Below are 59,889 nucleotides of genomic sequence, written 5' to 3' on the forward strand. Positions count from 1 at the left end.
ATACTGTATCTCAAATCAAACCCTCGTTTTGCCATTTTATATGTAATTTTGTCATTTCACTGCATCATTGTACATAATGGGACTTGAACATATTTTGGTAACTATGAGGGAACACCAGCAGATACCAATGTCTCACTCTATCTATCTATCTATCTATCTATCTATCTATCTATCTATCTATATACACACATACACACACACACACACACACACACACATAGAGACAGGGACCTGGACCAAACATGGCACACAGACCCCACCCCCCAATGACCCACTTTACATCCTGGTGTGGATTGTGGGGACGGACCACGGATGGTGGGATTTGTAGAACCTTCACCCGATTGGGCTCCCACAGACCACTGTGACTCACACCAATGGCAGATCAGGACCAAACTTGACACGCAGTCCCCCACCCCCCACATGACCACATCATGTCCTGGTGCCAATATAGGGGAAGGATGTCTATCTATCTATCTATCTATCTATCTATCTATCTATCTATCTAAACACAGCCTGTGTATGTTTGTGCTCTCAAAACTCAAAAAGTAGTTGGTCGATTGACTTGACATTTTGACGCAACCTTGCATTCCAAGCTCCCATGCCCCACTTTGCATTCTGGAGCAGTTTGAGGAAGGATGCACCATGGATGATGGGATTTGCAGTACCTGCACCTGAATTGTCTCCTGCAGACCACTGTGACCCCCATGAGTGAGGGACCTGGGCCAAACATGGCAGACAGACCCCCCCCCCCACCATGACCCTCCTTACGTCCTGGTGTGGATTGGGGAGGACCATGGGTGGTGAGATTTGCAGTACCTTCACACGATTGGACTCCCACAGACCACTGTGACTCACACCAATGGAAGATCAGGACCAAACTTTGTTACAGTAAGTTGTAGCAGGACCAAGCGTGTGTGTGTTGAAGAAAAACCTTATGATGGTAATTATTATGTGCAGCTGGTAATGTAGGTCAACCAGCAATCTTGGACCACACCCAATAGGGTATAACTGTATGGGTTTTTAGAATACAGTTCTGGAGAGCTTTTTTCTCTGAGGAGATCTATACTCAAAGGCTCTGTTCTGAGGAGCAGGTTAGAGAGAAGCCATTACGCTGCTCTAAAGGAGGCTATGGGGGAACAGCTGTTTGCTCAAGGTTTATGTTTTGCTTTCTCATTTGACTTAAGATGAAGATGCCTTATTTTGTGTTACTTACAAAGACGATGTAAGTTTCTTGTAATGTTTGTTTTTTTGTATGCAACATTGCAAGTTAGTATTTCATCTCTGCTATTAAGAGTAAAGATTTTTCTGTTCATTTCTACTCTTGTCTGTGTGTCTTGTGCATGGGACGTGCGCAACAAACTTTACACCCCCCCCCCCCCCATGACTACATCATGTCCTGGTGCTGATAGGGGGAGGATGGACCACGGATGATGGGATTTGCAGTACCTTCACCCGATTGGACTCCCACAGACCATGGTGACTCACATCGATGGCAGATCAGGACCAAACTTGACACACAGACCCCTCCCCCTCATATGACCACATCATGTCCTGGTGCTGATAGGAGAAGGATGGACCATGGATGATGGGATTTGCAGTACCTTCATGTGAATTGCCTCCTGCAAACCCCTGTGACCCCCACGAGTGAGGAACCTGGACCAAACTTGGCACACAGACCTCTCTCATGACCCACTTTATGTCCTGGTGTGGATTGTGGTAGGACAGATAATGGATGATGAGATTTGTAGTACCTTCACCTTATTGGGCTCCCACAAACCACTGTGACTCACACCAATGGCAGCTCAGGACCAAACTTGACACACAGACCCCTCCCCCCCATATGACCACATCATGTCCTGCTGCTGCTAGGGGGAAGATGGACCACGGATGATGGATTTGCAGTACCTTCACCTGAATTGCCTCCTGCAGACCACTGTGACCCTCACGAGTGAGGGACCTAGACCAAACTTGGCATATAGACCCTCCTCATGACCCACTTTACGTCCCGGTGTGGATTGTGGGAGGACGGACCATAGATGATGGGATTTGCAGTACCTTCACCTGAATGGGCTCCTACAGAGCACCATGACTCACACTGATGGCAAATCAGGACCAAACTTGACACACAGACCCCCCCCCCCCCCACATAACCACATCATGTCCAGATACCAATAGGGGAAGGATGGACCACGGATGATGGAATTTGCAATACCTTCACCTGAATTGCCTCCTGAAGGCCACTGTGACCCCCATGAATTAGGGATGTGGACCAGACTTGTCACATAGACCTCCCCCACCCCCATGACCCAATTTACCTCCTGGTGTGGATTGTGGGTACTTAATGTGGTGTCAAATTGCATTGGTTCTATAGTGTAGAATGAACCCATGATCTCCCTAGTCAGTGAATCCAACACAGTATTGTACCACTTCTTCCATTGTTTTACTTCCACTGCAAGTAAAACATACAGATCTACAGAGGAATGAAGGAGAGCAAACACTGAAGTCCTCCCCTCTTTCGTGAAGCTTACACTATGCAACTAGAAGTCTGGCAAATATTTTCCTAAATATCTGATACACACACAGGCCTGTTCCTTTACGTAATCCCAGTGCATCCATCCTTTGGCAACCTCTGCTATGACTGGATGGGAAGGAATGATATTAAAGGGAAGTCCCTGGGATTTTTTCTTGCTGAATTCCTTTCCTGTTTGCAGCTGAGATTTGAGTTGCATGTTCTGTATTGTTTGCACAAAGCAAACCCCTTGACCTGAATAGGAGAAGGCTGGTGTTGATTATTTCTAAATCGGTGTGCAGTTCAACGCAAACATTGGGCGTATCTACACTGTAGAATGAATACAGTTTGACACCACTTGAATTGCCATGGCTCAGTGCAATGGGATGCTGAGATTTGTATTTTGACGAGGAACTGCTGGAAACTCACCACACTATAACTCTCAATAGTCAATAGCACTGAACAATAGCATTGAAAGTGGTGTCAACGTAAATGAATTTGACAGTGTGAATGTATCACATGAAATCCCATGAAATCATGATATATCTTGTTTGGTGAGGCATTGGAGTGCTATGCTGAGAATGTTAAATGCCTTTGTGTGAATGCTTTGTTTTCCAAGGGAGCCACAGTTACTCTGAAGCTGAATCTACACTGCCATATAATGTAGTCTGGCATTGCATTATATGTCAGTGTAGACCCACATGAGGCCATTCAATGCAGTTAAACTCTGTCATATTGGTCCCTACACTGACCATATAATGAAGTTCGAAATTGCATTATTGTTGAGTGATTTCAGCTACCAGAACATAGAAGATGGTTTTGAAAGGCAGCAGATCACAGGAGCTGTCTTCATAGACCTGTTAGCAGCCTATGATACTGTAAGCCACCGCCTCCTCCTGAGAAAAATGTATAATCTCACAAAGGACTACTATCTCACCCGCCTCATAGGAAACCTGCTACAAAACAGGAGCTTTTTTGTTGAGTTCCAGGGCCAGAGAAGTAGATGGCGGAAACAGAAGAACGGCCTGCCTCAGGGGAGTGTGCTTGCTCCATCCATGTTCAACATTTAGACAAATGACCAGCCACTGCCAGAAGGGAAAGAGAGTTTCATCTATTGTCGAAGGCTTTCATGGCCGGAATCACTGGGTTGTTGTAGGTGTGTTGATGAGGAAACACAACATACAAACTATCTACACAGCCACCAAGAAAATCCAACAAATGCTTTGTTCAGCAAAGGACAAGAGGGATCCTTTCGCTTCTGCAGGAGTCTACCGTGTACCATGCAGCTGTGGACAAGTCTACATAGGGACCACCAAATGCAGCAGCATTGCCCAAACACGAATCAAGGAACATGAAAAGTGCTGCAGACTACTTCAACCAGAGAAGTCAGCCATAGCAGAGCACCTGATGAACCAACCTGGACACAGCACATTATTTGAGAACACAGAAATCCTGGATCACTCCAACAACCACCATGTCAGACTACACAGAGAAGCCATTGAAATCCACAAGGATGTGGGCAATTTCAACAGAAAGGGGAGGAAACCATGAAAATGAACAAAATCTGGCTACCAGTATTAAAAAAACTCCAAAATTACAACAGCACAACAACAGAGAGGAAACAAACAAGGACATCTAATCACCTCTCAACAAAGGTTTGCTCCAGGCACTGTCAGGCCAGTTGGTCAGTTGAAACATTCACACCTAGCTCCAGCAGACAAGAGTCCACAGATATATAAACCCTTTTTCCTAGTTCCAACAGACCTCACTATCTTTGAGGATGCTTGCCATAGATGCAGGCGAAACGTCAGGAGAGAATGCCTCTAGACCATGGCCATATAGCCCGAATAAAACCTACAACAACCCAGTTTCATCTATGCTGATGATCATGACATTACCGCTCAAGCAGGGAGCTTTGAGATGGTTGAACAGAGGCTCTCCAAAGCTCTAGGTGCTCCTACTGCCTATTACAGGGAAAACAAGCTGATCCCCAACCCATCTAAAACACAGATATGTGCTTTTCATCTTAAGAACAGACAAGCATCCCGAGCTCTGAGGATCACCTGGGAAGGAAACCCACTGGAGCATTGCAGCACACCCAAATACCTCGGAGTAACTCTGGACCATTCTCTGACCTACAAGCGAGTGCAGCTTTTTTCCAAATGAAGCACAGAGTGTTTAAGGATTGGAGCATCCGTAGGGATAACAAGGTACTTGTTTAGAAAGCTATAGTCTTCTCAACCCTGCTATACACCTATGAAACGTGGACTGTCTACAGACGTCACACTCAACTCCTGGAACAATTCCATCAGCATTCCCTCTGAAAAATCCTGCAAATCTCTTGGGAAGACAGGCAGACAGAGTTTTGGAAGCAGCGAAGACCACCAGCATTGAAGCGATGCTCCTACACCAGCAACTCTGCTGGACTGGCCACATTGTCCGAATGCCCGAAAACTGTCTCCCAAAGCAGTTACTCATCTCCCAACTCAAGAATAGAAAATGGAATGCTGGTGGACAGGAAAAGAGATTTAAAGATGGACTTAAAGCTAACATTAAAAACTGTGGTTTAGACTCTGAGAACTGGAAAGCCCTGGCCCTTGAACGCTCTAACTGGAGTTCAGCTGTGAGCAGCAGTGCTGTAGAATTAGAAGTTCGAATGGAGGGGGAAAGAGAGAAACATTCCAAGAGGAAAGCGCATCAAGCCAACCCTGACCAGGACCGCCTTCTATCTGGAAACCGATGTCCTCACTGTGAGAGAACATGCGGATCAAGATTAGGGCTCCATATCCACCTACGGACCCACCGCCAAGACACCACATCTGGAAGACCATTATCCTTGAGGTATGAGGGATCACCTAAGTAAGTAAGTTGCCTGGGAGCATTGTGGAGTCTCCTTCTCTGTAGGTTTTGAAGCAGTGGCTGGATGTCCATCTGTCAAGGATGCCTTGATTGTTTCTTCCTGGCAGAACGGGGTTGGACTGGATGGCACTTGTGGTCTCTTCCAACTTTATAATTTAGTAAAATGCTGGCATATTCATGAGGGAAGAATGTCAGCTGGCATTCAAATGAAGGAGTCGGGGTCTGCGACGTGTCTTTTACAAAATATGACAGGCACCGATTAGCATATCAAAACATCTCCCGCAAGAAAAGCACAGCTGTTGAAACGAGGCTTCCCTGATAAGACTCTCTGCACTGACAGCCCTGTGTCCATTGGGGAACCATTGAAATCAACGCATCAGAACTCCAAGCACAAATCTCAACGCAGAGCATTCTGCTCTAAGAAGATTCCTGCGTCCCTCGGCTCGGATACAGCTGGTTTTGCAAAGAAATCATTTAAATGAGCTGAAAACCTCAAGGGCTACTTTCCCCTACTGTGAAGTCTTATGGGCTCTTGTGAAGAATAAATATGATCCAACACCAGTTGAACTGCCCTGGTTCAATGCTATGGAATAATGGGAGTTTAAGGCCCCTTCTACATGGCCATATAATCCATTTCAAAGCAGATAATCTGGATTTTCAATGGCAGCATAAAAGGGGTCTAAGTTTGGTGATGCACAATGTGCTGTCGCACGCTGAGCCTATGCATCAGACTGTAGACAGGACATAAATTCTGTGTGCCCAACGGGATGCCGGGGCTGCATCAGATTAAAGGCCTTTGGATTTCCTTAAAACAGAGTCTTTAGATTGCTCAAAGGTTCAACAAAGTTCTTTATTAATGAAAACAAACAGGTACTTTAAGGCTTTCTTAACAGTCTATTGGCTCTCTCTCAATCTTGTCCACAGGGAACAGGCACTATCTTCATGACTGTAACTAATGGGGAAATCCTTAACTTCTAATCTGGGCAGTCTGTCTTTGCCTCTGTTGGCGTGGAGCCCCTACACCCGGTACCAACTGCTTCTGGCTTCCGCGAGTGACCCTTACCAAGCAGAGCTTTGTAGACTTCCAGAGGAACAAAGGAGTTCAGGTTTCAGTGATTACTGACTGAAGTCCCTCACTGAAGGAGCTGTAAGGCTGTATATCTTCCAGCCAAGCTGTGGGGCTATATCTCCCCGGCCAAGCCGTAGAAGATGAAGCTTTCTACAGGAGCTCTTGGTATTATGTCCTGCATGAAAGGCTTCTCTGTGTGGATTGAACCCAAACTGGCTCCTATTCCCTCCAAAACCCCAAAAAGGGGGCGGGACCAGGGAACCTAACTATAATTGACAGGTGGCTTGCCCTATGATTGCAGCCAAAAAAAGCCACCTATCTGCAGAGTCCCTGAAACTTAGGACTACAACAAACATTCAATACAAAGCAAACAAAATTGGAGCTCCTGGTACAGCTGTACCTGCACACACAAGCACTTTTTGACAGAGAAGGTATGAGGTATGATAAAACATCTCCTAGGACTCCATAGCATTGATCCATGGCAGTTCAAGGAGTGTCGAACTGTGTTAATTCTACAGTGTAGATGCACTCCTTGTTTATTTCTTTGGGTGAATTTAGGGGCTGTATGTTGTGTATTCTGAGGAGGAGGTTGAACAGGAAGCTGAAGATGTAGGAGTTGGGGATTTGGCGCAAAGTGCTGATGTTCTGTTGCGCTCTGGGCCTGTAAATAGTTGTCTTTAAAACAGGATGTGCAACCTTTGCTCAACGGGAAGCTAGGGGGCCTAAAGAGAAGTTCTCAGAGGTTTCCACCACAAACAGTCTTTAGGTGGTTTGAGAAGTACAACAAAGTCTTTTATTAATGAACAATCAAACAGAAACTTCTCTTGCCTTCAGTAAAGTTAAGTTAATGTTTCCAAGCTTTTGGGCAACTGGTGAATTCCTAAACTTCCCCATGAAGGACAGGCAACTATCTTCAATAACTTCTTCTTTAAAGGAAAATCCCTTTTTTAACTTCTCCCAGGCTGACTGAAACTTAAACCTAACTGATGTGGGCACCACTACCGGGTTGAACTGCGTCTCAAAGCACCAAGTGGACCTACCAGCAAGGCCTGTAGTCTCTTCAGCTGGAGTTCTTTGATCTTTAGGGCTGTTTCCCTGGAAAGTCTTTGGAGACTTTACCTGTTCCTGATGCAAAAATAATTGAATTCGTTTTGTTTATTAATGATTAATTAAAATATTTTTTCTACTATAATACAATATAACCTAAGGTTATAGAACTGACCACCTATAAAAATTTATATCTAAGAAAACTTTGAATTGCACACTTGTAAATAATGAGTCCGCACTGGAAAATGTCAAGTGGGTTTTAAGAAGGGGAAACTATAAGAGGACGAACTTCAGTATGATTACATTCAACAGCCAGTCCATGCTCGCCGCAGGCTTTTGACTGCAAAGAATAAAAGTACAAAGAGGTTTCTAATGAGCTCTGTTGGCTTAAAGAATTTTTGAACTACCTGCAAAGACTCTAAAAACCTGAACTACCACTCTGTATTCTTTGTAAATCAGTGGAAAATATTCAACAAGACAATAACCTTAAGAGGAATGAGTGTTCAGCCAGATGAAAACACAATAATCAACAACGTCAGGGCAAATAAGTAGGTTTTAACTGATGGCCGAAAGGGCCACCGCCGCATTTACGCTAATTCCCTCCCAAGAGGGACCATTCCATTAAGAGGAACCAGCATGTCTGATCAAAACAGAGCGACTGTGGTCATTTCCCAGTAGGTTCACTACTTTCAAATGATGTATTTCCAGATGCTTCCAACATGCCTTACATCAGTGGTTCTGTTGTTGTTCTGGCTGAGTCAAGGAAGCCACAGTTGCCCTTAAACTGCCAAACTTAAGCAGAGAGATTGAGGAGCAGGTGACTTTAAGGTCTCTCATTTGTAGGGTCACCATAATCAAAGTCAACTGGAAGGCAATGAAAATACCACTGACTTATTGAGATCCTATGAACGAGAGTCCGCCAACAGCTCTGCTCATCAATAACACTACCCAGGTCTTGCAAACTCAGTTGAGGCAGGATCTACACTACTATATAATCTATATTATCAACTCAAATAATCCAGATTATCTGCTTTCAAATAGATTATATGATGCTGGATCTACACTGCTATATAATCCAGCACCTGATCCCAGTTTATCTTCTTTGAACTGGATTAAATAAGTCTGTGCTGTCCTATAATACAGTTCAAAGCAGATAATCTGGGATTAGAAACTGGATGTATAGCAGGGTAGAAAGGGCCTGAAGGCCTTCTACACTGCCATGTAATCCATACTATAAAAGCAACTAATCCACATTATCTGATTTGAATGGGATTATATGAGTCTACACTATCATTTAATCCAGTGCAAAGCAGATAATCTGGATTTTACATACCAGTGTAGATGAGACTTGAGGATTCCTTTATGGTATCAACTGACCTACAAGAAGAAAATGAGGAAATCACTCTTCCTCTTTTCCTCCTGCTGGAGTGAATAGAGCTAGGACCACAGATAAGAGGATCTGTGCCTGGCAAGCATATACTAACCTGAAAGGGCCAAGACAGAAAAACAATTTACCAGGTAGAGACAAGCCCAGGGGCGGCTCAACCCATTATGCAAAGTAAGCATTCACAGTATAGTTGATTTTGCCCAGGGGTGCTCTTGAAGCGCTCTTGGGGAAAATAGACCTTGACATATGCGAGTTGTAGTTACTGGGATTTATAGTTCACCTACAAACAAAGAGCATTCTGAACTCCACCAACGATGGAATTGAACCAAATATGGCACACAGAACTCCCATGACGAACAGAAAATATATCTCAGTGATTGCTTGGGGGGGGGGGGTGCCAAAATACTGTTTGCTTACCATTGAAAATTACCTAGGGCCACCTCTGGACAAGCCACAGAGGTTTAATTCAATTTGGCCCAAAGAGATGCAAGTACAAGTGAGATGCTTCAAAATTACAAGCATAAACATACAGAGAAGGCAAGATATCTTATACCATTTGACAACTATTCAAAACCCCTGCTCCCTCCCCTGATAGGCTGAAAAGGGGTCCAGTTTGGATCCATGCCCTGATTGGCTGGGGGTTCCACTGATGTTGATGCTTTGAGTCGTGGATTCCCTTTGGTGGGAAATGACGGCTGAGGATTGGTCAATCAGCTGGAATGACACCCCCCTGAGAGGAGGTATAATCTGGGACAACAGTGCCAAGTAAACGGTTTAATTAGCTCAACTGTCAAGTTCCATGGTGAACAAAGATAGGAGCTTGAAGAAACAAAGGTGAAAGATTCCTAAAGCAAATATAACAATCTTGGGCAATCAAGGGCTTGGCTGTCAATAATTGAGTTAAGCTTTAGTTTCTGTGGGCAGGAATCTCTCAGATAAACAATCTTGGGTTTATCTGAGCTGGCGTGGGAAATCTCCTATTTTTGTATACACATAAACAATGGACCAGATGATTACCTGGCTTGGGAAATGGCCAGAGGTGCTTGCCCAGCCTTCCTGTTCTCAGGGGATTACCTCTGCAGGGTCATGGAGAGTTGACTGTCTCTGGGCTACATCTTTGAAACATTTTATATATAAGACATAGATACAGTACACAATTGAAAGATACACATTACACAGAAAGTCATGAAAAATAAAATAAATATTAAAGAGTTAGAAACAATCTAGTTTTTCATGGGGGGAAGTTGCCACTGGTCTGCTCTTGGTCTCTCGATGCCTTGAACTCATAAATGTCTGGAAAAGGTTCTGAGAACTATAAGTCATTGGGGGGCGGGGGCGGGGGGGGGGCGGTACCGTGGTTCGACAACTCTGCCATCCAGTTTATTAAGTGCCATTATTTTTCATAATGAGTTCTTTGCACCCATGATATCTCCAAAGCACAATAACCATAATACCTTCCAACTTGGCTTCTAGTGAGAATTCAGATTTGATTTTCTCTAGCACCCATTTATTCATATTTTGTAACAGTTTGTGATATCTACAGCACCACATTTCAAGTTAGTTGTTTTTCTTCCTATCAGTATTCTTCACTGTCCAGCTTTCCCAACCATACATAAAAATAGGACATATGAGAGCATGGATTATTGTGACTTTGGTGCTTAAAGAAGTATCTTTACATTTGAAGATCCTATATATTTCGCTTATGGTTTTCATTTATTAGTAGTAGTAGTAGTAGTAGTAGTATTAGTTGTTGTTGTATTAGTAGTAGTAGTAGTAGTAGTAGTATTTTATCCTGCTTTTTCTTTTCCAAAGGAGAATAAAAATTGATGACATTAAAAACCATCACAATGTGTGAATTAGAACCTAATGCACATCTCCAGCTCATCCCCTGTTTGGGTATCAGCCAGCACGTCAACGACTCAAATCAAGAAATAGTTTCCTTATATCTACAGAGACACTCGCTGGAACACCTCAGCAAGCGAGAGTCCAAAAGTGGCAGGCTCAAACCCAGAGTCTCAATCAATGGCTGATACCAAATGAGAGACTCCCTCCTGGGCACACAGAGGACTGGGCGACTTGGAAGGCGCTGAACAGACTGCGCTCTGGCACCACGAGATGCAGAGCCAATCTTAAGAAATGGGGCTACAAAGTCGAATCCACGACATGTGAGTGTGGAGAAGAGCAAACCATTGACCACCTGCTGCAATGCAACCTGAGCCCTGCCACGTGCACAATGGAGGACCTTCTTGCGGCAACACCAGAGGCACTCCAAGTGGCCAGATACTAGTCAAAGGACATTTAATCAGCTACCAAGTTTGCAAAATGTGTGGGTTTTTTTACCTGTTTGTTTGTTTTGTTCTGTTAGAAATGTAATACAATGTTCTGGTTGCGGATGACATGATAAATAAAACATAAATGTTAAAATAGAATTAAATGCAGAAATATTAAAAATGCATGGTTAAAACCAATAAATCCATTAAACAAATATATTAAACTACATAAGAAACAGCACCTGGCTTAGTCTTAATGTGTTAAGGTGCATCTCTGTTGTAAATTAATACAATTTGACACTACTTGAATGGCCATGGCTCAATGCTATGGAATCCCTGAGAGTTCTAGTTTTAATAGGTCTTTAGTCTTCGTCTGAGCCCCTTATTAGAGAACTCAACTGCTCATTGAGTTCTCCAACCAGCAGTTCTCAAGAACTCAAAATAGTATATTTTTGTATTTTTCTAGTAAACTGAGTTGACTCATGTGATAGCCTCACAATACAATTGCAGTGTTATGCTTCCATCCTATACCATCCTGGGATTTGCAGCACAGGAGTCCTGAGATTTGTAGTGCAGTGTTTATACAATTAAAAGTGTGATACCACTTTTAATTGACACTTCTCAATGCTATGGAATTCTGGAAGTTGTCAATTTGCAACTTCTCTGCTGAAGAATGCTGGTACCTCGCCAAACTACAACTCCCAGGATCCCGTAGCCTTGAGCCATGGCAGTTCAGGTGGTGTCAAACTGCAGCAACTCTACACAGGCCACTTTCTGCACCCCTGAGTTGTCACAGGTGGTTGGATCTAGTTCTCTGCATTACACATTAATCCAGCTTCCCAACCAGAGGAGAAGAAATGTCAACTTCAACCTGGGCGTGCCTCCGATTGTGAAATGTCTGGGCAAAAGTCATTCGGGTGGGTCAGGCTGCCTAGTCGGAGCTGACTAATCTAATTTTCGCAAATGTAATTTTCTTTTGCATCATCTGAGCAGCCGCAGCTCAAAGCCGCAGCGAAGCGGCACAGACGTCTTCCTAACAACGGCAACAGCAAAGCAATGTTTGCTGAAGTAGATGGGATCAAACGATACCCCACGTTTGTGCACCAACCAGCACTTAGCATAGCAAACCAAAATGAAGCAGCTCTCAACTGCCTCCCGAGAACCGAAGAGTTGGAAGAGACCCCAAGTGTCATCCACTCCAATCCCATTCTGCCATATAAGAATGCACAGTTTAAGCATTCCCTACAGATGGCCATCCAGACTCCGTTTAAGAGCCTCCACGCCATTCTAAGGCAATGAATTCCACTGTTGAGCAAGTCTTAGAATCATAGAATCAAAGAGTTGGAAGAGACCTCATGGGACATCCAGTCCAACTCCATTCTGCCAAGAAGCAGGAATATTGCATTCAAATCACCCCTGACAGATGGCCATCCAGCCTCTGCTTAAAAGAAGGAGCCTCCACCACCCTCCAGGGCAGAGAGTTCCTCTGCTTCTTACAGTCAGGAAGGTTTTTTCCCCCTAATATTTCGGTGGAATATTTTTTCCTGCCATTTGAATCCATGGCTCTGTGTCTTAGCAGCAGAAAACAATCTTATGCCCTCATCCATATGACATCCTTTCAAATATTGCAACTCTCCGTATCCATGGATTCTGTATCCATGGATTCTACCATATACAGTTTTTAAATACTTCCCTCCAAAACAACAATTCCCAAAAGCAAAGCTTGATGTTGCCATTTTATACTAGGAACACCCTCATATTAAGTCATTATATATAATGACATCCTGAGGAGTGAGGTTAAATGGGCCTTAAGAAGCATTGCTAACAACAAGGCAGCAGGAGACAACGGGATCCTTTAAAATCCTGAAAGATGATGCTGTCAAGGTGATGCATGCCCTATGGCAGCAAATATGGAAAACACAAGAATGGCCATCGGACTGGAAAAAATCCACTTATATCCCCATACCAAAAAGGGAAATGCTAAAGCAGTGTTTCTCAACCAGGGGGTCAGGAGGTTTGGCCCAATTCTGTCATTGGTGGAGTTTAGAATGCTCTTTGATTTTAGGTGAACTATAAATCCCAGCAACTACAACTCCCAAATGCCAAGGTCTAGAATGCTCTTTGATTATAGGTGAACTATAAATCCCAGCAACGACAACTCCCAAATGCCAAGGTCTAGAATGCTCTTTGATTATAGGTGAACTATAAATCCCAGCAACGACAACTCCCAAATGTCAATGTCTATCTTCCCCAAACCCCACCAGTGTCCACATTCAGGCATATTGAGTATTCATGCCAAGTTTGGTCCAGATGCATCTGTGCTCTCTGGATGTAGGTGAACTACAACTCCAAAACCCAAGGTCCAGGCCCGTAGCCAGGATTTTGTTTCGGGGGGGGGGGGCTAAAAAAATTTTCAGGGGGGGTTTCGGGGGGGGGGGCTGAGTCTGAGTGAAAGAGGGTCTAGCCTAGCAAACCTCTTGGATCATTACCCCAATACCCCCATGCATATGGGATATATTGATTATGGTGATCACATCATGATATGAATAAACATAACAGTTTAAATAATGCACCAGTAAGGCCTTTTCGCGAACCACCATGAGAATTTCGGGGGGGCTGAAGCCCCCCAAGCCCCCCCCCCCCCGGCTACATGCCTGCCAAGGTCAATGCCCACCAAACCCTTCTAGTATTTTCTGTTGGTCATGGGAGCTCTGTGTCCCAAGTTTGGTTCAGTTCCATCCTTGGTGGAGTTCAGAATCCCCTTTGATATTGTAGGTGAACTAGAAACCCCAGCAACTACATCTCTTAAATGACGAAATCAATCCTCCCCTCAAATCCACCAGTATTCAAATTTAGGTGTAGTGAGTATTTGTTCCAAATCAATGAAAATGCATCCTGCATATTGGATATTTACAAGATGATTCATAACAGCAGCAAAATTACAGTTGTGAAGTAGCAAAGAAAATAATATTATGGTTGGGGGTCACCACAACATAAGAAACTGTATTAAGGGGTCACGGCATTAGGAAGGTTGAGAACCACTGTGCTAAAAACTGTTCAAACTTCCGTACAGTGGCCCTTATTTCTCATGCCAGTAAGGTAATGCTCAAGATCCTGCAAGGAAGACTCCAGCAAGACATGGAGAGAGAGTTGCCAGATGGACAAGCTGGGTTTAGAAAAGGCAGAGGAACCAGAGACCACATTGCCAATATCCTGATGCTGGATAATGGAGAAAGGGTGGGAGTTTTTAAAAAATCCATTTCTGTTTCATTACTATTCTAAAGCCTTTGACTGTGTGGATCATAAGAAATTGTGGCAAGTTCTTGGTGGTATGGGCATACCAAAACATCTTATCTCTCTCCTAAGGAATCTGTATAAGGACCAAGTAGCAACAGTAAGAACTGACCATGGAACAACCGACTGGGAAAGGCGTACGGCAGGGTTGTCTACTCTCACCCAACCTATTCAACTTGTATGCAGAACACATCATGCGATGTGCGGGGCTTGAGGAATGCAAGGCTGGGGTGAAAATTGCTGGAAGAAACATTAACAACCTTAGATATGCAGATGATACCACTTTGATGGCCAAAAGTGAGGAGGAGCAGAGGAGCCTTCTAACTAAGGTGAAAGAAGAAAGTGCAATATTTAGGTTGCAGTTAAACATCAAAAAACCCAAGATTATGGCAACAAGAAAGATTGATAACTGGCAAACAGAGGAAGGAAACATGGAGACAGTGACAGACTTTGTATTTCTAGGTGCAAAGATGACTCCAGACGCAGACTACAGCCAGGAAATCAGAAGATGTTTCCTTCTTGGGAGGAGAGAAAGGACCAATCTCGATAAAATAGGGAAGAGTAGAGACATCACACTGGCAACGAAGATCCGCATAGTCAAAGCAATGGTATTCCCCATAGTCACCTACGGATGTGAGAGCTGGACCTTAGGGAAGGCTGAGCGAAGGAAGAGAGATGCTTTTGAACTGTGGTGTTGGAGGAAAGTGCTGAGAGTGCCTTGGACTGAGAGAAGATCCAACAATCCATACTTCAGGAAACAAAGCCCGACTGCTCATTGGAGGGAGATCAAGTTGAAGTACTTTGGCCACATCATAAGAAGAAAGGAAAACTTAGAGAAGACAATGATGCTGGGGAAAATGGAAGGAAAAAGGAAGAGGGGCCGATCAAGGGCAAGATGGATGGATGGGATCCTTGAAGTGACTGGATTGACCTTGAAGGAGCTGGGGGTGGTGATGGCCGACAGGGAGCTCTAGTGTGGGCTGGTCCATGAGGTCACGAAGAGTCGGAAGCAACTGAATGAATGAATAAACAACAACAACAATATATAATGGGACTTGAGTATCCATGGATTTTGTTATCCACAGGCATCCTAGAACCAAACCCCAGCAGATACCAAGGACCCACTATAGTTATAGAATATAGTTATACTGTAGTGTTTGAAACTGCATTATATGGTTAGTATATAATACAAATTAGCTGTATTGTATGTGTCTAAACGGCATTATACAGCAGCATAGATCCAGCCCAAGAAAGTGAACAGTGACCTTCCATCAACAGGAAAAGGCATGGAGGAAGTGTTCTGAATAATCCCACTAAATCAAATGAAACTGAACCTTTGTCCTCTCCCAATTTTGGAGGAGACCTTTTTGGCCTTTCCAAGCTGTCTTTGGGAGCCTTTTGGGGGGAAAGCCGAAATCCAGACACTCCCCCATTGACTTCCCTCCTCACCAGCTGTTCCTCCATCTGCTGAAACTTGAGTTCTCTTCTTCCACATTCCCAAAACCAAGCCTCCCCAATGACACAAATCCACCAATTATTAATATTGTCATAAATAGTAAGCTTTTGGTGCCTATTGATCGGGGCTGGGTGAGTTCCGTGTCCCAGCTTTCAGTGAATGCATTGTTTTCAGGTTATGCAGAAGATGAAGTTTTCCATACTTTACAGTGTTGTTTGAAATAGTCTAAGGTTCTGTTTCCTGCACTTTGGAAAAGTGATTTCTTTTGGACAATGGGTTTTGGGAGGGATTCTGAGATTTGTGGTTTGGAAAAACAACCCTGCCTTGATGCCATGTACACTCTGTCACAGGTTGGCTTTAAATACAGTTCACAATGATAATAATAAAGCATTTAACCCAGGTCCTTATCGAACCTGAAGGTAGAATTTCTCTAAGACTGAGAGCATGTAACTTAGGTAGGGATTCAAAACCACGTCTCCACAGTCATAGTCCAATTATCAAACTACTTACTTACTTACTTAGGTAATCCCTCGTTGTCCAAGTAGGATTGTCTTCCAAGATCGGTATACTGGCAGTGAGTACGTAGGTGACCATGGAGCCCTGTTCTTGATCTGCATGTTCTACTGCAGTGAGGGCATTAGTTTCCAGGTGGAAAGCGGTCCCGGTCGGGGTTGGCTTGATGTGCCTTCCTCTTGGCATGTTTCTCTCTTTCGCCCTCCATTCGTGCCTCTTCAAATTCTACAGCACTACTGGTCACAGCTGACCTCCAGCTGGAGCGCTCAAGGGCCAAACTACTGCACCATGCTGCCTCTCTTAATAATGTATAGGCACTCTGTGCATGTAAGATGCACTCTGTACATGCTCAGGGTCCACTGTTGTCTTATGATTTAGGCTTTTGATATGGGACAGGAGAAACATAGATAGATAGATAGATAGATAGATAGATAGATAGATAGATAGATGATAGACAGGGGCAGCTCGTCCATTATGCAAAGTAAGCGGTCGAAGAACACTTTTTTTTTGCCAGGGGTGCAGAGGCGCCTTTGTAAATGCCCCTCGACCACCACTTGAGGAGCGCCCCCTCAGCTCACAACAGCCCTAGCAGTCTGGGGGGAGCCTCGGCTTTCTTGCCTCACTGCCGGACGATCCTCTTCCCAAAGGGGCCGGGCCCTTGAGCCTCACCTAGCCCTTCTCGTTCCTGCTCCACCTGGCCACCGGGTGCGCAAGCAGAGCCGGCGCTCAATCCTTCTCCATGTTCAATCCCTTCCCCATGACCGGCTTCCCCATGATGGATCTGGACCAAACTTGGCATGAAGACTCAATATGCCCAAATGTGAACACTAGTGGAGTTTGGGGAAAATAGAATCTTGACATTTGGGAGTTGTAGTTGCTGGGATTTATAGTTCACCTACAGTCAAAGAACATTCTGAATCCCACCAATGATAAAATTGGGCCAAACTTCCCACACAGAACCCCCATTACGAATAGAAAATACTGTATTTTCTGATGGTCTTTGGCGACCCCTCTGATACCCCCTCACGACCCTCCCAGGGATCCTGACCCCCAGGTTGAGAAACTCTGGTTTAGCTGCACCCTTTAACCATGATCTCTCCAGCAATTCTATCAACCTGGTATCTTGGAATGTAAACAACTTTCTAATTGTTCACCATAGTCAGGGAGAAGCTGGGGATTCTACTCTGACAAACAGAGAACTGTTTCCATCACTTTGCCTTTTGCGGCATTTCCCAACGCTCCCTGTTTTTCCATCTACTCACCACTGTGCTGGAAAAAATATTTATTTATTTATGACATTTATATATGAGATTATATATATATATCCAAAATGTAATAACATTAATTTAATTTAACTATTATCTATCTCTCTTCTGCCCCAATGTAGGAGTCAGGGCAGCTTGCAACCATTTCGGAGCACAGCACCATAACGCAATTAATAATACCCAAGTTAAAACACAATTTAACCCTATTTGTATTCTATAAGTTAAAACGCAAGTTAAACGCAATTTTAAAAAAAACACACACACATACATTAGAGGCGTAATAAAACAGAAACACAAGACACAACACCCCATTAAAATCTCCATCTGTTGCAACATATTAAAAAACCAAATGCCTTCCTAAATTAAAAGGTCTCTTGCTTGACTGCAGAAAGAAAGCAGGGAGGGAGTCAACGTCTCGTTTTGCTCCCCATAAGGAAACCCTTTGAGAGACAATGGTTTCAATAGGAAGATCTGGATTCAAATACAGTGGAGTCCAACTCCGTGATCATGAGCACGTCGCACTTGTGACTTCAAGGAAAGCAAGCTCAGGCTTACTCTGAAGAAAACCCAATGATAGGGTCATGCTAGGGTTGCCAACTTCATGACACACAGTGTGTCTTTTGGTGACCCCAGGAATGAGGAACCTCGAAATCATGATGTCATCCATAGGATAGCTTTGGTCTTGCAGATTCATTGCTTCATTCGCTTAGTGTGCATCTCCACTGTTTGACACCACTTCAACTGCCATGGCTCAATGCTATAGATTCGTGGGAGTTGTAGTTTTGCAAGGCCTTCTGTGCCAAACAGTGCTAGTGCCTCACTAAACTGCAACTCCCAGGATTCCATAGCATTGAGCCTTAACCATTTAACTAGGGGTCAACTGCATTCCTTCCAGAATATAGATGCACCCTGAGTCTCTCCATCTATAACAGTGGTTCTCCACCTTCCAAATACTGCGGCCACTTAATCCAGTTCCTCATGTTGTGGTGACCCCCAACCATAAATTCATTTTTGTTGGTACTTCATAACTGTAATTGTGCTACTGTTATGAATCGTAATGTAAATATCTGATATGCAGGATGTATTTTCATTCACTGGACCAAATTTGGCACAAATACCAGACATGTCCAGATTTGAATACTGATCGGGTTGAGGAGGGTTGGATTGTCATGTGGGAGTTGTAGTTCTGAACTCCACCAATGATAGAATTGAGCCAAACTTGGCACACAGAACTCCCATGACCAACAGAAAAGACTAGAAGGGTTTGGTGGGCATTGACCTTGAGTTTTGGAGTTGTAGTTCACCTACATCCAGAGAGCACTGTGGACTCAAACAATGATGAATCTGGACAAAACTTGGCATGAATACTTAATATGCCCAAATGTGAACACTGATGGAGTTTGAGGAAAACAGACCTTGACATTTGGGAATTGTAATTGCTGGGATTTATAGTTCACCTACAATCAAAGAGCACTCTGAACCCAGCCCACAATGGATCTACAGCAAACTTGGCACATTACCTACATGGCCAACATTGAATATTGGTGGGGTCTGGGAGGCTGTTTTAGAATTCTGGGAGTTGTAGTTCACCAACAACAAAAAGAAAGACAGGCAGAGAGATCTTCAGCGTTCTCTGCCAAATATGTGTTTTCTGATGGCCTTTAGTGACCACTCTGAAACCCTTCTCATCACCCCACCCAAGGGGTCCCAACCCCCAGGTTGAGAAACACTGGTCCATATCATTGCCTTCTGCTTTACCTTTCTCCCTAGATAGCCAAATATGACAGCCTAATTTAGTCCCCTTTGCTTCAAAAGGGAATTTAGGTTCAATCTGCTCTTGGACACATTGATTTGTCTTTTTAGGTATCCACAGAACTCCTTTAAAGTCAAGAATAAGTTGAATAAGACATACAGTGAGGGGGGAGGGAGTATTTAATCGGATACCAATTGTACAAGTTCTCCCACTTAGAAAGATGAGGTAAGGTAAAGGTAGGTAAAGGTTTTCCCCTGACATTAAGTCCAATTGTGTCAGACTCTGGGGTGTGGCGCTCATCTCCATTTCCAAGCCGAAGAGCTGGCGTTGTCTGTAGACACCTCCAAGGTCATGTGGCCAACATGACTACATAGAGCGCCGTTACCTTCCCACTGAAGCGGTACCTATTGAACTACTCACATTTGAATGTTTTCAAACTGCTAGGTTGGCAGAAGCTGGAGTGTGGGGTGTGTGCTCATCTCCATTTCCAAGCCGAAGAGCTGGCGTTGTCTGTAGACACCTCCAAGGTCATGTGGCCAACATGACTACATAGAGCGCCGTTACCTTCCCACTGGAGCGGTACCTATTGAACTACTCACATTTGAATGTTTTCAAACTGCTAGGTTGGCAGAAGCTGGAGTGTGGGGTGTGTGCTCATCTCCATTTCCAAGCCGAAGAGCTGGCGTTGTCGGTAGACACCTCCAAGGTCATGTGGCCAACATGACTACATAGAGCGCCGTTACCTTCCCACTGGAGCGGTACCTATTGAACTACTCACATTTGAATGTTTTCAAACTGCTAGGTTGGCAGAAGCTGGAGTGTGGGGTGTATGCTCATCTCCATTTCCAAGCCGAAGAGCTGGCGTTGTCTGTAGACACCTCCAAGATCATGTGGCCAGCATGACTACATGGAGAGCCGTTTCTTTTCTGCCGGAGCGGTACCTATTGATCCACTCACATTTGCATGCTTTCGAACTGCTAGGTTGGCAAAAGCTGGGGCTGACAGTGGAAGCTCACGGCGCTACCCGCATTTGAACCTGTGACCTTTCAGTCCACAAGCTCAGTAGCTCAGTGGTTTAACCCTCTGCGCCACCGGGGGCTCCTGTAGGTAATTGACATCGTAGGTAGACCTCAACAATGAGAGACAACATGAGAAAACACATTCAGGAAATCACATTGTCTGATTTTTATCAAATTTATTTGCAAATTATAGTGGAAAATAAGTATTTGGTCACCTACAAACAAGCAAGATTTCTGGGTCTCACAGACTGGCTCCTCTGTCCTCCACTCATTGTAGTAATGGCACCTATTTGAACTTGCTCTCAGTATCCAAGACACCTGTCCACAACCTCAAGCAGTCCCACTCCAAAGTCCACTCTGGCGAAGGCCAAAGAGCTGTCGAAGGACTTAATCTGCAATAGCCAAGCAGCTTGGTGTGAAGAAATCAATTGTGGGAGCAAGAATTAGAAAATGGAAGAGATACAAGACCACTGATCATCTCCCTCGATCTGGGGCTCCATGCAAGATCTCACCCCACCCGTGGGGTCAAAATGATCACAAGAATGGTGAGCAAAAATCCCAGAACCACACGGGGGAACCTAGTGAATGACCTGTGGAGAGCTGGGACCAACGTCACATAGGCTACCATCAGTAACGCACTACGCCACCGCCAGGGACTCAGATCCTGCAGTGCCAGGCGTGTCCCCCTGCTTAAGCTAGTCCATGTCCGAGGCCAACTGAAGTTTTCTAGAGAGCATTTGGATGATCCAGAAGAGTCTTGGGAGAATGTCATATGAATATCAGATGAAACCAAAGTAGAACTGTTTGGCAGAAATGCAACTCTTTGTCGTGTTTGGAGGAGAAAGAATGCTGAGTTGCATCCAAAAAACACCATCCCTACTGTGAAGCATGGGAGTGGGTGGCAAAGTCATGCTTTGGGACTGTTTCTCTACAAAGGGACCAGGGCGACTGATCCGGATACATGAAAGAAGGAATGGGGCCATGTATCGTGAGATTTGGAGTGCAAACCTTTCATCAGCAAGGGCACTGGAGATGAAATGTGGCTGGGTCTTCCAGCATGACAAGGATCCCAAGCGCACCGCCAGGACAACAAAGGAAGAAGTGGCTTCATAAGAAGCATTTCAAGGATCTGGAGTGGCTTAGGCAGTCTCCAGATCTCAACCCTATAGAAAATCTTTGGAGGGAGTTGAAAGTCCGTGTTGCCCAGTGACAGCCCCAAAACATTACTTCTCTTGAGGAGATAGATCTGCATGGAGGAATGGGCCAACAGGCCAGCAACAGTGTGTGCCAACCTTGTGAGGACTTTGACCTCTGTCATTGCCAATAAAGGATATATAACAAAGTATTGAGAACTTGTACAATTGGTATCTGACTAAATATTTTTTTCTCCCACTGTACCATCGCATCCTAACTTTAGTATTCCATTATACATCTCTATATTTCACGATGTTGTCATGGCTGCCCTTCCAAGTCATGGAATCATAGAATCAAAGAGTTGGAAGAGACCTCGTGGGCCATCCAGTCCAACCCCATTCTGCCAAGAAGCAGGAATATTGCATTCAAATCACCCCCAACAGATGGCCATCCAGCCCCTGTTTAAAAGCTTCCAAAGAAGGAGCCTCCACCACCCTCCGGGGCAGAGAGTTCCACTGCTGAATGGCTCTCACAGTCAGGAAGTTCTTCCTCATGTTCAGATGGAATCTCCTCTCTTGTAATTTGAAGCCATTGTTCAATGTCCTAGTCTCCAAGGAAGCAGAAACAAGCTTGCTCCCTCCTCCCTGTGGCTTCCTCTCACATATTTATACAAGTCCTAGGATGCATCTTAAAAATCGGATGCACTGATACATTTGTAAACATCCTGCGGCTCCTCCATGATGACAACAGTCTTGGAGCAACCCCTCTTGGCATGTTTCTCTCTTTCACCCTCCATTCGTGCCTCTTCAAATTCTGCAGCACTGTTGGTCACAGCTGACCTCCAGCTGGAGCGCTCAAGGGCCAGGGATTCCCAGTTCTCAGTGTCTATGCCACAGTTTTTAAGGTTGGCTTTGAGCCCATCTTTCAATCTCTTTTTCTGTCCACCAACATTCCATTTTCCATTCTTGAGTTTGGAGTAGAGCAACTGCTTTGAGAGACGGTGGTCGGGCATCCGGACAACGTGGCCGGTCCAGCGGAGTTGGTGGCGGAGGACCATTGCTTCAATGCTGGTGGTCTTTGCTTCTTCCAGCATGCTGATGTTGGTCCGCCTGTTTTCCCAAGAGATTTGCAGGATTTTCCGGAGGCAGCGCTGATGGAATTGTTCTAGGACAGGGGTTCTCAATCTTCCTAATGCTGCGACCCCTTAATACAGTTCCTCATGTTGTGGTGACCCCCAACCATAAAATTATTTTCCTTCCTACTTCATAACTGTATTTTTTCTGCTGTTATGAATCGTAATGTAAATATCTGATATGCAGGATGTATTTTCATTCACTGGACCAAATTTGGCACAAATACCCGATACGCCCAAATTTGAATACTGGTGGGGGGGGGGGTTGATTTCATCATTTGGGAATTGTGGTTGCTGGGATTTGTAGTTCACCCGCAATCAAAGAGCATTCTGAACTCCACCAATGATGGAATTGAACCAAACTTGGCACACAGAACTCCCATGACCAACAGAAAATACTGGAAGGGTTTGGTGGGCATTGACCTTGAGTTTTGGAGTTGTAGTTCACCTACATCCAGAGAGCACTGTGGACTCAAACAATGATGAATCTGGACAAAACTTGGCATGAATACTTAATATGCCCAAATGTGAACACTGGTGGAGTTTGGGGGAAATAGTCCTTGACATTTTGGAAGTTGTAGTTGCTGGGATTTGTAGTTCACCTACAATCAAAGCGCATTCTGAACCCCACCAATGACAGAATTGGGCCAAACTGCCCACACAGAACCCCCATGACCAACAGAAAATAGTGTGTTTTCCGGTGGTCTTTAGTGACCCCTCTGACACTCCCTCGTGACCCCTCCAGGGGTCCCGACGCCCAGGTTGAGAACCACTGTTCTAGGAGTTGCATCTGACGTCTGTAGACAGTCCACGTCTCACAGGCATAGAGCAGGGTTGGGAGGACAATGGCTTTATAAACAAGCCCCTTGGTCTCCCTACGGATGTCCCGGTTCTCAAACACTCTGCTTCATTCAGGGAAAAAGCTGCAATTGCAGGGAACACAGAAATGCTGGACCACACCAACAACCACCACGTCAGATTACACAAAGAAACCACTGAAATCCACAAGCATGTGGACAATTTCAACAGAAAGGAAGAGACCATGAAAATGAACAAAATCTGGCTACCAGTATTAAAAAACTCTAAAATTACAACAGCAAAACAGCAGAGAGGAAACAAACAGGCACATCTTAACACCTCTCAACAAAAGATTCCTCCAGGCTCAAATGCTAATGAAGGTGGTCAGTTGAAACATTCACACCTAGCTCCAGCAGAGAAGAGCTCTTTGCCCCACCCCAGCCATTCCATAGATATATAAACCCATTGTCCTACTTCCAACAGACCTCACTACCTCTGAGGATGCTTGCCATGGATGCGGGCGAAACGTCAGGAGAGAATGCCTCTAGAACATGGCCCTATAGCCCGAAAAAACCCACAAGAACCTAGTGATTCCAGCCATGAAAACCTTCGACAATACAGTGTTTAGAGTGGCTTTTCGTATGCTTGTGTGAAGGTGTTTAGAGTGGCTTGTAGGTCTTCTTCTGAATGTGCACAGACAACGTTGTCATCAGCATATTGGAGTTCTATAACAGATGTCCTTGTGACCTTGGTTTTGGCTTTCAGTCTGCTGAGGTTCAAAACACCAAGTCTAAAGTTTGCCCAGCCCTGATCTATATTGTGGGATTTACCTGTATCCATGGGGAGTCGGGTAAGAAAATAATAACAATGATTGTCGAAGGCTTTCATAGAATCATAGAATCATAGAATCAAAGAGTTGGAAGAGACCTCATGGGCCATCCAGTCCAACCCTATTCTGCCAAGAAGCAGGAATATTGCATTCAAATCACCCCTGACAGATGGCCATCCAGCCTCTGTTTCAAAGCCTCCAAAGAAGGAGCCTCCACCACACTCCGGGGCAGAGAGTTCCACTGCTGAACGGCTCTCACAGTCAGGAAGTTCTTCCTCATGTTCAGATGGAATCTCCTCTCTTGTAGTTTGAAGCCATTGTTCCATTGCGTCCTAGTCTCCAGGGAAGCAGAAAACAAGCTTGCTCCCTCCTCCCTGTGGCTTCCTCTCACATATTTATACATGGCTATCATGTCTCCTCTCAGCCTTCTGGTAATATAGAGAGCACACGTCCGGTAGCTAGGCTAAACATGCCCAGCTCCTTAAGCCGCTCCTCATAGGGCTTGTCCTCCAGACCCTTGATCATTTTAGTCGCCCTCCTCTGGACACATTCCAGCCTGTCAATATCTCTCTTGAATTGTGGTGCCCAGAACTGGACACAATATTCCAGGTGTGGTCTAACCAAAGCAGAATAGAGGGGTAGCATCACTTCCCTAGATCTAGACACTAGGCTCCTATTGATGCAGGCCAAAATCCCATTGGCTTTTTTTGCCGCCAGTGATTCATGGCCGGAACCACTTGGTTGTTGTAGGTTTTTTCGGGCTATATGGCCATATTCTAGAGGCATTCTCTCCTGACGTTTCGCCTGCATCTATGGCAAGTATCCTCAGAGGTAGTGAGGTCTGTTGGAAGTAGGAAAAAGGGTTTATATATCTGTGGAATGACCAGGGTGGGACACAATGAGTTGTTGTTGTTGTTGTTGTTGTTGTTGTTGTTGTTGTTGTTGTTGTTGTTGTGGTTGAGCCTGCCTTGTCCCTGCCCCCTTAGGCGTCCTCCAGTAAGCATCAGCCCAGCTCCCAGCTGAGCTTTTCCTGAATGGAGGGCCTTCGCCTGGGAGGGCGGCGCGCACTTTGGCGACGCTCCCTTGGCGCGGGAGAAAGGGAGGCAGGCAGGCAGGCAGCCCAGGGAGGCGGGCGCGCTTTGGAGAGGCGGCCAGTCCACGCACACGCAACACACAACACACACACAGACACCATACATACACACACACACACAAGGCCCTTCCTTGCCAGAGGAGGAGGAGATGGAGGCGAGACGGGGATTCGCAGTGCCTTAAACCTTAGGAGAGGAAGAAAGGGGAGTTGAATCCGGAGAGAAGGTGGGAGCCTAAAAAAGGGGGGATCCCTGCGTGTTCGTGGAAGGATCCCAAGCCGGAGCAAAGGAGGAGGAAGAGGCACCGGAGGAGCGAAGAAGCATCACGAAAGCAGGAACCTGAACCCACTTGGGAAAGGGAGATCTCTTTCCACGCCACGAAGGCAACCCACCCACGCGAGATGCCTTTCCCACGAGGTGAGTCTTTCTTTGCGGGTCTCTTTTTTAAAGGAAGGAGACGGCGAAACTTTCCTTTCTATGGCTATTGTCACTCCCAACGGGTGGGTGGGTTTGGTCACGCGTGGAACTGAGAAGCAGTGTGGACGCCCCCCAAAAGCGGAATCGGGTCTTATCTTGAAGGAAAGGAGACGGGGAACTTTCCTTTCTATGGCTATTTTCACTCCCACGCGGGTGGGTGGGTTTGGTCACGCGTGGAACCGAGAAGCAGTGTGGACGCCCCCCAAAAGCGGAATCGGGTCTGATCTTGAAGGGAAAGGAGACAGGAAAACTTTCCTTGCTATAGGTATGGTCACTCCCACGCGGGTGGGTGGGTTTGGTCACGCGTAGAACTGAGAAGCAGTGTGGACGCCCCCCAAAAGCGGAATCGGGTCTGATCTTGAAGGACAGAAGATGGGGAAACTTTCCTTTCTATGGCTATTGTCACTCCCACGCGGGTGGGTGGGTTTGGACACGCGTGGAACTGAGAAACAGCGTGGACGCCCCCCAAAAGCGGATTCGGGTCTGATCTTGAAGGGAGAGTATTGGCCCAGGCTTTATCCCTCCCTTCCATACCTATTGCAACTTTTAAGAAACACGCGTGGGGATGTTTACCCACACACAAAGGATTTTCTCCACACACCCCAAACAAATCCCACCCACCCAATGTTACAAATGAATGCACTTGAATTGCCAATGACTCGGTATTATATTAGTATGGGATTTGTAGTTTTACAAGTTCTCAGCCAAAGAGTTCTGGTGACACACCAAACTACAACTCCCAGGATGCCATAGCAGGAAGCCAGGGCAGGGAAAGTGGTGTCAAACTGCATCAATTCTATAGTGTAGACTAGAAGCATCCAAGGATTGAAAACTCAGTGGAACCCAATGATTGACTGCAGCAGAAACTTCCACAAACTCCAATCCCATGTCCTCCCCTTTGACACTTGTGTAAGTACATTGGACCCAATGGGTCTACTCTACTTGTAACTAACCAACCAATGGATCGAGGCCTCCTGTACATACTAATTACCAGGTGTGTACACTTAATGCAGTTTGACACTACTTTAATAGCAATGACTCTGTACTATGGAATCCAGGAGTTGTAGTTTGGCGAGACACCAGCACAGGATGCTCAGGATGGACCTTGTTAAACTCACAATAGCATTGAGTTATGACATTTTAAAGTGGTTCCAAACTGTGTTAATTCTGCAGTGTAGATGCACCCTTAAAGGGTTGGCTTCCCACAAAAATCTGCCATTAAGTTAGTAAATCAAATTCATCATTGGGTTGTTGTGAGTTTCCCTGGATGATGGCTATGTTCCAGAAGCATTCTCTCCTGACGTTTCGCCTGCATCTGTGACAAATCCAACGCTTGTTATTGTGATTGTTGTTATTTAATGGAGCATCACTAGTCAGTATAACGCAGAACATATTTAACATGAGGAAGGACTTCCTGACTGTGAGAGCTGTTCAGCAGTGGAACTCTCTGCCCCGGAGTGTGGTGGAGGCTCCTCCATTGGAAGCTTTTAAACAGAGGCTGGATGGCCATCTGTCAGGGGTGCTTTGAATGCAGTATTCCTGCTTCTTGGCAGAATGGGGTTGGACTGGATGGCCCATGAGGTCTCTTCCAACTCTATGATTCTATGATTCTGTATGATGCAGAACATACTTCCCAGGGATCCAGGGAAGTCATGCTACCGGTCTATTCTGCCTTTGTTAGACCACACCTGGAATATTGTGTCCAATTCTGGGCACTACAATTCAAGAGAGATATTGACCAGCTGGAATGTGTCCAGAGGAGGGCGACTCAAATGATCAAGGGTCTGGAGAACAAGCCCTATGAGGAGTGGCTTAGGGAACTGGGCATGTTTAGCCTGAAGAAGAGAAGGCTGAGAGGAGATATGATAGCCATGTATAAATATGTGAGAGGAAGCCACAGGGAGGAGGGAGCAAGCTTGTTTTCTGCTTCCCTGGAGACTAGGACGCAGAACGATGGCTTCAAACTACAAGAGAGGAGATTCCATCTGAACATGAGGAAGAACTTCCTGACTGTGAGAGACGTTCAGCAGTGGAACTCTCTGCCCCGGAGTGTGGTGGAGGCTCCTCCGTTGGAAGCTTTTAAACAGAGCCTGGATGGCCATCTGTCAGGGGTGATTGGAATGCAGTATTCCTGCTTCTTGGCAGAATGAGGTTGGACTGGATGGCCCATGAGGTCTCTTCCAACTCTATGATTCTACGATTCTGTATGATGCAGAACATACTAAATATTTAACATATTTAATATTAACATTAATAACCCTTTTTGCAATTATACTCAAGGTGGCCAATTTCAATATTTCCACTTGCCTCAAACAGACAAGAGTTCTTTCTCCAACCCTGGACATCTTTCCACAGATATATAAACCTCACTTGACTAGTTTCCAAGAGACCTCACAATCTCTGAGGATGCCTGCCATAGATGTGGGTGAAACATCAGGAGAGAATCCTTCTGGAACATGGCCAGACAGCCCGGAAAACTCACAGCAACCCAGGGATTCCTGGCCATGAAAACCTTCGACAACACAACAATCATATTTATTACCCTCTTGTAGCACTTTGAGTCTCTTTTAATGACAATTTTTCCTTTCCACACAATTAATGCATCTTGAACTGGAAATGGATTATTATTATTATTATTATTATTATTATTATTTGATACAAAACAACATAAGTACACAGCAAACACTATGCTGGAATTTCTATTTGATCACAACGTCAGACACTTCCCAAGTGTCTAGGACTGTGATGTATCGGCAAATAGTGCGTGCAGATCTGAGTAGGGTGGCCTTTTGCAGCTGACAGATGGTAATCTGGTCAGCGCTGATTGTTTTTAAGTGCAGGCCAAGGTCTTGAGGCGCTGCACCCAGTGTGCCGATTACCAATGGGACCACCTTTATTGGCTTGTGCCAGAGTCTTTGCCATTCTATCTTTAAATCCTCTTATTATTATTATTTTTATTATTACTAGCCGTCCCCTGCCACGCGTTGCTGTGGCCCACATGGGGGTTGTGTGTGGGAGGTTTGGCCCAATTCTATCGTTGGTGGGGTTCAGAATGCTCTGTGATTGTAGGTGAACTATAAATCCCAGCAACTACAACTCCTAAATGTCAAGATTCTATTTTCCCCCAAACTCCACCAGTGTCCACATTTGGGCATATAGAGTATTTGTGTAGAGTTTTGTCCAGATCCATCATTGTTTGAGTCCACAGTGCTCTCTGGATGTAGGTGAACTACAACTCCAAAACCAAAGGACACTGCCCACCAAACCCTTCCAGTATTTTCTGTTGGCTATGGGAGAACTGTGTGCCAAGTTTGGCTCAATTCCATCGTTGGTGGGGTTCAGAATGCTCTTTGATTGTAGGTGAACTATAAATCCCAGCAACTACAACTCCCAAATGTCAAGATTCTATTTTCCCCCAAACTCCACCAGTGTTCACATTTGGGCATATTGAGTATTCGTGTAGAGTTTGGTCCAGATCCATCATTATTTGAGTGCACAGTGCTCTCTGGATGTAGGTGAACTACAACTCCAAAACCAAAGGACACTGCCCACCAAACCCTTCCAGTATTTTCTGTTGGCTATGGGAGAACTGTGTGCCAAGTTTGGCTCAATTCCATCGTTGGTGGGGTTCAGAATGCTCTTTGATTGTAGGTGAACTATAAATCCCAGCAACTACAACTCCCAAATGTCAAGATTCTATTTTCCCCCAAACTCCACCAGTGTTCACATTTGGGCATATTGAGTATTTGTGTAGAGTTTGGTCCAGATCCATCATTGTTTGAGTCCACAGTGCTCTCTGGATGTAGGTGAACTACAACTCCCAAAACCAAAGGGCACTGCCCACCAAACCCTTCCAGAATTTTCTGTTGGTCATGGGAGAACTGTGTGCCAAGTTTGGCTCAATTCCATCGCTGGTGAGGTTGAGAATGCTCTTTGATTGCAGGTGAACTATAAATCCCAGCAACTACAACTCCCAAATGACAAAATTGATTTTTTGAGTGAAGGACATATATTGGGTTGTTGGGTGTCTTGTGTCCAAATTTGGTGTCAATTCCCCCAGTGGTTTTTGAGTTCTGTTAATCCCACAAACGCACATTACATTTTATTTATATAGATGCTGGATGGCCATCTGTCAGGGGTGATTTGAATGCAATATTCCTGCTTCTTGGCAGAATGGGGTTGGACTGGATGGCCCATGAGGTCTCTTCCAACTCTTTGATTCTATGATTCTATTATTTATCCTCCGCTTTTTCTCTCCACAAGGAGACTCAGAGCAGAGACTCAAATATTGAGATTTGCAGTTTACAGGGGACTTTGGATACATCTACATTATATAATGAAATGTGGTTTGGCACAATTTAACCGTCTTGGCTCAATGCCATGGGATCCTGGGAGTTGTTGTTTGTTTTGGCACCAGCACTTTTGGGCCGTGAAGGCTAAAGACCTTGTAAAACTGCAACACCCAGGATTCCATAGCATTGAGCCCTAGGAGTAAAAGTAGTGTCAAACTGCATTGAATTATGTCTCTGCCAGAAAGCTTCACCAAACTATAAATCCCAAGAGCAGGTAAAGGGGGATCCAAAGGCTATAACTGGATAGTGTGAAAGAGTTCCAGGTCTCTGTACTTTAGATAAAATAATGTATAATGAGTTTTTTAAAGGGTGGAGAAACAAACAAATGAATTTTTGTGGGTTATAATCCATTTCCTCAAATGCATAGAGGACTTAAAACTCAAAGGACTTTAGGAAAACAGACTAACTCGAAAACTCAGGCTGTAATACATCTGTTAGTGGGTTAAACCCCTGTGCCAGCAGGACTGAAGACCGACAGGTCGCAGGTTCGAATCTGGGGAGAGGTGGATGAGCTCCCTCTATCAGCTCCAGCTCCTCATACGGGGACATGAGAGAAGCCTCCCACAAGGATGATAAAAACATCAAATCATCCAGGCATCCCCTGGGCAATGTCCTTGCAGACGGCCAATTCTCTCACACCAAAAGCAACTTGCAGTTTCTCAAGTCGCTCCTGACACGACAAAAACAAAAAGTCCCAATTGCTGTCATAAAAATCACCAAATGGGCCCGATGCTGGCCTGGGTCACAGGGGATGACATATGAGGAGCTTCCCGGGGTCAGCAGGCTCCATGTCGAGTCACACAAGATGACGAGGGAACACGAATATCGTTGCCATGTGGAGCCATGGGACCATGGGGAAAAGTTTTCGGCTACTATATGGGGGCTTTGGACTGAAGAAGCGGGTTTGAAGGGTGTAGGCGTCTGTTCAGCAGAAAATGAGAAGGCAGTTAGACTTAGAATTCGTCAGGGAGAAAGATGGCACCGATTTGAAGCAGATCGGTTAACCCACGGATACCAAGACCATGTGGGTTTCCGTATCCGCGGTTTAAAGGAACGCAGTTTCGGCCTTCCTGGATGCTGCAGGAGTGTCCTGGCCAAGCCAACGGAGCTCCGTGACTCAGGAGAGTGAAAGTTCATAGTTACAGGGAGAAAGATGGCACCGATTTGGAACAGATCGGGTAACCCGCGGATACCGAGACCATATGGGTCTCCGTATCCGCGGTTCAAAAGAACACAGTTTTGGCCTTCCTGGGACACTGCAGGAGCATCCTGGCCAAGCCAACAGGGCTCCACGGCTCAGGAGAGGAAAAGTTCATAGTTGCAGAGAGAAAGATAGCACCGATTTGGAACAGATCGGGTAACCCGCGGATACGAGACCATATGGGTCTCCGTATCCGCGGTTCAAAAGAACACAGTTTTGGCCTTCCTGGGACACTGCAGGAGCATCCTGGCCAAGCCAACAGGGCTCCATGGCTCAGGAGAGGGAAAGTTCATAGTTGTAGTAGAGTTAGAGTCAGTAAAGGACACAATGTATCACTTCAGAGAGGGAAAGGTAGAAGAAAGAGATATTATTACAAGAAGGCTAAGGGAAATTAACAGGGAAGGAAAATGAGAGTCCTTTGTTGCTGGTGTCACTGTACTGCAGATGCTGGGAAAAACTCATGCTTCCAGGAACTGTGGAACTCCCTACTTCAGTTAAATCAATTTAAAGGCAGGGACCTCAGCGCCGGTTGTCAATAAGACTCCTTATTTCTCCTTTCCAAATGATCGCAAATGGACTGGACTAATTTCTCCATAAGGGCACAGTTACATTGTAAAAAGTAGTGCAGTTTTGTGGCAAAGTTTTGTGGCAAAGTTTCAGAGCTATGGGATCGTGGGAGTATTAGTTTTACAAGGTCTTTAGCAAAATCGACAGATTGCAGGGTTTGTAGTGATGTCAAACTGCATTAATTCTAGAGTGTAGATCAGGTATGGGCCAACTTGGGCCCTCCAGGTGTTTTGGACTTCAACTCCCACAATCCCTAACAGCCTCAGGCTGTTAGGGATTGTGGGAGTTGAAGTCCAAAACACCTGGAGGGCCCAAGTTGGCCCATGCCTGGTGTAGATGCACCTTCTGTTTAATTCCTTCACACCACCACCTCCTCATTTTGATTCCTTCCTTCCTTACTCCGTCCTCTTTTCTTCTCCTTCCACCCTTTCTTTCTTTCTTTCTTTCTTTCTTTCTTTCTTTCTTTCTTTCTTTCTTTCTTTCTCTGCCTCTCCTCCTCCTTCTAAACAGACAAAGATCTCTGGGAAAAGTTGTTTGCCTGGAGTCCGCTTCTGGGATCTTTCTTGTCAAGACTGCGGTGATTAAAAAGATCACAAGGACTCCTGATGAGACAGAGGGGGAAATTCCCAGCTCCGGAGAGAAAAATATGGAAATGTGCAGGAGGTTAAGAGGTTGCGCTTCCGATATAAGCCCAGGCAAGTCCATCGCCTGGCTGGGACTGAAGCTGTGGGGGAGAAAACTGCCTTGAAATCAATGTGTTAAAAGAGATGTGTTTTGCTTTTTGGGGGGACGACATCTCCCAGAATCCCCAAGGAAGCACGGCGTTTGAAAGGACTTGTTTGTTAACTGTGGTCTGTAAGAGCTGTTCAGCAGTGGAACTCACTGCCCTGGAGTGTGGTGGAGGCTCCTTTGGAAGCTTTTAAACAGAGGCTGGATGGCCATCTGTCAGGGGTGCTTTGAATGCAATATTCCTGCTTCTTGGCAGAATGGGGTTGGACTGGATGGCCCATGAGGTCTCTTCCAACTCTTTGATTCTATGATTCTAAAGCCCTCCCAACAGACGGCCATCCAGTCCAATTCCATTCTGCTATACAGGAAGACACAATCAAAGCCTTCCCGGCAGATGGTCATACAAGCCCATTCTGGCTTACAGGAAGCCACAATCAAAGCCCTCCCAAAAATGGCCATCTAATCCAATTCCATTCTGGCAAGGTCTCTTCCAGCTCTATGATTCTATGATTAAGTTGATTTAGGGTGCGTCTACACTACAGAATGAATGCGGTTTGGCAACACTTTGGTTCAATGTTATGGAATCCACAGAGTTGAAGTTTTACAAGGTCTTAAGCTTTCTCTACCAAAGAATGCTGGTGCCTCTCCAAACTACAACTTCCCTGATTCACTACCATTGAGCAAAATACAGTTAAAGTGGTGTTAAAATGTATTCTAAAGTGTAGGTGCATCCTTTGACTCCCAACTCCTATATTCCTCATCATTAGACATCACAACTAGAGGGTTGGAGTCTCCAGTGGCACAATGGGTTAAACCCTAGTGCTGGCAGGACTGATGAGGTTCGAATCTGGTGAGAGCGTGGATGAGCTCCCTCTGTCAGCTCCAGCTCCCCATGCAAGGACATGAGAGAAGCCTCTCACAAGGATGGTAGAAAGCAAACAGACTGCCAATTCTCTCATACCAGAAGCGACTTGGAGTTTCTCAAGTCACTCCTGACACAAAAATATGCCTAGAGCCTGATGGGAGTTGTGATGCAATAAAATCTGGAAGGCTGTTGCTTGTTCGGTGGGTTGTTGTAGGTTTTTTGGGTTGTATGATCATGTACTAGAAGCATTCTCTCCTAACGTTTTCCTTGCATCTGTAGCAAGCGATGCTTACCACAGATGCAGGCAAAATGTCAGGAGAGAATGCTTCTACAACATGGCCATACAACCCAAAAAACCTACAACAACCTTGCCACAGATGCAGGCAAAACGTCAGGAGAGAATGCTTCTAAAACATGGCCATAAAACCTGATAAACCTACAACGACCTTGCCACAGATGCAGGCAAAACATCAGGAGAGAATGCTTCTAGAACATGGCCATACAACCCAAAAAACCTACAACAACCTTGCCACAGATGCAGGCAAAACGTCAGGAGAGAATGCTTCTAGAACATGGCCATACAACCCAAAAAACCTACAACAACCTTGCCACAGATGCAGGCAAAACGTCAGGAGAGAATGCTTCTAGAACAAGGCCATACAACCCAAAAAACCTACAGCAACCTAGTGATTCCAGCCATGAAAGCCTTCAACAATATGTTGCTTGTTCAATTTAGTCAAGATCATGGGATTTGAATTGAGATACAAGGCTTGTGGATATGATGTCTGACTATAAAATGAGCTTTAATCATTCCCTAACTTCAGAGCCACAAGTGGATAATAATCAAGAGTGATGAGAGTTGTCATTCAATTAAAAAGTCAGTGAAAGCTAAAGAGCACCAAAAACTATGTTATCATTTTCAGCTGTGATCAGGTCTTGCAAACTCAGGGCAAACTACACTCTCACATCAACACAATCACCATAAACAGCTTGCATTCTCTGATGAATCTTCTTTGGGGTGACACCTTCTGCTGTCAAGAATTCAATGAGTGCACGTTGCTTAAGTCACATTGACTGAGTGTCTGCACAGGGTTCCATTCTTTGCACTATAACAACACAACTGTTCAATGCTAAGGCTTCCTGTCAAAATGGAACTGTAGAGGAGAGTCTACTGAACAAGCCAGTACCTGCCGCATACCAGTAATGCCATCTGTTGAGGAGTTATGAAGGTGGAGGCATTACTTTTCATTCAGCCCTCGTATACATACAATATATTATATTATTAGTATAGTACAATGTCAGTATTATATATTACTATATTGTACTATACCATTATATTGTGATAGTATTTGTAATATTATTATTAGTATTAGTAATAACAACACAACTGTTCAGTGCTAAGGCTTCCTGTCAAAATGGAACTGTAGAGGAGACTCTACTGAACAAGCCAGTACCTGCCGCATACCAGTAATGCCATGTGTTGAGAAGTTACGAAGGTGGAGGCATTACTTTTCATTCAACCCTCGTATACATACAATATAATATATTATTAGCATAGTACAATGTCAGTATTATATATTACTATATTGTACTATACCATTATATTGTAATAGTATTAGTAATACTATTATTAGTATTAGTAATAACAACACAACTGTTCAGTGCTAAGGCTTCCTGTCAAAATGGAACTGTAGAGGAGAGTCTACTGAACAAGCCAGTACCTGCCGCATACCAGTAGTGCCATCTACGAAGGTGGAGGCATTACTTTTCATTCAACCTTCGTATTTGCAGAACACCTTTCCAGCAGCACATCTTAAAATGAGTTACCTTCCTCTCAGCTTTTGCAAATATACATCGAAATGGGGAATGTTAGGAATTGTGGAAATTGAAGTCCAAAACACCTGGAAGGTCAAAGTTTGCCCATGCCTGGTTGATGTAGTTGTATATAATGTAGTCGTATATAATGTAGTCATAATATGGCAGTGTGGATCCAGCTGAGATCTGCAAAAAAGGAGTGTAATGAAAGCAAAGTCCTCAAAAGATTCTAGCTGGAGAAAAAGTAGAGAAAGTATGGTGAAGACAGGAGAAAAAGAAGTGATGATTCTGGACAGCTTTTAAAAACCAGGAAGAAGAAAAAAATCATGACATTTAGTCATGTCTTAGTCAGAAGGCGGTTCCAGACAGTGGAGGATGACAATGATTTTTTTTTGTTTGGCCCAGGGTGCATCACAGTTTGTTTGTTTAGCTTAACCAAAATCACTGAACCTCTTCTCCCTCCAGTGTAGAAATTTTTAGCTGAGTTTTAGGTTCTCTAAGGCTGTGTTGTGGTCAAGACAGTCGAAATAAGAATGGGAAAAGAAGAGACTGGATCTCTCCCGCTTAGGAATGCAATAGATGTGATGACCCTGGGGATCTATGGCCAGGTAAGTTCATCCAGACTGTCTACAGACTGTGGCCAGGAAATCAGAAGACGCTTACTTCTTGGGAGGAGAGCAATGTCCAGTCTCGATAAAATAGGGAAGAGTAGAGACATCACACTAGCAACAAAGATCCGCCTAGTCAAAGCCATGGTATTCCCTGTAGTCACCTATAGATGTGAGAGCTGGACCTTAGGGAAGGCTGAGCGAAGGAAGATCGATGCTTTTGAACTGTGGTGTTGGAGGAAAGTTCTGAGAGTGCCTTGGACTGCGAGAAGATCCAACCAGTCCATCCTCCAGGAAATAAAGCCCGACTGCTCACTGGAGGGAAGGAGACTAGAGACAAAGTTGAAGTCCTTTGGCCACATCATGAGGAGACAGCAAAGCCTAGAGAAGACAATGATGCTGGGGAAAGTGGAAGGAAAAAGGAAGAGGGGCCGACTAAGGGCAAGATGGATGGATGGCATCCTTGAAGTGACTGGACTGACCTTGAAGGAGCTGGGAGTGGTGACGGCCGACAGGGAGCTCTGGCGTGGACTGGTCCATGAGGTCACGAAGAGTCGGAGACGACTGAACGAATGAACAACAACAAAAAGTGCATCCATGCTGTACTTACTTAGGGAATCCCTCATTGACCGAGTAAGATTGTCCCCCAAGGTCGGTGTCTTGGTGGTGGGTCCGTAGGTGGCTGTGGAGTCCTATCCTTGATCTGCATGTTCTTCCGCAGCGAGGACATCAGTTTCCAGACGGAAGGTGGTCCCCGTCAGGGTTGGCTTGACGTGCCTTCCTCTTGGCATGTTTCTCCCTTTCACCTCCCATTCGTGCCTCTTTGAATTATACAGCACTGCTGGTCACAGCTGACCTCCAGTTAGAGCACTCAAAGGCCAGAGCTTCCCAGTTCTCAGGGTCTATGCTACAGTTTTTAAGATTAGATTTAAGCCCATCTTTAAATCTCTTTTCCTCTCCAGCAATATTCTGTTTCCCGTTCTTGAGTTCGGAGTAGAGTAACTGCTTTGGGAGACGGTGATTGGGCATTCGGACAATGTGATTAGTCCAGCGGAGTTGATGGTGGAGGACCATCGCTTCAATGCTGGTGGTCTTTGATTCTTCCAGCATGCTGGCATTTGTTTGCCTGTCTTCCCAAGAGATCTGCAGGATTTTTCGGAGGGAATCATTTCAGGAGTTGCATGTGATGTCTGTAGTCAGTCCACGTTTCGCAGGCGTATAGCAGGGTTGGGAGGATAATAGCTTTATAAACAAGCACCTTGGTCTCCCTACGGATGTCCCGGTCCTCAAACACTCTCTGTTTCATTCGGAAGAATGCTGCACTTGCAGAGCTCAGGCGGTGTTGTATTTTAGTGTTAATGTTGACTTTTGTGGAGAGGTGGCTGCCAAGGGAGGAAATGGTCAACATTTTCTAATGTTACACCATTAAGCTGTATTTCTGGCATTGGAAAGGGATTGGTTGGTCACTGCTGGATGATCACTTTGGTTTTCTTGATGTTCAATGACAGGCCAAGCTTCTTGTATGCTTCTCTGAAGGTGTTTAGAGTGGCTTGTAGGTCTTCTTCTGAATGTGCGCAGACAACATTGTCATCAGCATATTGGAGTTCTATAACGGATATTGTTGTGACCTTGGTTTTGGCTTTCAGTCTGCTGAGGTTGAATAACTTGCCATCTGTCCGATAGATGATTTCCACTCCGGTGGGAAGCTTCCCATCAACAAGATGAAGTATCATAGCGATGAAGACGGAGATTAAAGTTGGGGCAATAACACATCCCTGTTTGAATTACTGGTATATGTCAGTGTAGACGGGGCTTACATCTCATCTGCATTGACCATTTAACGCAGTTCAAAGCCAACTTTGAACTAATGCAGCCAGACAACAAATTCCCACAGAAGTGCGCAAAGACAAGCTTTGGTGATCTGAGGTTATGTAATTTGGGCTTCAAATTGGTTCCATATTTTCCTTTGAAATCATCTGCACAGTGAAACAATACCAGTTTGAAACTGATTCAAGTGGTCAGTGTAGATGTTCTCCTAGAAAGAATGTACCGGTCAAATCTGAGATTCTATCACTCATATCCTGTATATATAAAAATGCACATTATTGCAGTTGGAATCTATGATTCTACTCTATGATTCCATCTGCAATAATGTGCATTTTTTATATATACAGGATATGAGTGATAGAATCCCAGAGCTAGAAGAGATCCCAAGGGCTATTCAGTTCAACTTCCAGCTGCCATAATCAAAGCCCTCCCAACAGATGGCCATCCATCCTCTGCTTAAAAATCTCCAGGGAAGGAGACTCCACCAAACATTTCAGTTTCTTTTAATGGCGTAATGCAGGCTCTGGGATAGAGTTTCCCTTTCATGCCGCAGCTGGGTTTCCTTGCAATGCGAGACTTTTCCCTCTCTCCCTTAGCTGCCTCTCTTGACTTTCCTCCTCCACCAGTTTTTTCCCTTCCTCCTGGTGAAGTCGGTTGGTTGGGGGGAGCGCTCACACACTTTCCAGAGACAACTATTCCTTTTTACGCCATACGCTTCAATATTCTCCTGGGCTCCCAGCTGGGAGGGGAGGCGAAGGAGTGGCTTGCATTTTGGCAGGGCTGCTTTCTCTCAAAGGCAACCTACCTTGCCAAGTTTTTGATCAACTCAAATACATGTTGGAGCTGCTAGACTTTCAAGAGAGAGAGAGAGAGAGAGAGAGAGAGAGAGAGGAGCAGGATTAAACTTTAGTCAAGATTTTATTTCAAAACTTCAGAGGTTTCAATGGGGAAGTGGCACTGGCCGATGGAGAGGCACAGGAGTGCATCCACACTTTGGATTTCGTGTGGTTCGACACCACTTGAACTGCCATTGATCCATCATATGAAATCCAGAAAATCAGTCAAAGAGTTTTGATGCCTCTCCAAACTACAAATCAATTCAAAGTGCTGGTGTTGACCTATAAAGCCCTAAACGACTCTGGCCCTGTTTACCTCTCCGAACGTATTCTCCCCTACGAACCATCAAGATTATTAAGATCATCTGGAGAGGCCCTGCTCTCGGTCCCACCGGCCTCGCAAGCGCGCCTGGTGGGGACGAGGGACAGGGCCTTCTCGGTGGTAGCCCCGCGACTCTGGAACTCTCTCCCTCTGGAGGCCAGAACCACCCCATCCATCCTAACATTTAGGAACGGGTGAAGACGTGGTTGTGGAGTCAGGCCTTCGATGAATGAGACAACACCGCAGGACCCTGGATGGAAGTTGATGTAGATCCATCTTAATAGGACGACTGACCACTGTAGTTTTATATATAGTGTTTTTAAAGTTGTTTTTGTAATTGTGATATATGATATTTTAATGAGTGTATATGTTTTTTATGGCTGGAAACCGGGCTGAGTCCCTCAATGAGGTTGAGAAGCTCGGTATAGAAAACTGTGAAATAAATAAATAAATAAAATGTGATTCCATACCAATGAGCCATGGTAATTACAGTGGTGTCAAACTGCATTAATTCTGCAGTGTAGATGAAGTCTCTCTTTTCATTCCTTCAAATCACCACTTCCTTATTTTCGTTCTCCCTTCCTTCATCCAATCTCTTCTCTTCTCTTCTGTTTTCTCCTCTTTTCCCTTCCGTCCTTCTGTCCTTCCTTCCTTCCTTCCTTCCTTCCTTCCTTCCTTCCTTCCTTCCTTCCTTCCTTCTCTCTTTCTCTTTCTCTCTCTTATCTCTCTTCTAATACTCTTGCATTTCTCACGCAGCACTTTTTCCGTTCCTGCCCTTAGGATCTGCCGAGTTCTTCTCTTGGCGTCTTATCAAAGCTCCCTCCGTGATAAGATAAAACTTGTGGTGGAGAAACATCCCTTCGGGTCAGCTTATGACAGGTTTCCTCCTACAATTACTACACAGCCACAGAAGGAGTGTTGCCGATCAAGTGGAGTTGATCAACACATGTATGTGGTCATGTTTTGGCACAGTTTGAGACATGATCTTGGTTCCTACAGGGCCACACCCTTGGCAACTTCTGTGAGCCTGTTATTGTTAGGTACCTTGAAGTCGTTTCCGAACTATGGCGATCCTATTAGAAAGCTATCACAGGGGTTGCTTGGCAAGATTGTTTCAGAAGAGGTTTGTGTTTACCTCTGAAGCTGAGAGTGTGTGACTTGCCTGCAGTCCAGGTTTCATGGCTGAGCAATATTCAAACCTAGGCCTCCAGAGTCATAGTTCAATGCTCAAACCAATCAGCCACGGAAACTCAGTGGTCAACTCTGGCAACTCTTAGCTTTGTTGTTGTGTGCAGATCATTTCCGACTTATGGCAACACTACAGTGACACTATCAATGGGCTTTCTAGGCAGAAATTGTCCCGATGAAGCTTCAACTTAGGACTGTTGTTTAATGGCAATTGCATTGCTTAAACAAACAGAAACATATCCTCATTGGAACAATCACTTTCACGCTTTGCAATTGGTGTGTACAGTTTCACTTCCTACCTATGTTTGCCCTGCCCTACACGTGGTGTGTGTTTTTCCTGTTTTTCCCTTTCCCCCTATTTTGCCACAGCTCCACAGTTGCACACTTTTGGCATGCATAGAATCACAGAATGCTAGAGCTGGAGGAGACCCCCAATGGCCATCCAGTCCAACCCCTTTCTGCCATGCAGGAGCACACAGATGACCATCCAGCCTCTGCTTAAAAACCTCCAGAGAAGGAGACTCGCAACTTCCTTAAAGTATATTCATGCTGAAAGGCCATTCTTGCTAATGTTTAGTTGGAATCTTTTTTTTCCTGCAATTTGCATCCATTGCACCATTGTGTCCTAGTCTCCAGAGCAGCAGGAAACAAGCTTGCCCCTTCCTCAATGAGACATCCTTTCAAATATTGAAACATGGCTATTATGTTCCCTTTCAGCCTTCTTTTTTCCAAGCTAAACATACACAACTCTCTCAGCCACTCCTCATAGGGCTTGGCTTCCAAACCTTTGACCACACTGGTTGCCCTTTTCTGGATACCTTCCAGCTTGAATATACAAGGGGCGTTCTTTAAAGATTTCCCCTGACCCACTTCTGTTTATCACAGGATGCTGAAACTGCATATGTGTAATGATATAAATCTCTAGAGGTTACCTGCCAATTTACAACTCAGAACTGATAACGGTCTTGATTGTATGGGTGCTGAAGTGGTGTGAGGTTTGATAATGGACCCAGTGCAATATTGAGCAGTCCTCAGGTTCCTTTCCTTGAAAGGCCACACACCAAAGGAGATGTTCGATGAGGTGAAAGAGGTTGATGGTGATGATTCCCCATCATATATTGTCATCAAGAACTGGCATCCTTAATTCCAATGTGGTCAGACTTTGGTGGAAACAGCTCGAATTCCAACACCATCCAGCAAGTGGAGGTCACCATTTTGGAAAATTGATGCGTGACCATTCGCCACCTAGCCCAAAATGTCAAGATTAATGTGGGGTCTGTGGAAAAATCATCCAAGACCATCTTCACATGCGTAAAGTATCAGCTCACTGGGTCCCCTGACTGCTCACACCTTTCCAGAAGCAGGAACAAGTCGAATGCTCTCAGGCTCTATTGACAATGATGTGCCACGGAAACCAGAAGGACTTTTTGAACAGACTGATCTCACAGGATGAATGCTGGGTCCATTACTATGATCCTGACACTAAAGTCCTGTCAATGCAATGGAAGCATCCTGACTCGTTGCCTCCAAAGAATGCACGTGCCTAACTCTAGGCAGGTAAGGTCATGCTCACAGTATTGTGGGACCAGCATGGAGTAGTATGGATGGATTTCCTAGCAAAAGGGACCATGATCACTGGGGAATACTATGCTTCACCGGTGTGGAAATTGTGGGAGGCCATCAAAACCAAGAGACAACCAAGAGACAATGTGGCATGTTCACCAAAGGTGTCCACCTTCTCCAAGACGATGCAGCAGTTCACAACTCACCTGTTGCCCAAATGGAAGCATACTCCTGTGGCTTGGAAATTCAACGCCATCCCCCTTATTCACCCGACCTCACACCATTGGACTTCCACCTCTTTCCAACAAGGACATTATATTTGAAGGGCAAGCATTTTTCAGATGATGAGACTCTGATTTTGGAAGTCCCAACATGGCTTTTTGAGCAACCTGTCGACTTCTACAAGCAAGGTGTTTACCGTTACTTAAAAAGTGTGTGTCCCTAGGTGGCACCGATGGAGAGAAGGACTCATAGCTGTGCCAAGTTTCATTGCTCTCAGTCCACAGGAAGTGGGTCAGGGGAAATCTTTAATGAACACCCCTCATATCCTTCTTGAATTGCTTTCCTTCCAGAACCGGAAACAAGATTATTCCTGGTTATTTATTTATTTATCGTGTCAGTAGCAACCAGATAATTGTATCACATTTTAAACAATTTTCTAACAAACATACAAAACAGACTTTGCAAGCTTGGTAGTTGATTAAATGTCCTTTGACCAGTATCTGGCCACTTGGAGTGCCTCTGGTGTTGCTGCAAGGAGGTCCTCCATTGTGCATGTGGCAGGGCTCAGGATGCATTGCAGCAGGTGGTCAGGGGTTTGCTCTTCTCCACACTCGCATGTCGTGGATTCCACTTTGTAGCGCCATTTCTTGAGGTTGGCTCTGCATCTCGTGGTGCCAGAGCGCAGTCTGTTCAACGCCTTCCAAGTCGCCCAGTTTTCTGTGTGCCTAGGGGGGAGTCTCTCATTTGGTATCAGCCATTGATTGAGGTTCTGGGTTTGAGCCTGCCACTTTTGGACTGTCACTTGCTGAGGTGTTCCAGTGAGTGTCTCTGCAGATCTTAGAAAACTATTTCTTTTTTAAGTCGTTGATGTGCTGGCTGATACCCAAACAAGGGATGAGCCGGAGATGTCACTGCCTTGGTCCTTTCACTATTGGCTGCTACTTTCTGGTGGATGTCAGGTGGTGCGATACCGGCTAGACAGTGTAATTTCTCCAGTGGTGTAGGGCGCAGACACCCTGTGATAATGCAGCATGTCTCATTCAGAGCCACATCCACTGTTTTAGTGTGGTGAGATGTGTTCCACACTGGGCAAGCATATTCAGCAGCAGAGTAGCACAGCGCAAGGGCAGATGTCTTCACTGTGTCTGGTTGTGATCCACAGGTTGTGCCAGTCAGCTTTCATATGATATTGTTTCTAGCGCCCACCTTTTGCTTGATGTTCAGGCAGTGCTTCTTGTAGGTCAGAGCACGGTCCAGAGTGACTCCCAGGTATTTGGGTGTGCTGCAATGCTCCAGTGGGATTCCTTCCCAGGTGATCCTCAGAGCTTGGGATGCTTGTCTGTTCTTGAGATGAAAAGCACATGTCTGTGTTTTAGATGGGTTGGGGATCAGCTGGTTTCCCCTGTAATAGGCAGTAAGAGCACCTAGAGCTTCAGAGAGCTTCTGCTCAACCATCTCAAAGCTCCCTGCTTGAGCGGTAATGGCATTATTCCTGGTGAAGTTTGGCCTAAATCAGAATGGAGTGAGGTTATGACTTCCCTTGATTTGGACACTATACTTAGAATCATAGAATCATAGAATCAAAGAGTTGGAAGAGACCTCATGGGCCATCCAGTCCAACCCCCTGCCAAGAAGCAGGAATATTGCATTCAAATCACCCCTGACAGATGGCCATCCAGCCTCTGCTTAAAAGCTTCCAAAGAAGGAGCCTCCACCACACTCCGGGGCAGAGAGTTCCACTGCTGAACGGCTCTCACAGTCAGGAAGTTCTTCCTAATGATACTTCTATTGATACAGGCTACAATAGTATTGGCTTTTTAAGCTGCCGCATCACTCTGTTAACTTACATGTTGTAGCTTTGCCCCCAGTTCTACAATCTAAGTTTCCTGGGAGGATGTTGGGACAGAGCAAAGGGAGAACACAATCCTTCCAATAAACTGGACATGAGCTTGAGCCATCAAAATATAATCCGTACCCACGAAAAGAGTAGGAAATGTGAAAATGGACACTTTGTTCTGTGCAAAGTGTAAAGCTGTCAGTATTTATTAGCTTAAGAGGTCCCCAATGGTGTTGTTTTCAGGCTGCAATGTGATTATATGTTTGGTCCAGCTTCTCATTTCTGCTGGTTTGAAATGACGGTTGGTGAGACGGAAAATATGTGCAATAATGGGGTCAGTAGCAATCGGAGCGTTTCATCTTGCAGAATCAAATAACGTGCCACGGTTTCCCCTAAACCATATTTTCCTGTAGCCATCAACCTTGCTCTCCTTTCATCCCCTTGCATCATTTTTTGTTGCATCATAATGGCTCAACATCTTTTGGAGAGAGAGAAAAAGGCTGGAAAGAACTCTGCCTGCCGTGCATCTACGCCGTAGAATTAATGCAGTTTGACACCACTTTAAATGCCGTGGCTCAATGCTATGGAATCCTGGGAATTGTAGTACGGTGAGTCATAGAGTTGGAAGAGACCTCATGGGCCATCCAGTCCAAGAAGCAGGAATATTGTATTCAAAGCACCCCCAACAGATGGCCATCCAGCCTCTGTTTAAAAGCTTCCAAAGAAGAAGCCTCCACCACACTCTGGGGCAGAGAGTTCCACTGCTGAACGGCTCTCACAATCAGGAAGTTCTTCCTCATGTTCAGATGGAATCTCCTTTCTTGTAGTTTGAAGCCAGGGAAGCATAAAACAAGCTTGCTCCCTCCTCCCTGTGACTTCTTCTCACATATTTATACATGGCTATCATGTCTCCTCATGCCACTCCTCATAGGGCTTGTTCTCCAGACGCTTGATGATTTTAGTCACCCTCCTCTAAACACATTCCAGCTTGTCAATATCTCTCTTCAGTTGTGGTGCCCAGAATTGGACACAATATTTTAGGTGTGGTGAGGCGCAAATGCTTTTTGACAGAGAGGGCTAAAGGCCTTGTAAAACTACAACTCCCAGCATGCTATAGCATTGAACCATATGGTGTGAAACTGGGTTAGTTCTGCTGTATAGATGCACCCTTAGAAACTTTCCAGCTGTTTGAGGATTTCTTGAACTTATTCTCCAAAAGAGAAGAGAACCAAGCGCAGTTTTCAGGCAAGACATTCAGACACTCTGTCCTTTCAGCCGAGCCATTTATCATCATTCCACTTCCGCATCAGACAGCAGCCGAGACGAACTTGGGATTTTCCAGGAATTTAAGTGTGTCTCTGGCTTTGTTTTGAAATTATAGGCTGGCTGGTGGAATCCAAGTGTGTAGCTACACTGCAGAATTAATGCAGTTTGACACTACTTCAACTGCTATGCCTCTCGATGCTATGGAATCATAGAATTTGTAGTTTAATGAGGCACCAGCACTCTTGGACAGAGAATCATAGAATAATAGAATCATAGAGTTGGAAGAGACCTCATAAGCCATCCAGTCCAAACCCATTCTGCCAAGAAGCAGGGTTATTGCATTCAGAGCACTCCCGACAGATGGCCATCCAGCCTCTGTTTAAAAGCTTCCAAAGAAGGAGCCTCTACCACACTCCAGGGCAGAGAGTTCCACTGCTGAACAGCTCTCACAGTCAGGCAGTTCTTCCTCATGTTCAGATGGAATCCCCTTTCTTGTAGTTTGAAGCCATTGTTCTGCATCCTAGTCTCCAAGGAAGCAGAAAACAAGCTTTGTCCCTCCTCCCTATGAGTTCCTCTCACATATTTATACATTGCCCTCATCATATCTCCTCTCAGCCTTCTCTTCTTCAGGCTAAACATGCCCAGCTCTTTAAGCCGCTCCTCATAGGGCTTGTTCTCCAGACCCTTGATCATTTTAGTCGCCCTCCTCTGGACACATTCCAGCTTGTCAATATCTCTCTTTGATTGTGGTGCCCAGAATTGGACACAATATTCCAGGTTTGGTGTAACCAAAGCGGAATAGAGGGGTAGCATGACTTCCCTAGATCTAGACACTATGCTCAACATCTTCCTCTAACATATTTATACATGGCTCTCATCATATCTCCTCTCAGCCTTCTCTTCTTCAGGCTAAACATGCCCAGCTCCTTAAGCTGCTCCTCATAGGGCTTGTTCTCCAGACCTTTGATCATTTTAGTCTGCCTTCTCTGGACTCATTCCAGCTTGTCAATATCTCTCTTCGATTGTGGTGCCCAGAATTGAACACAATATTCCAGGTAAAAGGCTAAAGATCTTGCATATCTATAAGTCCCATAATTGCAAAGCACTGAGTCGTGGAAGTTGAAGTAGTGCCAATCTCCAATAATTCCACAGTGCGGATGTCAAACTACCAACTTCCAGGATTCCATAAGATCAAGCCGTGGTTCAAGCAGTGTCAAACTGCATTAATTCCACAGTGTAGATGAATCCATTGCCATTTTCCTTCTTTCGTTTTCCTAGTTTCAGCCTGACACTCTGGCTGGATCTATACATAAACTGCCTTATGTGGTTAATGTAGACCCTGGATATACACATTCTCTGCAGTGTATACCCAGCCTGTGTTCTCCCTCCTCCAAGATCAATATCACACCTGCTTTTTTAAAAAAGAGAGAGAAAGATGTCTTAAACAATAAATAGTCCATTTTGTGTGTGTAAGTACATTTGAAAAGCTCAGGTCTGATAGCAAACCAATTCTCGGCTGCAATGGAACACATTGCTTTCAGATTCAATTCGTTTTGCTCCCTCTCCAACCCTTCGCCTGATGTAAACATAGCCTTTTGGGCTGTCTCAGGTCAGGTTTTATTTCTGTATTTCTTCTTTTTGTCTCTCCCTCACCCTGCCCTGCTATTACAGGGCTTTCTTGAGAAAGGAGTGTGTGGTTAGTTAGTTAGAGGGAAACCGATGCCAGGTCATGTGTGTGCTCTTTGCATTTCCCTCCTCCTGTCATGGGTTCCTCTCCAAACTCACAGGCTAGAACTTGCAGGCTGCTTTCTTTGGGTAGATTTAAAGGCGCACTGTACCAAGCAATGCTTTTGGAGGTGTCGCCAAAGAGCAGCCCATAATGTAAGCCACTGGAAGGGACCCCCAAGGGCTATCTAGTCCAACCCCTTCTGCCATGCAGCAATATTCCACTAAAGCACTCCTAGAACTTTGGATCTCATGCAGAGAAACACTGGAAAAACTGGGTGGCTTGAGCTATGCAAGTGCAGAGAGAGAAGCAAAGAGAGACAGAGTTTGGAATGTGCTCTCGCTTCATGAGCTTCTGAGAGTTTATCCACATGGACAAAGAAAGACCATTTTAAACCTCTCATAGCAGGACATTATGTGAGTTAATGCGGCTTTTATTTCTCGTGTCAGGGCAGCCAGTCAAATATATTACATATATTACATAGAACAAAGCAAACAAACAGAGAAAATACAGAGTGTGTGAGTTTGGTAGTTGATTAAATGTCCTTTGACCAGTATCTGGCCACTTGGAGTGCCTCTGGTATTGCCGCAAGAAGGTCCTCCATGGTGCATGTGGCAGGGCTCAGGTTGCATTGCAGCAGGTGGTCAGTGGTTTGTTCTACTCCGCACTCGCATGCCGAGGATTCCACCCTGTAGCCCCATTTCTTAAGATTGGCTCTGCATCTCGTGGTGTCAGAGCGCAGTCTGTTCAGCGCCTTCCAAGTCGCCCAGTCTTCTGTGTGCCCAGGGGGGAGTCTCTCATCTGGTATCACCCATGGATTGAGGTGCTGGGTTTGGGCCTGCCACTTTTGGACTCTCGCTTGCTGGGGTGTTCCAGCGAGTGTCTCTGTAGATCTAAAAAAACTATGTCTTGATTTAAGTCGTTGACGTGCTGGCTGATACCCAAACAGGGGATGAGCTGGAGATGTCTCTGCCTTGGTCCTTTCACTACTGGCTGCTACTTCCCGGCGGATGTCAGGTGGTGCAATACCGGCTAAGCAATGTAATTTCTCCAGTGGTGTAGGGCGCAGACACCCCGTGATAATGCGGCATATCTCATTAAGAGCCACATCCACTGTTTTAGTGTGTTGAGATGTGTTCCACACTGGGCATGCATACTCAGCAGCAGAGTAGCACAGCGCAAGGGCAGATGTCTTCACTGTGTCTGGTTGTGATCCCCAGGTTGTGCCAGTCAGCTTTCGTATGATGTTGTTTCTAGCTCCCACTTTTTGCTTGATGTTCAGGAAGTGCTTCTTGTGGGTCAGAGCACGGTACAAAGTGACTCCCAGGTATTTGGGTGTGTTGCAATGCTCCAGTGGGATTCCTTCCCAGGTGATCCTCAGAGCTCAGGATGCTTGTCTGTTCTTAAGGTGAAAGGCACATGTCTGTGTTTTAGATGGATTAGGGATCAGTTGGTTTTCCCTGTAATAGGCAGTAAGAGCACCTAGAGCTTCGGAGAGCTTCTGTTCTACCATCTCAAAGCTCCCTGCTTGAGTGGTAATGGCACGATCATCAGCATAGATGAAACTCTCTGTCCCTTCTGGCAGTGGCTGGTCATTTGTGTAGATGTTGAACATGGATGGAGCAAGCATGCTCCCCTGAGGCAGGCTGTTCTTCTGTTTCCGCCATCTGCTTCTCTGGCCCTGGAACTCAACAAAAAAGCTCCTGTTTTGTACAGGTTTCCTATGAGGCTGATCACATTGTACAAAGGAGCCCCCGGTGGCTCAGTGGGTTAAACCCCTGAATGATATTTTTTTTTCTCTGACAAGGCAGCGTGTGGGCTGATCAAACGTGAACTACACGTGGTTTATTTTACATTACGCCACAAACAGCCCTGCTCTCATTTTGAAAAGGGTCCATTTACATTGCAGTATTAATGCAGTTTGAAACCACTTTAACTGCCATGGCTCAATGCTATGGAATTCTGTGAGCTGTAGTTTTGGTGAGGCACTAGCAATTCTTTGGCAGAAAAACCTGAAAACCTTGTAAAACTGCAACTTCCATGATTCCATAGCATTGAGTTTAAAGTGGCGTCTAAAACTGCATTCAATCTACAGTGTAGATGTACATTGCACAGTGTAGATGTACCCAAAGATGAGCTAGGAATGCATTTATTGCAAACGAAGCAAAGACATCGAATGGCGTCTTCTGAGCCAGGCAGGAGGGAGTGGATTGAGAAAGACGAGTGAAAATGACAATTCTTTTCCCGGCTGGACAGCCCTGGTCAGCAATAAATTCCCCCAGCAAGCTGCAGATGTTGAATTATTGCTCTGCCAGAAGGGAAATTATACCCTATTGTCAAATCACACCAGAGTGTTATCCTTGCTCCAGGGCATGTTGAAGCAATAGATTATACACCCTCCGACAATTCACAGATAGGAACTGGACAGTGGGTGGTGGCCAAGCAAAGTCAGAGGATGGCCAAGATGGCCAAAGTTAGAACACACAGCATGCCACACCACACTGTAGAATTAATGCAATTTGGCACAACTTTCAATGCTATGGGACAGATGGGCCAAAACTAACAAAATGAAGTTCAACAGGGACAAATGCAAGATACTCCACTTTGGCAGGAAAAACGAAATGCAAAGATACAGAATGGGGGACAAGGAGGCCTGGCTCGAGAGCAGTATGTGTGAAAAAGATCTTGGAGTCCTCATGGACAACAAGTTAAACATGAGCCAACAATGTGATGTGGTGGCAAAAAAGCCAATGGGATTTTGGCCTGCATCAAGAGGAGCATAGTGTCTAGATCTAGGGAAGTAATGCTACCCATGCTCTATTCCGCTTTGGTTAGACCACACCTGGAATATTGTGTCCAATTCTGGGCACCACAATTCAAGAGAGATATTGACAACCTGGAATGTGTCCAGAGGAGAGCGACTCAAATGATCAAGGGTCTGGAGAACAAGCCCTATGAGGAGCGGCTTAAGGAGCTGGGCATGTTTAGCCTGAAGAAGAGACGACTGAGAGGAGATATGATAGCCATGTATAAATATGTGAGAGGAAGCCACTGGGAGGAGGGAGCAAGCTTGTTTTCTGCTTCCTTGGAGACTAGGACGCAATGGAGCAATGGCTTCAAACTACAAGAAAGGAGATTCCATCTGAACATGAGGAAGAACTTCCTGACTGTGAGAGCCGTTCAGCAGTGGAACTCTCTGCCCCGGAGTGTGGTGGAGGCTCCTTCTTTGGAAGCTTTTAAACAGAGGCTGGATGGCCATCTGTCAGGGGTGACTTGAATGCAATATTCCTGCTTCTTGGCAGCATGGGGTTGGACTGGATGGCTCATGAGGTCTCTTTCAACTCTTTGATTCTATGATCTTGGGAGTTGTAGTTTTCCAAAATCATTAGTCTTCTCTACCAATAAATGCTGATGCCTCACCAAACTGTAACTCCTAGGATTCCATAGCCTTGAGCCACGGGTGGTGCCAAGCTTCCTTAATTTTATGTGTTTCCTCCACCAGAGACATCCCAGTGTTTCTTACTCTCTCCATTGGTGTTGAATTTGCATGACCCCACCCACTGCCTCTTCCTTAACCTTTTCACATTGTTTTCTATGGCATACAGCAAACAGGGAGGAATTAATCAGGAACGGAACATACTTGAGAGGTTTGGGAAGAATTCACCAGGTACTGGGATGTATAGTTCACCTGCGATCTAAGAGCACTCTGAACTCCACCAATGATGGAGCTGGAACTAACTTGGCACAAACAACCTCCATGACTAAGAAAAAATACTGGAGGTCTTTGGGAAAATTCGCCTTGATTTGGGGGAATTGTAGTTCACCTACATCAAGAAAGCACTGTGAACCTAAACAATGATGGATCTGGACCAAACTTGGCATGCATACCCGATATGCCCAAATTTGAATACTAGTGGGTTTTGAGGGGCATTGGCCTGGACATTTTGGAGTTGTAGGTACTGGGATTTATAGTTCACCTGTAATCTAAGAGCACTCTGAACTCCACCGATGATGGACCTGGAACTAAATTGGCACAAACAACGTCCATGACTAAGAAAAGATACTGCAGGTCTTTGGGAAATTTCACCTTGATTTGGGGGAGTTGTGGTTCACCTACATCCAGAAGGCACTGTGAACCTAAACAATGCTGGATCTGGACCAAACTTGGCATGCATACCCAATATGTCCGAATTTGAATACTAGTGGGTTTTTGAGGAGAATTGGCTTGGACATTTTGGAGTTGTAGGTACTGGGATTTATAGTTCACCTGCAATCTAAGACCACTCTGAACTCCACCAATGATGGACCTCGAACTAACTTGACACAAACAACCTCCATGACCAAGAAAAAATACTGGAGGTCTTTGGGGAAAATTCACCTTGATTTGGGGGAGTTGTAGTTCACCTTCATCCTGAAGGCACTGTGAACCTAAACAATGATGGATCTGGACCAAACTTGGCATGCATACCCAATATGCCCAAATTTGAATACTAGTGAGTGGTTTTTGAGAGGAATTGGCCTGGACATACTGGAGTTGTAGGTACTGGGATTTATAGTCCACATGCAATCTAAGAGCACTCTGAACTCCACCGATGATGGACCTGGAACTAACTTGGCACAAACAACCTCCACGACTAAGAAAAAATACTGGAGGTCTTTGGGAAAATTCACCTTGATTTGAGGGAGTTGTAGTTCACCTATATCCAGAGAGCACTGTGAACCCAAACACCGATGGATCTGGGCCAAATTTGGCACACATATCTGATATATGGGGAGGGGTTGGGGGGGAGGGGGAAGTGACCTTTCTCCCAATCAGTACCTACTTATCCCATCTTTCTCCCAATATAGGGACTCAAGGCAGCTAACAGCAAACTTAAGTCAATGCCAGAAGACATTCCGTGCCTTCCTTTTAAACACAGATAGATTAATTAGTGCTGGTATTTATTTATTTGTCGTGTCAGGGCAACCAGTCATTTATATTACATTTCTAACAGAACAAAGCAAACAAACAAACAGACAAAATACAAAATTTGTGAGTTTGGTAGTTGATTAAGTGTCCTTTGACCAGTATCTGGCCACTTGGCGTGCCTCTGGTGTTGCCGCAAGAAGGTCCTCCATTGTGCATGTGGCAGGGCTCAGGTTGCATTGCAGCAGGTGGTCAGTGGTTTGCTCTTCTCCGCACTCGCATGTCGAGGATTCCACTTTGTAGCCCCATTTCTGAAGGTTGGCTCTGCATCTCATGGTGCCAGAGTGCAGTCTGTTCAGCGCCTTCCAAGTCGCCCAGTCCTCTGTGTGCCCAGGGAGGAGTCTCTTGTTTGGTATCAGCCATTGATTGAGGTTCTGGGTTTGAGCCTGCCACTTTTGGACTCTCGCTTGCTGAGGTGTTCCAGTGAGTGTCTCTGCAGATCTTAGAAAAAAATGTCTTGATTTAAGTCGTTGACATGCTGGCTGATACCCAAACAGGGGATGAGCTGGAGATGTCTCTGCCTTGGTCCTTTCACTATTGGCTGCTACTTCCCGGCGGATGTCAGGTGGTGCAATACTGGCTAAACAGTGTAATTTCTCCAGTGGTGTAGGGCGCAGACACCCCGTGATAATGCGGCATGTCTCATTAAGAGTCACATCCACTGTTTTAGTGTGGTGAGACGTGTTCCACACTGGGCATGCATAATCAGCAGCAGAGTAGCACAGCGCAAGGGCAGATGTCTTCACTGTATCTGGTTGTGATCCCAGGTTGTGCCAGTCAGCTGTATCTGGTTGTGATCCCAGGTTGTGCCAGTTTCTAGCACCTACTTTTTGCTTGATGTTCAGGCAGTGCTTCTTGGAGGTAAGCACGGTCCAGAGTGACTCCGAGGTATTTGGATGCGCTGCAATGCTCCAGTGGGATTCCTTCCCAGGTGATCTTCAGAGCTCGGGATGCTTCTCTATTCTTGAGATGAAAGGCACATGTCTGTGTTTTAGATGGGTTGGGGATCACTTGGTTTTCCCTGTAATAGGCAGTAAGAGCACCTAGAGCTTCGGAAAGTTTCTGTTCTACCATCTCAAAGCTCCATGCTTGAGCGGTAATGGCATGATCATCAGCATAGATGAAACTCTCTGTCCCTTCTGGCAGTGGCTGGTCATTTGTGTAGATGTTGAACATGGATGGAGCAAGCACGTTCCCCTGAGGCAGGCCGTTCTTCTGTTTCCGCCATCTGCTTCTCTGGCCCTGGAACTCAACAAAAAAGCTCCTGTTTTGTAGCAGGTTTCCTATGAGGCGGGTCAGGTGGTAGTCCTTTGTGATATTATACATTTTTCTCAGGAGGAGGCGGTGGTCGCTGGCAGAAATAATAGGAGTGACAAACATTTGGGCACATTTTTGAAGAACAGGAGGGGGTGCCGCATGAAAGGGTGGCTATCGCTGACAAAGTACAGCATCACTCTTGGTTTTGATTTATTTCCTGCCGCTTCATTCCCCATTGGGCTGGCAAGGTCTCTTTCCGGTTTAAAAATAGAAGGGGCTGCGTGATCTCTCTCTCTCTCCTCCTGCGGCTGTGGAATTTATCCCTATTGTCATCTCTCTTTTCCCAAATAGCTCTCTTCCTCAGCGTCCTGCCTGCGCCTGCCTTTCCATTCTTGCCTTGAAATTGCCCGCTGCTGTAAATTCACACCAGGTTGCTTCAGCTGGTCTGCTCCAGCGGAGTTGGGCGCTTTCTCAAGATCTAATCTTAGTTTGCAAAGAGAAAGGCTCAATTGCTATGAGAGTGCAAGGAAGCATTGGCCCTGTTTCGTCCAGCTTTGAAAGGGACTCTGTTAAAAGTCCAGTAATAACATTGGAATCTTGGTTGGAGGGTAGCCCAAGGGTCATCTAGTCCAACCCCTTGTCCAACCTCTGAGGATACCTGCCATAGATGGAGCCCCCGGTGGCGCAGTGGGTTAAACCCCTGTGCCGGCAGGACTGAAGACTGACAGGTTGCATGTTCGAATCCAGGGAGAGGCGGATGAGCTTCCTCTATCAGCTCCAGCTCCTCATGCGGGGACATGAGAGAAGACTCTAACAAGGATGATAAAAACATCAAATCATCCGGGCGTCCCCTGGGCAACGTCCTTGCAGATGGCCAATGGCCAATTCTCTCACACCAGAAGTGACTTGCAGTTTCTCAAGTTGCTCCTGACACGACAAAAAAAAAAAAAACCTGCCATAGATGTGGGTGAAATGTCAGGAGAAAATGCTTCTGGAACATGGCCTTACAGCCTGGAAAACTCACAACAATCCAGTGATTCCGGCGATGAAAGCCTTCAACAACACATTATTATTATTATTATTATTATTATTATTATTATTAGCTGCCCCCTGCCACGCGTTGCTGTGGCCCAGTCTGTGTATATGTGTTTTGTGTGTGTATATATGTGCATATTTATGTGTGTGTGTGTGTATTTATGTGGTTATGCGTATGCGTTGTAATGTTTTTTTTTTGGGGGGGGGGGCTTTTTAAGTCTCTTCCGCTGTGTTTTTCAGTGTTTTTATGAGTGACTGTGGCCAAACCTTCCCTCCCTCTTTCTTTCCTTTCTTTCTCTCCTTCCTTCCCTCTTTATCTTTTCCTTCTTTCCCTTGTTCTTCCTTCCTTCTCTACTTGTTTCTTTCCTCCCATCCTTTGCTCTTTAGTTCCATCCTTCCTTCTCTCCTTCCTTCCTTCCTTCCTTCCTTCCTTCCTTCCTTCCTTCCTTCCTTCCCTCACTACCTTTCTTTCCTTCTATCCTTCCCTCCTTCTTTTCCTCTTTCTATCCCTCCTTCTCTCCTTCCTTCCTTCCTTCCTTCACCCTGTGTATATGTGTTTTGTGTGTATATATATATGCATATATGTGTGTATCTATATTTCTGTATGTGTGTTTGTGTATATATGTGGTTTTGCGCATGCGTTGTAATGGATTTTTTTTGGGGGGGGGTTTGGCTTTTTAAGTCTCTTCTGCTGTGTTTTTCAATGTTTCCATGAGTGATGGTCACTCGTTGGCCTGATAGGTGTGTTGTGTCCAAATTTGATGTCAATTCGTTCAGTAGTTTTTGAGTTATGTTAATCCCACAAACGAACATTACATTTTTATTTATATATATCATCATCATCATCATCATCATCATCTATATCAGTGGTTCTCAACCTGGGGTCCCCAGATGTTTTTGGCCTACAACTCCCAGAAATCCTAACAGCTGATAAACTGGCTGAGATTTCTGGGAGTTGTAGGCCAAAAACATCTGGGGACCCCAGGTTGAGAACCACTGATATAGATGATGATGATGATGATGATGATGATGATGATGATGATGGTGGTGGTTGTTGTTGTTGTTGTTGTTGTTGTTATTATTTGAAACACAACAAGTTGAGTCCACAGCAGACACTCTGCTGGCTGTTGTATCGGACACTTCCCAAGTGTCTAGGACTCTGTGAAATATCAGTGAATAATGCATGCAGATCCCAGTAAGGTGGCCTTCTGCAGCTGGCAGATGGTAATTTGTGTTTAAGTGCAGGCCAAGGTCTTTAGACACTGCACCCAGTGTGCCGATCACCACTGGGACCACCTTGACTGGCTTGTGCCAGAGTCCTTATTATTATTATTATTATTATTATTATTATTATTATTATTATTTTCTTATGTATGTGTCCTTTTGCTTTACAGAGTCAGCAATGCCTCTCTCAGTGTTGGTCAACTTGCTGCTGCTTCTCCCCAGCGTTGAATCCTCCAAGATTTGCTTCCCGGGATGTCACTGCGAGGTGGAGAGCTTTGGTCTGTTCGACAGCTTCAGCCTGACCAAGGTGGACTGCAGTGGCCTTGGAGCGCATATTGTGCCTGTCCCCATCCCACTGGATACAACCTACTTGGATCTATCGTCGAACCATCTTGAGTCTCTCAACGAGTCCATGTTGACCGGACCTGGATATACCACCCTGGTTAGTCTGGATTTGAGCTACAACACAATCTCAAAGATTGTTTCCACCACCTTCTCAAGACTCAGGTACCTGGAATCTTTGGACCTGAGTCATAACTCTTTGGTTGCCCTGCCAGAAGATTGCTTTTCCAGGTCACCCTTGGGAGAGATTGACCTGAGCAACAACCTCATCCTGGAAATCTCAATGGACGTATTCATGTCAAAAGGCCAACGGAAACCGATTAACGTTGACCTCTCCAACAACTTGATAAGCCTGGTTTTGAGGCACCAAGACAAAGCCATCCCCAACATTCAGAGCTTAAACCTGTCTGGAAATAGGTTGAGGAACATCCCTGTTCTTCAAGGGATTCCTCTCCGGTACTTAAGCCTTGATGGAAACCCAATTTCCGCCATTGGGAAAGGGGCGTTCTCTGGATTGAAGGATTTAATCCACTTGTCACTCAATAGTATTTACGACCTTTCGGTAATATCGCCGTATGCCTTCAAAGACCTCCCTGCTCTCCAAGTGTTGGATTTATCCAACAATCCCAGTCTTCATTCATTAGATGCTGAAGTCTTCTACAGCCTGGGTTCCTTGCAAGAACTCAACCTGTCGGGTACAGGGGTAGCCACGTCTTTGTCGAAAAGCATGCTGAAGTACCTGCCTTCCATCAAAAGCGTCACCTTGGGCAAGAACGTCAAGTGCCTAAAGACAATCCGGGAAGGGCAATACCACAGACAGGTTGGGCTGACCAGGAAGGAGGTCCTCAGCTGCCACGACAGCCATGGGTCGCTGGCACCCTACGTTTTGTGACGTGGGCTGAACAGAATGTACAGACTTCCAGACTTTCAAAACAAAACACCACACGTGCCTTGTGTAAAATATCTTAATTTATATATTTTGTATATTTCAAAATTTGATTACAATGATTAATGGAGAGAGCGAGCGACTGAGCGTGAATTCATTTGACTCTTCTTTCCATCTCATCATTTTCCTTGTCTTTAAACTGGAGAGTAGAACCTTCTTTTCAACTATACATACAGTGAGTGGGTCATATTGAGTCCCAACACACTTACCTGAATTTCTCATTTTCCAACTTCACTTTGTAGCCCCATTTCTGAAGGTTACCTCTGCATCTTGTGGTGTCAGAGCGCAGTCTGTTCAGCGCCTTCCAAGTTGGCTAGTCTTCTGTGTGCCCAGCGGGGAGTCCCTCATCTGGTATTGGCCACTGATTGAGGTTCCAGGATTTTGCCTGCCACTTTTGGACTCTTGCTTGCTGAGGTGTTCCTCCGAACATCTCTGTAGATCTTAGGAAGCTATTTCTTGATTTAAGGCATTGGCTTGCTGGCTGATATCCAAATGAGATGGGTCGGAGAGATCAATGCCTTGGTTCAGGCATGTAGCCGGGGGGGGGGGGGGGGGGCTTGAGGGGCTTCAGCCCCCCCCCCCCCGAAATTCTCATGGTGGTTTGCGAAAAGGCCTTACTGGTGCATTATTTAAACTGTTATGTTTATTCATATCATGATCTCATCACCATAATCAATATATCCCATATGCATGGGGGTATTGGGGCAATGATACAAAAGGTTTGCTAGGCTAGACCCTCTTTCACTCAGACTCAGCCCTCCCCCCTGAAACTCAGCCCCCCCGAAACCCCCCTTGAAAAAAATTTAGCCCCCCCCCCCCCCGAAACGAAATCCTGGCTACGGGCCTGCCTTGGTCCTTTCATTACTTACTACTACTTCCTGACGAATGTCAGGTGGTGCAGTACCGACTAAACAGTATAATTTCTTCTATGGCATAGGGCGTAGACATCCTGTGATAATACTCCATGTCTCATTAAGAGCCACATCCACGGTTTTAATGTATTCCACACTGGGCATGTGTATTCAGCATCAGGGTAGCAAAGCACAAGGGCAGATGTCTTCACTGTGCCTGTTTGTGATTCCCAGGTTGTGCCAGTCAGCTTTCGTACGGTATTGCACCCACTTTTTGCTTGAAATTCAAGGAGTGCTTCTTGTAGGTCAGAGCACGGTCCAAGGTAATTCACAGGTATCTGGATGTGCTGCAATGCTCCAGTGGGATTCCTTCCCAGGTAATTCTCAGAGCTCAAGATGCTTGTCTGTTCTTAAGGTAGAAAGCACATGTCAGCATTTTAGATGGATTAGGAATCAGCTGGTTTTCCCTGTAATAGGCAATAAGAGCACCTAAAGCTTTGGAGAAGTTCTGTTCAACTATTTCAAAGCTGCCTGCTTGAGCGGTGATGGCACGATCGTCATCATAGATGAAACTCTGTCCCTTCTGGCAGTGGCTGATCATTGTGTAAATGTTAAACATGGATGGAGCAAGCACAATCCCCAGAGGCAGGCCGTTCTTTCTGTGTTGGCCATCTACTTCTTTGACCCTGGAACCCAACAAAAAAGCTCCTGTTTTGTAGCAGATTTCCTATAGAGCCATAGCACTGAAGGCCACAGTTGAGACATTCACCCTATAAGGGAGTAAACAGTTTAATTAAGATTTATTTTTTGAAATGGGGGTATGTACCTGTGCCATGCTCTGAGACTGAGAGATCATGGCCCCTGCCATAAAATTCGGATTATCTGCTTTGTATTATATTAGTCTACACTGCCATATAATCCAGTCCAAACCAGATAATCTGGATTTTATATGGCAGTGTAGATTAGGACTGTAACTTTCAAGAAAACACCTGATGAAGGAACACAAAGGAAAAGGAGAAAGGTACTGGTAGTAATAGTAGTAGTAGTAGTACTACTACTACTACTATTACTACCAGTACCTTTCTCCTTTTCCTTTGTGTTCCTTCACCCTAGTAGTAGTAGTAGTAGTAATTTTATGTCTTACCTGCATCTTCTCGTGGCTCAAGGTGGGTTACAGAAAAATTGGTATGTGGTATGTGGTATGTGGAAAGAAAAGGAAAGAAAATAAAGAAGGGAAGAGAAAAGGAAAATGGGACAAAAAGGGGAGGGAAGAAAGAAAAAGAAGGGGAGAGAATGTGTATGAAGAAGAAGAGGAAGAAAGGAAAAGCCACAAAGGAAATGCAAACTCGGGCGCCAGTTATATACGCTAGCAGATGGATATTGAGCAGAGTCTGGATGGCTATCTGTCAAGAGAACTTTGATTGTGTCCTCCAGAATGGGGTTAGACTGGATGGCCCTTGTAGTCTCTTCCAAGTCTAGGATTCTTGGACTGATACAATGCACAACTGCCCTGAATTTGCAAGATCCGAACAGACCATAGAATAATATGAGTTGGAAGAGACCTCGTGGGCCATCCAGTCCAAATCCATTCTGCCAAGAAGCAGGAACATCTCCTTCAAAGCATCCCCAACAGATGGCCATCCAGGCTTTGTTTCAAAGCCTCCAAAGATGGAGCCTCCACCACACTCTGAAGCAGAGAGTTCCACTGCTGAACAGCGCTCACAGTCAGGAAGTTCTTCCTAATGTTCAGATGGAATCTGATGTTCAGGTGGCTGCTTTGAAAGTCTCTCATTCATAGGCTCATCCTAAGTTGAAGTCGACTTGATGATAGCACATAATAAGCAAACTTATTTTAGAAAATGCTGTCATTCACCTTCCCTCCCAGCCCAACACAACAGACCTTTTAGCTAATTTCAGACTACAAAAGGAGTGCACGCCGCAGCCTTTTTTTATATGAAAGGAAGCTCGCAATGTTCCTGATAATTGCTTCCCAACACGCCGGGGATTCGAGCTGCATTGTGAAAGGATCATAAACCTATCTCATTTCTCCCTGAATCAAGATCATAGGGCTGAGACAACTTGGAGGCAAACATTGCGTGCTCCTCCCCGAATCCCTTTCCAGAGCTTTTTATGGGGCTATCTGTTCCTTTACAGCCAGGTTATACTGAAATGCCTCCTGCCTTCGCAGAAATGAGGAGTTTTGTTGCCGCATGCCTGGGAAACATGTCTCAGCTCCAACTCTTCATTGGAACAATTAGGAATCCACCCCTCTCATGGAAAAAGGGAATATTCCCTAGAGAACCTCTTCTAAAGGCATTGAGCTCCTAGGGTGCATCTACACATGGCACATTTGATCAGATGCTTATCAAAACAGTTCAGGAAGGCAAACGTCCCAATTACAATAATTCAATATATCAATATTGGTTAAATGGACGAACCCAG

The 59,889-nt window shown here is 45.2% G+C and overlaps 1 protein-coding gene across 1 annotated transcript; it reads left to right on the forward strand.

The window, feature by feature from the left end:
- Positions 1-25,441: 25,441 nt before the first annotated feature.
- Positions 25,442-56,671, forward strand: TSKU (tsukushi, small leucine rich proteoglycan). Its single transcript, XM_060771241.2, has 2 exons — positions 25,442-25,842; positions 55,479-56,671. The coding sequence occupies exons 1-2, from the start codon at positions 25,827-25,829 to the stop codon at positions 56,540-56,542; spliced, it is 1,080 nt and encodes a 359-aa protein (XP_060627224.2). The 5' UTR covers positions 25,442-25,826; the 3' UTR covers positions 56,543-56,671.
- Positions 56,672-59,889: the final 3,218 nt, after the last annotated feature.

The sequence above is a fragment of the Anolis sagrei genome, chromosome 3 (assembly GCF_037176765.1).
Source record: "Anolis sagrei isolate rAnoSag1 chromosome 3, rAnoSag1.mat, whole genome shotgun sequence".
Taxonomy (NCBI): Eukaryota; Metazoa; Chordata; class Lepidosauria; order Squamata; family Dactyloidae; genus Anolis; species Anolis sagrei.